General features: G+C 40.2%; 3 protein-coding genes and 3 long non-coding RNA genes across 8 annotated transcripts; 3 read left to right on the plus strand and 3 right to left on the minus strand.

The window, feature by feature from the left end:
- Window positions 1-6,587: 6,587 nt before the first annotated feature.
- LOC145440126 (uncharacterized) lies at window positions 6,588-9,892 on the minus strand. 2 transcript variants are annotated; one of them, XM_080317713.1, is made up of 6 exons: window positions 9,014-9,892; window positions 8,795-8,917; window positions 8,199-8,325; window positions 8,024-8,138; window positions 7,800-7,858; window positions 6,588-6,815 (listed from the first exon to the last, which is right to left on the minus strand). In XM_080317713.1, the coding sequence occupies exons 3-6, from the start codon at window positions 8,280-8,282 to the stop codon at window positions 6,723-6,725; spliced, it is 351 nt and encodes a 116-aa protein (XP_080173839.1). In that variant the 5' UTR covers window positions 8,283-8,325; window positions 8,795-8,917; window positions 9,014-9,892; the 3' UTR covers window positions 6,588-6,722. The 2 variants fall into 2 exon arrangements, with proteins under 2 accessions (XP_080173839.1, XP_080173840.1); XM_080317714.1 differs by having other exon boundaries at window positions 8,795-9,892.
- A 14,211-nt stretch (window positions 9,893-24,103) lies between these two features.
- On the plus strand, window positions 24,104-26,504 carry LOC145441565 (uncharacterized). The gene is made up of 3 exons (XR_013915857.1): window positions 24,104-24,859; window positions 25,183-25,262; window positions 26,228-26,504. It is a non-coding gene; the product is annotated as an uncharacterized LOC145441565 (long non-coding RNA).
- Window positions 26,505-34,510: 8,006 nt separating this feature from the next.
- On the minus strand, window positions 34,511-36,854 carry LOC145440892 (uncharacterized). Its single transcript, XM_080318664.1, has 4 exons — window positions 36,697-36,854; window positions 35,948-36,598; window positions 34,720-34,804; window positions 34,511-34,656 (listed from the first exon to the last, which is right to left on the minus strand). Exons 1-3 carry the CDS (start codon window positions 36,758-36,760, stop codon window positions 34,728-34,730), a joined length of 792 nt encoding a protein of 263 aa, XP_080174790.1. The 5' UTR covers window positions 36,761-36,854; the 3' UTR covers window positions 34,511-34,656; window positions 34,720-34,727.
- A 7,040-nt stretch (window positions 36,855-43,894) lies between these two features.
- LOC145440125 (uncharacterized) lies at window positions 43,895-44,459 on the plus strand. The gene is made up of 2 exons (XR_013915431.1): window positions 43,895-44,224; window positions 44,284-44,459. It is a non-coding gene; the product is annotated as an uncharacterized LOC145440125 (long non-coding RNA).
- Window positions 44,460-44,839: 380 nt separating this feature from the next.
- Window positions 44,840-46,450, minus strand: LOC145441973 (uncharacterized). Of its 2 annotated transcripts, XM_080319929.1 has the most exons (5): window positions 45,978-46,450; window positions 45,846-45,915; window positions 45,372-45,545; window positions 45,142-45,275; window positions 44,840-45,081 (listed from the first exon to the last, which is right to left on the minus strand). In XM_080319929.1, exons 1-4 carry the CDS (start codon window positions 46,202-46,204, stop codon window positions 45,246-45,248), a joined length of 501 nt encoding a protein of 166 aa, XP_080176055.1. In that variant the 5' UTR covers window positions 46,205-46,450; the 3' UTR covers window positions 44,840-45,081; window positions 45,142-45,245. The 2 variants fall into 2 exon arrangements, with proteins under 2 accessions (XP_080176055.1, XP_080176054.1); XM_080319928.1 differs by lacking the exon at window positions 44,840-45,081 and having other exon boundaries at window positions 45,163-45,545.
- A 12,957-nt stretch (window positions 46,451-59,407) lies between these two features.
- LOC145440271 (uncharacterized) lies at window positions 59,408-60,247 on the plus strand. Its single transcript, XR_013915498.1, has 2 exons — window positions 59,408-60,025; window positions 60,089-60,247. It is a non-coding gene; the product is annotated as an uncharacterized LOC145440271 (long non-coding RNA).
- Window positions 60,248-72,089: the final 11,842 nt, after the last annotated feature.

Here is a 72,089-nt window from a genome sequence, read left to right on the forward strand (position 1 = left end):
AATTTTACAACTGTAAAATGCAACCGGGACAATCGTACGCCGATTGGATCGCTACTCTACGCGGAATCTCCAAAGATTGCAACTTCATATACTCAAGAGATGGCTGTGATCAGAGCTACGTTGATGAGCTAATGGGCGATCTCATCATTAAAGAAACGCCGCACGCGGATGTGAGACGGCATTGTCTAACACAAACCAATTAATCCATCCCTTGACGACGTTCTCAAAGTAGCCGCAACTTACGTGAGAACGCTGGAAACTGATAGCGTTATCCAAGGCGAGAGTAGCGGTAAAGACACTTCCGTCGTCAACAAAATGACGGGAAGTTATCAGAAGGGGAAAAAACCTTCCAAATCCATCCAAAGCAACTTCCCAGAAAGACTGAAATCCTGCAGCCGCTGTTTCATCGATCACCAGAGAAAAGACTGTCAATATCGCCATGCAGTATGTCAGAAATGTGGTCGTAAATGTCATATCAAACCTGTGTGCATGTCTACCAAACCTAGTATCACGCAACAGGTCACATCCGTCAATTTCTGTTCAGTGCCACTCCTCTCCTTCGACATCGATCAACTATATCGACGCGTGGGAAACCAGCTCTGGATCAACTCCAGCATCAACGGCATTCCGTTGCCGACACAGTGGGACACTGGTGCACCCTCCGCCATGGTGGGATTGACTGGGTACAAAACTTTGGGCTCTCCGAAACTCTCAGCATACCATTGCTCTTTCGTAGCGTACGGCGACAAGCCACTGAAAGTGAAAGGTATTTGCACTGTAACCGTGCAGGTGGGTTGCGAAGTTCGAGTTGGCTTAAAATTGGTGGTTCTCGACGAACACCGTGGGCAAAACATTTTTGGTCTTGATTGGAGCGGTGCTTTCTCCATGACCGCTAAGGGAACGTCTGCTTTGAATGCAATTTCCTTGCAGATGGTCAAATCGCAATCATGTAATACTATTGACATTTGTGATTCGAACGACAAATTGGCATCTTTTCAGTCCAAATTTCCCTCCGTTTTTTCTAATGTATTAGGGCGATGCACCAAGACAAAGGTGACGATTCACTTGAAACCTAATGCCAAGCCCGTATTTAACAAGCCACGCCCTTTGCCTTTCGCAAGGCAAATTGCTGTTCAAACCGAATTGGATAGATTAGTCAATCAAGGTATTCTCGAACCAATCAATTACAGTGATTGGGCAGCACCAATCGTTGCCGTCACTAAATCAAATGGATCAGTACGCATTTGTGGTGACTTTAAAGCATTGAATCAACAAATTCAGATAGATCAACATCCCCTGCCCTCCTTAGATGAAATTCTTCACAAGTTACAGGGTGGTTGTATTTTCACGAAAATTGATCTTGCAGATGCTTATTTTCAGTTAAAATTAGATGATGATGCGAAGAATTTGTGTGTCATCAACACGCAATTCGGTCTATTCCGTTATCGACGCATGTGTTTCGGAGTCGCATCTAGTCCCGCAAATTTTCAACGCTGTATTGATGCCATGATCGCCGGCTTACCCGGTGTGGCTAGTTTTATCGATGGCATAATCGTTACTGGCATTGATGAACGCGATCATTTTCGCAACTTATCGCTACTCTTTGAGCGCCTCACCGAATACGGTTTCACCGTCAACTTCGCTAAATGTGAATTTTTCAAAAGTAGTATCGAGTACCGTGGTCATATAATCGACAAGGACGGCAAACGCCCGTCTAACAAATCCGTGGAAGCAATCAAACAGTTGCCTAAACCTCAGGATGTTCGCCAGCTACAGGCATTCCTGGGCAAAGTCAATTATTATCGCGCATTTGTTCCTAATTTCACGAATAAAGCCGCTGCCTTGTACCGTCTTCTTCAAAAAGACGCGAAATTCATTTGGAATACACTGTAAAAAATAAAGGTGGGTTATTAGCTAAAATCTAGGTGGAAACCATAATTACCACTTATACGAGAGGTGGGTAAATGTCATACACCTCCAAAGAAGGTACAATACCATAATACCACTTTTCGCGAGAGGAGGGTACATGCAATACACCACCGAAGAAGGTGTAATAATCTTCCACCTCCAAAAATGCATATTGCACCTCCCAAAACCATCATATAGAGTGAAGTACCAGTTAGCTCCTACTCCATGGAACGGTAACGGCGGATGCTCAAATTTATAAGCATATTTTCAGTTTTCAACCTCATATGAAAATCGTGTTCGATACCAAGCTATCGTTGTTGTTGTGACAGTATATGTCTTCATCATCACTGGTTTATTAGCAATGAGCTATGAGTTCAATACACCACAAAAATGCGATACAATGAAAATACAGCCGCATAAAGTTTATTCTAAAGTTCTGATATTGTTATGCGGGGTATCGATATAATATAATACTAAATTATGCAACGCATCAGTTATCTGCGCGGCGATTCCGCGAAGTCAGCTGAGTTTCCGCGGGAACCACATTCTCAAGGGAAACCCCGTTTCATAAACACCGATGAGCTTATGGCTCGACTTACATCTTACTATCCTATTCAGTCAATTTCTAGTCTGTACTCAATAATGATAGATATAATATTTATTTGGTGTACTAAGTAGTAAGTCGAACACAAAAAGCGAAGATATTAATATCTCATGCTGATTGATCAGGCATGTCGGTTACGCTTGAATTAATCAGCGGCCGAACCTCGAAGCAGACAGATGCAAGAGACCGCGTGGGCGGCGGATGTCTTCTCTTGAAGTTCATTGTGAAGCGAATTCTTTTAACTTGTGCTTATTCCTACTGCACAGGCAATAGTTGTAGGTTTTTTTAATATGAACCGTTTCTTCCTGTTAAGGAATGCAGTATGAACGCACTCTGTTCTCGCTAGCATAAACCCGTATGTATAGTTGCTCAACTGTTCCTGTCGTTGTCGGCTGTCTGACGACCGGCCGCCATATTGGAGAATTGAGATTACATTACGCCACGTGGAGAAATGGCAGGTGAGACGATAATGGACTAATAAATGAATTTTGCATGCTTGAAACTTGCCTTTTCAAATTTACATGCTCAAGTCAGAGTCAGCTTTGTTCAGTTCAGTTGAATTAATTGTTTGAAAATTTTAGAAGTAACAGCAATTTATGGTCATTTTCTAATATGAAACCATGCTATATAGTATATCCAGTAGGTAATTGGTGTATATGCAGCACACTTAGGCGACTGGCAGGCTGACTATCACTAGTAGCTTGGGCTGGGCACAATGATACGAGTACTCGAACCTGTATCGAGCATTGATTCTTATGATTCGAGTCAAGTAGGAAAATACACCACCGTGATTCTATTAGAAAAAGTACGCGATATGGGAAACACTGATTATTACGATGGGAGCATTATATATTTCAGATTGGAAAATTTTCGCATATTATAAAAAGCGGTTGCCAGATAATTTTACCCTGCATTTATGTCGTGTTTAATACATTATAGCCAGAGTTGGAATGGCTTGTTATCCTTTTACGAATACTAGGTATCCTAAACAACATATTGGAAGCCGTTTCAAACTTCGGCAGATGCATGGAGCTGAGAACCATCGAAATATATCGCGGGGGACATAGCGTAGTGGTAACGATAAGCGCCTACCAATCTAGGGACCCATCGGAGGTTTATCTGGGCCCCTCTTCCCCGCTGTCGCCGTTATTACGGCGAAAAAAGCCTCGACGAAAGAAGTCACTCACAAGGAATGCGCAAGAACTAGTAGAATGCGCCGCAACTTCGAAAAAAAAAGATTAACATCAAAGAGAACTGTGACATCGGGCACTCTAGGCCGAGGTGGATGTGAATTTAAAAGGATCACAACTGCGTGTTGTACGACATCCTCCTATCTGTTCATTACATGGCATTGTGTCTTATCGCATTGTGTACATTGTGACTTGTTCAGATGAAAAATATGAGTCAATGATTATATATATAGAGCATATAACGTCGGAAATTCCCTAATGCACGAATTCAGATTTGTCGGACTTGATGTCGTTTTTAACATATCACAGTCAAAGAAAGAAGAACTTCTTACCTTGCTATGAATAGAAATGTACTTAAATATCACTTACAAAGTCATATTAATCTTCGGAACCTTTCCGTAGATGAGAAATATCAAGATATATGTAGCTGCAAATTATATCTGAAATTGCTTAGTACCCGAATCCAGATGTGTCACACTTGTTGTCGTTAACAACATGAAATATCGAATGATGGGAGGGCTTCTTACCCTGTTATGAATAGAATAGGGTCTCATATAACATTCATAAAGTCATTTCAGACTTCGTGACCATTCAGTAAATAAGCACCAACGATATATACTAGGCTACATTGTGTAGTCGTTTTTCACCAGCTATAATAGCATTGGTAGGGAGAACTTTTCACCCTTATATGAATAGAAGGGGTCCCTAATAACATTTAAAAAACACATTCAAACTTCGGAACCATCTTGGAGATCAGAACGATCGAAATATATCCAAGTGTAACTTACGTCGGAAATTGCGCCTAATACGCGAACTGATATGTGCCTGACGCGATGTCGATTTTCACCTTTATTAGAATTGGTAGTAGGAAGAACTTTTCCCCCATATATGAATAGAAGGGGTCCAAAGAACATTTAAAAATCAGATTCAAGCTTCGGAACCTACGTGGAGGCGAGAACCATCGAAATATATCCAAGCGTAAATTATGTAAGAAATTGCCTAATACGGGAATTGAGATGTGCCAGACGCGATGTCGATTTTCGCCTTTAATAGAATTGGTAGGAAGAACTTATCACCCTATTATGAATAGAACGGGTCCCAAAGAACATTTAAAAAGCAGTTTCATGCTTCGAAGCCTGCGTGGAGACGAGAACCATCGAAACATATCCAAGCGTAAATTACGTAGGAAATGGCCTAAAACCCGAAATCAGAGGTGCCAGACGCGATGTCGATTTTAACCTTTAATAGAACTGGTAGGAAGAACTTATCACCCTATTATGAATATAAGGGATCCCAAAGAACATTTAAAAAGCAGTTTCATGCTTCGGAACCTACGTGGAGGCGAGAACCATCGAAATATATCCAAGCGTAAATTATGTAGGAAATTGCCTAATACGGGAATTCAGATGTGCCAGACGCGATGGCGATTTTCACCTTTAATAGAACTGGTAGGAAGAACTTATCACCCTATTATGAACAGAACGGGTCCCAAAGAACATTTAAAAAGCAGTTTCATGTTTCGGAACCAGCGTGGAGACGAGAACCATCGAAATATATCCAAGCGTAAATTATGTAGGAAATTGCCTAATACGGGAATTCAGATGTGCCAGACGCGATATCGATTTTCGCCTTTAATAGAATTGGTAGGAAGAAATTATCATCCTGTTTTGAATGGAAGGGGTCCCAAAGAACATTTAAAAAGCAGTTTCATGCTTCGGAACCTGCGTGGAGGCGAGAACCATCGAATAAATCCAAGCGTAAATTACGTAGGAAATGGCCTAATACCCGAAATCAGAGGTGCCGGACGCGATGTCGATTTTAACCTTTAATAGAACTGGTAGGAAGAACTTATCACCCTATTATGAATAGAAGGGATCCCAAAGAACATTTAAAAAGCAGTTTCATGCTTCGGAACCTACGTGGAGGCGAGAACCATCGAAATATATCCAAGCGTAAATTATGTAGGAAATTGCCTAATACGGGAATTCAGATGTGCCAGACGGGATGGCGATTTTCACCTTTAATAGAACTGGTAGGAAGAACTTATCCCCCTATTATGAATAGAACGGGTCCCAAAGAACATTTAAAAAGCAGTTTCATGTTTCGGAACCTGCGTGGAGACGAGAACCATCGAAATATATCCAAGCGTAAATTATGTAGGAAATTGCCTAATACGGGAATTCAGATGTGCCAGACGCGATGTCGATTTTCACCTTTAATAGAATTGGTAGGAAGAACTTTTTCCTCATATATGAATAGAAGGGGTCCGGAAGAACATTTAAACAGCACATTCAAGCTTCGGAACCTGCGTGGAGACGAGAACCATCGAAATATATCCAAGCGTTAATTATGTAGGAAATTGCCTAATACGGGAATTGAGATGTGCCAGACGCGATGTCGATTTTCGCCTTTAATAGAATTGGTAGGAAGAACTTATCCCCCTATTATGAATAGAACGGGTCCCAAAGAACATTTAAAAAGCAGTTTCATGTTTCGGAACCTGCGTGGAGACGAGAACCATTGAAATATATCCAAGCGTAAATTATGTAGGAAATTGCCTAATACGGGAATTCAGATGTCCCAGACGCGATGTCGATTTTCACCTTTAATAGAATTGGTAGGAAGAACTTTTTCCTCATATATGAATAGAAGGGGTCCCAAAGAACATTTAAAAAGCAGATTCAAGCTTCGCAACCTTTCCGGAGGACCACTCCCCATTTATTGATCGAGGTAGCATTCTAAAACTGGTTTCAGACTTCGGACCTTATTTCTGGATCTGGTAACTATCAGCAATCATCTTGATAACATATTTTGTCCGTGGTGCACAAGGCCGGAAACGGCGGCACGCGCCACTTAAAACTCCTCATTTATAATAATATTAATAATTCTCAGCAATCATCATACATATCGTAACAGCAGGTATACGTCACCAGTTAAAGATGCAACGAATTTAATATGTACATTGTAGCAAAAGAAACATGAATTATTTTTAAAATCCTCATGAGATTTCCAGTCGTCACTCATGGCTGACAAATAGGACAGAATATATTTCCATTCACTGTGTCCCGTGCGCATGTCGAGTGGTATTTCCGGTTGCATCCTTGGCACATCTCCTGTCAAACATATTATGGTATATGGAACAGTGTTGGGATCAAGTCACTACCTTCGAGTCACGAGTCATTTCGAGTCATTGCACATTTTGACTCGAGTCAAGTCAAGTTAATCGATTTTTAAAGGTGACTCGAGTCAAGTCGAGTCAAGTCAAGTCAAGTCACGAGTCAAGTCACAATTCAAGTCAAGTTGCCTTTTCGAAGTATGAGGCATGATTACGTCATTGCATTTTGCTAGGTTCTGAAATACAGATTGAGTGGTCATTGATTCTGAACCGATGAACGAATATAGAATTAAATGCAAGAAGTCGCTGTATTGCTCACATATACGTAGAACTATTAAATTGAGAAACGAATTACTAAGATGCAATACATTACCCATTGACATATTGATAAGATAAAATTCGAGCCTGCGCCAAATGTTTGAGGAGTATATAACTATATTCGAGTTAAATTCCAATAAAACAAGAGGTTTGGCTAAAGTAAGAACAGAGATGGATATTTTGGTATTAAATTATTTTACTATTAATTTACGACAACGTCTAGCTGTAAGCTTCGATCACTTCGTTTGTGATCGATTAATTTATGAGAGAACAATGGAGGCTCAGCAAAACACACGATCATTGAATGATTGGTCGCTCGCAGGGGTTACATTAGCGGTTCGCGGACAATCCGAACATCTGGAAGATACATCGATTTTTATCGACACCGATTACTTGATGACTTGAAATTGACTCGTGAATTTTGCTCCGAGTCACGAGTCAATCCACTTTTCTGAAGCGTCGAGTCAAGTCAAGTCAAGTCATTTTAGCAAAGTGACTCGAGTCAAGTCAAGTCAGACGAAAAAGGTGACTCGAGTCTGACTCGAGTCATCCCAACACTGATATAGAAATGGTCATTGTATCGTAGAGATATATTTCAGATATATTTATGATATGTTTTTAATTAATATAGTCATAATTGGAGTAAATAATGGAAGACTCATACCCAGGATGAATCAAGCTTTGATGCGTCAGCACAAAAGCTGCAGATATCGGCGATCGGATCTGAATGTGGAAGGCATAAGATTCGTTAGCATAGATATATTACCTGCAAAACAAAACAAGACAATATGACCCTGTGACAATCGAAGAAACCGATTAACTACGCATGATGTTGATCGATATAGAACTACTGTTTCCATTTATCTAATTCGATATAGATGTCCTTACCTGATTCGTCTAATATTTGCCTGCCGATTTCGTGCCGATATCTCCGAAGGTCAGTCTCTTTATTTGGAATACTGGCCAATGATAAAGCTGTGCTCCTCAAAACTTGTTCTGCATACTTTTGAAAATCTTATCTATGACGGGCACTTCGTAAAATGAAATCTCAACTTTTTTTTACCTTCAAGACATACACGCCACAGTTGTAACTATCTTGCTGAATGCAATGATCGTACATTCTGATACTCCATTGCTTTGACGTCATGGATTGACAATCGACCGATTCGCTCCTGATTTGCAGATACCTCCTAAAAATGAATGTGGTACTCTTATGTACAATTGATATGATAGTCATGACTAAGTGAAATAATCTTACTTGAATTTCTCTGCCGCAGCTACGGTGGTTTTTTTTGTACTCCCGAGTAGATTTAGTAATGAAATTTCGGCATCTGATATATTAATTACCTGTACATACATAAATGCGCTTTATTGGAATTGCCGAACGATCATATGCAATTCGAAATTCGTGACCAACCAGCAGCATCCAGTGTTGGAACTTATTCACTGCACCGATGATCTTTCCGTAGTGATCGAATTTCACCTGTTAACATATGTAGATGATTGCAAAGTACTTTCGGTGTACAGTGCTCCGTGCATTTCGATAGCATCGTTATCGTGCGTACAAGATCACAACGATATCTTTGTATATTGCCGTACTGATAATCATCGTCATAGACTTATTTATTGAAATAATATGGATGTGTGTGTATTGTGTACCTTTCGCAATGATTGCCTTCGGATTAGCTCTTCATCCGAACTGAAAATGATATGAGTCGCTACATTGAAATCCAGCACATATGTTTTCGAGTCAGCCAGCATGTGCAGATAGTAATCAATGACCTGCGTTGTAAATAATCACCATACGAGTTCGAACTGCAGCAATAACTGCTCTTAGTTCTAGGCATATTCAATAGTCAATTAATTAATACGACTTACTTCACCGCTCAACCATTCGTCTGGACGCAAGGTTCCCAAATCTCCCATGAAGAGCGTAGTTGAGGAAATATATGCAGCTACCATTTCCACTTCATTTCCTTTCGTCCAAAGTAATTCTAGTTCCTAGGGTTAAAAAGTATGTTATACAAAAGTTAACTAAAATACCACGACGAACTTACTTCATTTTTTCTTTTGCCGATCTTTCTACAAGGCTCGTTGTCGAATTTCAATGTTTTTGATAATTCTCCGGAGGTAAAGCAGCCAGTCTGCCTTCTTTTCTTTTTTTTGAAAGTCGACTTCACCAATTGTTGTGTTTCCTTCGTCAGTTTCGTTTTCCTTCTTCTTTTGAAACCGCGATGTAATAAACTATCCGCGAATATTTTAGATGACGTGACGATTTCTTTGTGGTATTTCAAAATGAATTTGTCAATTTTGCTACATCTTGTATTGTCCAAATATATGTTTTTCAGTTCATAAAAATGCTGCTCTATAATACCCTGTGTGCGGTTACAATCACAAATTGATTGCAAATTATTCTTTATACTAGCAGAGCGGATTTTTTCAAATTCCCTGCCGAATCTTTGATAAACAGCATTTGGGCAATCAGTTCCTGTGGCGTGGCGATCAAGATTGCCGAGTAAAAGTCCAGATGTAGCACCAAGTCTTGGAAATATTACGTTTTCAATTTTGGTAAAAAATGACTCTGAAAAATATTTGTTGGTTGTTGGCCATAGTCCGGGGTCATTTCCTTCTTGATAAGTTATAGATTTTTTAAATAATTCAAGTTTGTTTTTGTACCTCAGATAAAACGGGGATTTGTATTCTTGACTCTTGTCGTGTATAATAAAATTCGCGAATACGTCATCGTCCTTTTGATACTCATAAAACTGATCCGGTAAATTTTTGAGGTTTTCATTTTTAGTCATATGAGATTGTAGCGCTCGGAAACTTTTTTCAACCCGGGGGGAATTTTGTCGCAGTAAAAGCACAACAAATAAGTGGTTGATAATGGCATCCATTTCGTGAATAGTTGAGGCTAGAAATATCATTGCCATCCAATGCATAGCATCGCGGTAGTACTTCTTAATGTAATATCTTTTGCACATAGTGGACGCGGCCTTCATGCAGTGGCTCAGGCAGTTGACAATTAGGGTTAAACACAAGTCATTACCCGAAGCTTCACCCGTTACTATCCGGTACACACGATGATAATATTGGAGTCTGGTCTCACTGCAAAAGACGGAGAGAAAAGCGTTCCATAGGGCGACTGCGCCATCAAGTATTACCAATCTCGGTACCAACTTCGTCGAGCATGCATCTCTAAAGCACCCGAGGAAATGTTTTATACTCTCAGTCGTATGGCACGTTGTAACGTAGCTTGCTACCGGTATCCCTGGCAGATCTTTGTAAGGGCTTCGGACCAAAATCGAATATATTTGAAAAGCTTTTCCTCCATCCGACCGAATAATTGTCCCAGTGGCATCAAAATACAAAATGTCTTTCTGGCACAAATCTTTGAATAATTCCAATTGAAAGGTTGAGAATAATGTGACGCTTAAAGGACAGCCTTGCCAGCCTCTAATGAATTGTGTTCCATCTTCCTCGTACATCTTCCTCAACAACTCAATGTTTCGGAAGACATCGGAAGTTCAGCCACAAGGCACACCAAACTTTGATTTTATTTTTCTTAAAACGTCCAATGACGGAGCGTATGTATGAGCTCCCGAAATCCGGTTTGGGCAACCCGGAGCTCTCTATGCAGCTTGGAAGGTTTTTTGCAGCTCAAATCTTTGCCAAGACCTTCACTGTCCGACCCTCTCACCGGTCTCGATCGTTTACACCCTATATGTTTTCGGCGTCCAGCAAGTTCCAGGTTACATTTTATTCCAGTTCCTTGGCGCACAAACAAGATTTTGCCTTCCACAGTGCAATTACAGCATGTGTGGTGAGCACAGCGAAAGAGAACGTATCCTTCGTTGTAATTTTCAGGAGGGTTCAGCATTTGATTTTTCAAGTATTGATTCTTCACCACGGGTACCCAACGGTCATAATATTGTGTCACTTTTTTGAAAATTGGAATGTAATAATACGATTTTTTATTAAATCTGTTTTTCAATCTGTTCTTTGTCAATTTCGCCCAATCATTTAATTCGATGGTCCAAGTTCCGGATATTGCAACTTCATCTTCGTTAGTATTAAAAACATCCTCTCCAAAGCAGCCCAGCCCAACAATCGTCTCCTGCCGTATCCAATCCTCGGATTCGCAAGTAGCGGGGAGGAGGTCAATACCAGTCTCAGCAGTGGAAGTAGCAACGCTGGCATGATCCGTAAGGAGATTGCTATCGGCTAAATTTAGTGGAGTTATCGAAGGATTGGTGTATTCGGCTTCCACGCGATGCTGGAACAGATCAACGCCGAATCGAAAATCCGACAGAAGATTAATATCCAATGGATTTGATTGAGTTTCAGAAGGATTGGAGTCATCTCCTCCTTCCACTGGTGGATGGTAAAATGAATGATCGAAGGTCGCATGAAAATCCTTCGCACCTTCGGACACGAAATGACATCGTTCCCATTGAGTCACACCAAAGCTCATCTCTAAACTTTGACGGTGGAATATGCATCTAGGATGAAACCACTCGGAACATATGTCGCAGCCTACCATAAATTCACTTGCGTTATACGGTGTCTTACAAATGCAATAGCGATTTCCCAACGCGTCGGACGATTGGTAAGGACAAGTTGACTTCCCAGCGCCCGTGCCATTATTATCGGACATAACGATTGCCGGATCTAGGTGCGCAGAACTATGATAGGGAACAGAAGGAGCTTCTACATCGACTTCCTCAGCCACTTCACACGTTTTTTCTATCTGGAAGAATCTCGTTGGGTCTTTATCAAACAACCAACAGATTTTTTTCATTTGTCCAATTGATGTGCTTAAATGATTGGCCTTTGCATATTTGAATATAAGTTCCCACTTTCCAATTGTAGGCAAGCAATTACGCAATTTTGAATTCAAATATTCCTTATGGCGATTAAGGAAACCTGTCAGTTTCGATTTCCTATCCTTGACTTTTTCCCACCTTTTTGTTTTAGCCAAAAAATCATCCATGTCCCATTCACTAAAATCGCATTCCTTCAGTCCCCTTTCTTTACAATACTTGAGCAATTCATTACAAATTCCATCCAGAGCTCCTCTGCGCGGTGGCTTGGTACCAAGAGGCATTTTCAAATCAGAGTCTTCCATTCCTGAAAAATGTATAATTTATTGATAATATATTTATATGTCCTCATTTACAGTACACTTTGATTTTTGAGCAGGGGCGGAAACTATGGGGCGAACGTTGTTGACTTACAGCACAAGAGTTGATAGATAAATAATCAGATAAACTATATTAGGGCAAGGTAGCTTATGCGCACAACAATCGACTCAAAATTATTGCTCAAAAATACACAAGTACATTCTGAAGTTAGGCGAAAATAGGGACATAGACGCGCCAAGCGGCATATGTGATTGCACAATGCGTAATTCACCTAAAACATGGCTGTTGAGACATGGCAATGCGTCTGTTTGCAGACTACAGATGCGTTTATACGTTGCATGACGAAATAGGTTTCAGTAATGGAATATGAAATCGCAATCAAACAGTCGAGGCACAAAATCATCTCCCGCACAAAATACACCACAGTGGTTCAAGCGCTGTACGAAACCGTTTAAAAGTAGCCTACAACTCGTTTCGGACAAGCTGCGAAAGCTGTGAAGACTTTTAAACGAACTTGGTGAAATTACGACAGTCACTTATTTTAATAGAGCAATGCTTTCCAACCGACTGTATCGCACACCCCGGGGTGTACCAATATTTTCACAGGTTGTACCATTTTAATGGGGTGTATTACAAAAGATCAATGACCGAGTGTCACAATAAATATGCAGGTTTATGTTTCAGACCTGTTTAGCTGATGTACAATTCATGGTACCACGGTTATCTCAATGTATGAAGCTTGTAACTTGTAAGTTATTAAATTTGCGATGTGACAATCAAATATCTCTCTTGAAACCATTTGCAAATGTTCCTTTTGCACTAGAACATGAGTTTCGCTTGCGATTTCTGTCTTCGATTCTCGAAGGAGCCACCGCGATAGCTCCGACTTCTTGAATGGATACTGGATAGCCTATACATTCTGCCTGGCGTTTATAAATAGTGCAATATACATCAATGCGATTCAAGTTCATGTTACAGTCATCACTTAGTTGTTTGCCGGCACGTAAGAATAATCTACATACACTATTCGCGAAAATGGTGTATAAACGGGTGTGTATAATGAATATACACAACACACCCATGGCACATGATACCGGAACCTAGCTCAGATTTATACTACGAGTACATCTTAACCCAAATTATGCGTGCGCGTAAGAACGTAGTAAGGTATGCAAATGCACGTAGGATTTATGGCCGTGATATAGTTCTGAGATAGGCTCTGTTTTTATGTAGGCCTACCACCCGTTTAATCCCTTTGGGTGTGGACTGTGCATACACAGTACACAGTTACACACGCTTTTCGCTAAGAGTATGCGTATGTTTGTCAAGAAATACAGTGTTGGCATAGAAAATTTGAATTAGAGACGTATGTTAGACACTAATTAAAAGTAACCGAAGATAACTTAAAAAGTTCGAGCGATGGAAATGAAGTAGCATGTATATTGCATAGTTAGGTGAGGTCTATATTTCTACACCTTCAGCCTTGCCCATTCCGATTAGTATTAAAACGGATTTGTAATATTTTGTGGACTGGAGTGTACCAGTGAGTAAACGTTAATAGGCTGTACCATTTCGGAAAAGGTGAAGAGCACTTTAATAATGTAAAATAGAAGCTATTTTAAAACGCCACATCCCATTCCTTTCAACGCATATCAAACAATCACAATCAAGTAAATCAGGGGGTTCAAACATACGGCCCGCCAGACGATTTCATCCGGCCCGCGAAGCAATTCTGAGTAGGTTAAAAAATTCATCGCTCATATAGGTCACATTATAACCACCCGACTACTGAGTTTTAGTTCCACTCTAGTTACCACACCAGATACAAGCCGGTGAAATTGACGCCCAATTTCGAGAAGGCAAAAAGTGCACACCTAGCTCAGAGGTTTATGGGAAATTGGTCCTAAACGTAGCCAGGCTATTCACAGAAGTGAAAACGTCAATGCGAAACCGTTATATGCAGTTCAAACAAACGTATAATTCAAATATCTATGGTCGCACTGATGTGTCAATATCCGACCCAATAGGTCCCGGATCGCTATTTAATAATAAGAATAAACCATACTCCGTCGTCCGCGTTCACAGTTAAATATCTTTTATTCCTCACGACGCATACGCAGCGCTATACCGCCAGATTACGACTAAGGCAAAGGGGGCATATAAATACGCCAACTTATTTCATCGTTAGAGACACTGTTCTATCGGTTCTTAACTGCATGTATTCAACCAGACAAGCATCATATTTTTGCCAGTTCCATCGCTCGAGAATAAAGGTGCTACGAGTTGCTAGAATACAACCGCTACGACAAGTGTATAACTGTATATGCTTGTCAATAAACATTAAAGTGAAAAGCATGAGCATGAGCACGAGGTAACATTTTCTTCTAACAATTCTTGAATCCGGCCTGCGACTTAATTTGAGTTTACACTTCTGAAGTAAATGGTATTTTACATGACTTCGAGAGTTTCGAGTCTTTCGACATGCTGAAACCGTGGCATGGTATCGCAACACCAATACGTTGCGGGTTCGAGTCCGACCTAGTTCGAGTCCGACCTAGGTCGACTCCCGAATTACTACCTAAGTGCTGGTGGTTTATCTAGGCTCCTCCTCGCCATCTCATCCGTGTAAGCGGTGTCTTATAAAAGCCTACAAGTGGACCGTGCAGTACAAGTCAGCAGCTACGGAGTAGCCTACAAATGAAAAAGGTTGGCGTGGTGTAAATCACCATAGTATTCGACAAACATCACGGATAGGCTACCACACACAATAACAGCACCAACTCGATGAAACTTCAACAGATTCACGTACAAATTTACAATACAAAAAGACAGCATTAAGTGAGGTTCCGATGTTACAATTGAGTTGCATGCATTCGTCGTGATTATATTTCAGGGCAATTTTGATTTTTGAAGTTTACCTATGGTCCACAAGGTCAAAAAGGCCGAGACACCCTTGTACAGATACATTTAAACAGTACTCACCTTCGTCAGAAACATTCGTTCCGTTGTGTTTTGTCGCCGCAATGATATATATACATAATATATAAATGTATAAGGTCGCCATCACTATAATTAGCCTTTCGTAGTATTCACGATGAGAGATCCTTTGCAAGACTAACGCGGAAGGCCGAATTGCGTTGCGAGATATGCGATATGTTCATTGTTCACTCAAATGTAGTGTGGACAGTGGACACGTGCTTTATGCTTGAATATAGTTACCTCAATTAAGATTTCAAGAAGTGCGATATGCCAGGCGCAACGAATTCGCGGGTGATTGTTGATCGCTGGCAACTTCGTTTTTGCAATCAACTGTATGCTATACGAATATCGCGTCCACTAATCAGATTTTCATACAACGCGTCTCTCGTTTTTGCAATGCGAGGGGAAAATCGAGGGAAGAATGTTGATGTGTTGGCAGCAACTGCCATACCGATAGCTGAAGTGTCGATTAATAGCGAATAATTTAAACAGAATTAGCCACTTTTTTATCGTTTCGACTCATTCCGCACATAATTTAACCATTTCAAACAGGTTTTCGCCCCCTTAAATATCATAAAGGCACCATATTTTCCTCAATATGCAAAAAACTACTATATTTGAACAGACAGCAAATATAAGAAGCTATATTTGTCATATATTTTAGGGATTTAAAAAGGGCGTCCTGCATTAGCGTCGACAATATCAGCCGCACTGTAGGCTGAGATCGTGGAAATTTGAAAGTGTTTTTTGTTCTTCCACCAGAGTCACCACGGTTTCACAGCTGAGATATCGGATCGACATCGCTTTGAGAATCATTGCTATAGTCCAGTGCAGGCCTGGGCAAAGTGCGGCCCGCGGGCCAAATGCGGCCCGCGGAGCTATGCTGTGCGGCCCGCGAAAGGTAGCTTGAAATTGAAAATATAAAACCTACTTTTTAATGTTGCTGCGTGGACTAAAACCATAGGATGTATAAACTGAACCGCAAATTCGTTTTCTATAAGGCCTGTTCGTTAACATGCCGCGATTACGCCACCTATACGTACCTCACATGCCTAATCCAGATTCAAAGTAAAGTCAATGTAGCAAATTATGCCGTTACAATTCAAGTCACAAGAATTCACCAAACCTTCTTTGTTGTCACTGTCATATTACGCATTACACGTTCTCTGTTTCAACTGCCGCACCCCAAACCCCCCAATTGGGAGGCGATCTCGAAGGACACCGAAAATAATTTCGGGAATGAACATAAATTATAGAGTATTTTTTTGAAAATGTATGCTACTTCTTTCAAATGTTTCTAGCGCTATGCGCGATTTAGAGAGCAATGGTTTATAGAATTATGTATTTCAGCGTCAGCCATCACCGCGCCACGACGCACCAAGATATATGAAGTTTGGGCCAACACGGGATTCCGAGAAGGCACTGCGCAATTGCAACGGCTGATCAAATTAACTAAGTAAAGGGAAAAAAGCTCCACAGCGAGAAAACCTTAGCCGAAAAGGACTGCTCTTATGTTGACCGAAAATCACGATCTTCAATTGTCCTTAGGTAATATTTGCCAGTGAAGAAATACCAATTGGTAATCGTGTGTGTCTTTTAGTTTAGTACGCTTTGGCGATTTCACTATCTTTTCACATAGAAGACGGGAGGTCACGAAATAACAACATGTAACGAAGTAATTATACCAACGGGCCCTCCAGAATATTTCCAAGACAGCAACTCACTCTGCTCTAGCGGTAAAACTGAGTACGTGGGCTGAGAGAGGTTAAAAATATAGCAATAGTATATCTGCAATTACCAAAATTAGTGAAAGACTGAATCAGGAATCATGGAAAAATTCCGCGTTTCGCGCTATTAGGGCGTAAAACGTTGCCAACTGGTGTATACAAAAAATATCGCTCAGAAGTAGTGCTAAAAACGTGCATCCTGATGAGTTTGGTCTAGGGGCGAAGCCCCCAGGAGTTCGGTTTATAACACTATGGGGGCCCAATATCAACGTCTGAGGGGGCTGACGATGGGCTGTTTCGGCCATTCCGCATACATTTCAATGTATTGACAGAAAAACTCCGATAGGGGATTAAAGAGAGTTCAAAATGTATCGTTTTAACATTGTTTCAAAATATGCGGGCAAATAAATATTTTATTTGGTAATTAACCGTCACTTCTCATTCCCAAATATCACCACATTCACTGAACACTATTTAGTGTAATTCACTGCTTTCAATTTAGTAATAAAATCAATACGCTGGAGAACACAGCTAAAATTTCAGACTCGGCCCGCCAACATATTTTCTGCTTCTCATTTGGCCCGCCAAGAAAAATAATTGCCCACCCCTGGTCCAGTGTTTCCCAACCTTTTTCGTCTCGTGCCCCCCTTGGCCGATATTTGAGCTAAAATTCCCCCCCTTATGAAAAAGTTGCTTGTGACTACAAAAAAATGTGCTTTTTAACGCGCAACCATTTGTTGACTGAACAATTAATGGCCAAACATATTCAGGTCCGAACATGTCGAATGCGGACCGCACTAAACTTTGGTAACGTACAGTTAAATTTGACCAGTCATGTCGCCTCTGACGGAAAATAAATCAACAAGTCCGCTTTCTATGGACTTGTATTAAATCGACGAATCTGGTATGTTTTTCACGTAGCTCATATGTTGGCTTAAAAAGTTGAACAATTTAACTAACGGCCTTCTTGCTGAATTCGGCTTGACATTTTCCTGCTTAGTAGTAATTTGGTCGAGAGGCTGTCGCGGTCCCAAGAAAAGCATCTCGTGAGCCTCCATTTATCATGGGGTGTAATATCTACGGAAGGCATTTAAACATACACCTAGCTTGAAATCCGCCAAAGAGACATACAATTCTTAAGAACTAATTTCTACTTAACAGTTCTATACCTTAAAAAATCGAAAAACCTTGTAAACCCAGTGTATCTTCTGATACAATGCCAAAGCCAGATTCAACTAAAACATTTAAACCAGATTCCCCCCTAAATATTTCAAAATTCCCCGCAAGGGGGGAATTCCCCCCCGGTTCGGGAACCACTGCTCTAGTCAGTGATTTTGTATGTACTTTGGAGTGAGGACGATAAAACTTGGTGGTGATCGTCAATTCAGAAATGAAACATACATGCGTGTGTGATTTACTCTTTCGACGGCTGAAGCGGCGCTTGAATATATTTCCATGGATCTCGTCTCAACTTAGGTTCCGAAGCTTGAATGTGCTGTTTAAATGTTCTTCCGGACCCCTTCTATTCATATATGTGGAAAAAGTTCTTCCTACAAATTCTATTAAAGGTGAAAATCGCCTTCGCGTCTGGCACATCTGAATTCCCGTATTAGGCCATTTCCTACATAATTTGTGCTTGGATATATTTCGATGGTTCTCGCCTCCACGCAGGTTCCGAAGCATGAAACTGCTTTTTAAATGTTATTTGGGACCCCTTCTATTCATAATAGGGTGATAAGTTCTTCCTACCAGTTCCATTATAGGTTAAAAACTACATCACGTATGGCACATCTGATTTCGCGTATTTGACAATTCCCGACATAATTTACGCTTGGATATATTTCGATGGTTCTCGTCTCCACGTAGGTTCCGAAGCTTGAATCTGCTTTTCAAATGTTCTTTGGGACCCCTTCTATCCATATATGGGGGAAAAGTTCTTCCTACCAATTCTATTGAAGGTGAAAATCGACATCGCGTCTGGCACATCTGAATTCCCGTATTAGGCAATTTCGTACATAATTTATGCGTGGATATATTTCGATGGTTCTCGCCTCCACGCAGGTCCCGAAGCATAAAACTGCTTTTTTAATGTTCTTTGGGACCCCTTCTATTCATAATAGGGTGATAAGTTCTTCCTACCAGTTCTATTAAAGGTTAAAAACTACATCACGTATGGCACATCTGATTTCGGGTATTAGGCCATTTCCTACATAATTTACGCGTGGATATATTTCGATGGTTCTCGCCTCCACGCAGATTCCGAAGCATGAAATTGCTTTTTAAATGTTCTTTGGGACCCCTTCTATTCATAATAGGGTAATACGTTCTTCCTACCAGTTCTATTAAAGGTCAAAAACTACCCCACGTATGGCACATCTGATTTCGCGTATTTGACAATTCCCGACATAATTTACGCTTGGATATATTTCGATGGTTCTCGCCTCCACGCAGGTTCCGAAGCATGAAACTGCTTTTTGAATGTTCTTTGGGACCCCTTCTATACATAATAGGGTGATACGTTCTTCCTACCAGTTCTATTAAAGGTCAAAAACTACATCACGTATGGCACATCTGATTTCGCGTATTTGACAATTCCCGACATAATTAACGCTTGGATATATTTCGATGGTTCTCGTGTCCACGTAGGTTCCGAAGCTTGAATCTGCTTTTTAAATGTTCTTTGGGACCCCTTCTTATCATATATGGGGAAAAAGTTCTTCCTACCAATTCTATTAAAGGTGAAAATCGATATCGCGTCTGGCACATCTGAATTCCCGTATTAGGCAATTTCCTACATAATTAACGCTTGGATATATTTCGATGGTTCTCGTCTCCACGTAGGTTCCGAAGCTTGAATCTGCTTTTCAAATGTTCTTTGGGGCCCCTTCTATCCATATATGGGGGAAAAGTTCTTACTACCAATTCTATTGAAGGTGAAAATCGACATCGCGTCTGGCACATCTGAATTCCCGTATTAGGCAATTTCGTACATAATTTATGCGTGGATATACTTCGATGGTTCTCGCCTCCACGCAGGTCCCGAAGCATAAAACTGCTTTTTTAATGTTCTTTGGGACCCCTTCTATTCATAATAGGGTGATAAGTTCTTCCTACCAGTTCTATTAAAGGTTAAAAACTACATCACGTATGGCACATCTGATTTCGGGTATTAGGCCATTTCCTACATAATTTACGCGTGGATATATTTCGATGGTTCTCGCCTCCACGCAGATTCCGAAGCATGAAATTGCTTTTTAAATGTTCTTTGGGACCCCTTCTATTCATAATAGGGTGATACGTTCTTCCTACCAGTTCTATTAAAGGTCAAAAACTACCCCACGTATGGCACATCTGATTTCGCGTATTTGACAATTCCCGACTTAATTTACGCTTGGATATATTTCGATGGTTCTCGTCTCCACGTAGGTTCCGAAGCTTGAATCTGCTTTTCAAATGTTCTTTGCGACCCCTTCTATCCATATATGGGGGAAAAGTTCTTCCTACCAATTCTATTGAAGGTAAAAATCGACATCGCGTCTGGCACATCTGAATTCCCGTATTAGGCAATTTCGTACATAATTTATGCGTGGATATACTTCGATGGTTCTCGCCTCCACGCAGGTCCCGAAGCATAAAACTGCTTTTTTAATGTTCTTTGGGACCCCTTCTATTCATAATAGGGTGATAAGTTCTTCCTACCAGTTCTATTAAAGGTTAAAAACTACATCACGTATGGCACATCTGATTTCGCGTATTTGACAATTCCAGACATAATTAACGCTTGGATATATTTCGATGGTTCTCGTGTCCACGTAGGTTCCGAAGCTTGAATCTGCTTTTTAAATGTTCTTTGGGACCCCTTCTTATCATATATGGGGAAAAAGTTCTTCCTACCAATTCTATTAAAGGTGAAAATCGATATCGCGTCTGGCACATCTGAATTCCCGTATTAGGCAATTTCCTACATAATTAACGCTTGGATATATTTCGATGGTTCTCGTCTCCACGTAGGTTCCGAAGCTTGAATCTGCTTTTCAAATGTTCTTTGGGGCCCCTTCTATCCATATATGGGGGAAAAGTTCTTCCTACCAATTCTATTGAAGGTGAAAATCGACATCGCGTCTGGCACATCTGAATTCCCGTATTAGGCAATTTCGTACATAATTTATGCGTGGATATACTTCGATGGTTCTCGCCTCCACGCAGGTCCCGAAGCATAAAACTGCTTTTTTAATGTTCTTTGGGACCCCTTCTATTCATAATAGGGTGATAAGTTCTTCCTACCAGTTCTATTAAAGGTTAAAAACTACATCACGTATGGCACATCTGATTTCGGGTATTAGGCCATTTCCTACATAATTTACGCGTGGATATATTTCGATGGTTCTCGCCTCCACGCAGATTCCGAAGCATGAAATTGCTTTTTAAATGTTCTTTGGGACCCCTTCTATTCATAATAGGGTGATACGTTCTTCTTACCAGTTCTATTAAAGGTCAAAAACTACCCCACGTATGGCACATCTGATTTCGCGTATTTGACAATTCCCGACATAATTTACGCTTGGATATATTTCGATGGTTCTCGCCTCCACGCAGGTTCCGAAGCATGAAACTGCTTTTTAAATGTTCTTTGGGACCCCTTCTATACATAATAGGGTGATACGTTCTTCCTACCAGTTCTATTAAAGGTCAAAAACTACATCACGTATGGCACATCTGATTTCGCGTATTTGACAATTCCCGACATAATTAACGCTTGGATATATTTCGATGGTTCTCGCCTCCACGCAGATTCCGAAGCATGAAATTGCTTTTTAAATGTTCTTTGGGACCCCTTCTATACATAATAGGGTGATACGTTCTTCCTACCAGTTCTATTAAAGGTCAAAAACTACATCACGTATGGCACATCTGATTTCGCGTATTTGACAATTCCAGACATAATTAACGCTTGGATATATTTCGATGGTTCTCGTGTCCACGTAGGTTCCGAAGCTTGAATCTGCTTTTTAAATGTTCTTTGGGACCCCTTCTTATCATATATGGGGAAAAAGTTCTTCCTACCAATTCTATTAAAGGTGAAAATCGATATCGCGTCTGGCACATCTGAATTCCCGTATTAGGCAATTTCCTACATAATTAACGCTTGGATATATTTCGATGGTTCTCGTCTCCACGTAGGTTCCGAAGCTTGAATCTGCTTTTCAAATGTTCTTTGGGGCCCCTTCTATCCATATATGGGGGAAAAGTTCTTCCTACCAATTCTATTGAAGGTGAAAATCGACATCGCGTCTGGCACATCTGAATTCCCGTATTAGGCAATTTCGTACATAATTTATGCGTGGATATACTTCGATGGTTCTCGCCTCCACGCAGGTCCCGAAGCATAAAACTGCTTTTTTAATGTTCTTTGGGACCCCTTCTATTCATAATAGGGTGATAAGTTCTTCCTACCAGTTCTATTAAAGGTTAAAAACTACATCACGTATGGCACATCTGATTTCGGGTATTAGGCCATTTCCTACATAATTTACGCGTGGATATATTTCGATGGTTCTCGCCTCCACGCAGATTCCGAAGCATGAAATTGCTTTTTAAATGTTCTTTGGGACCCCTTCTATTCATAATAGGGTGATACGTTCTTCTTACCAGTTCTATTAAAGGTCAAAAACTACCCCACGTATGGCACATCTGATTTCGCGTATTTGACAATTCCCGACATAATTTACGCTTGGATATATTTCGATGGTTCTCGCCTCCACGCAGGTTCCGAAGCATGAAACTGCTTTTTAAATGTTCTTTGGGACCCCTTCTATACATAATAGGGTGATACGTTCTTCCTACCAGTTCTATTAAAGGTCAAAAACTACATCACGTATGGCACATCTGATTTCGCGTATTTGACAATTCCCGACATAATTAACGCTTGGATATATTTCGATGGTTCTCGTCTCCACGCAGGTTCCGTAGCTTGAAACTGCTTTTCAAATAATATTTCGGACCCACCTATTCATATAAGGGTGAAAAGTTCTTCCTACCAATGCTATTATAGGTGAAAAACGACTACTTAATATAGCCTAGTATATATCGTTGGTGCTTATCTAGAATGGTCACGAAGTTTGAAATGACTTTATGAATGTTATATGAGACCCTTTTCTATTCATAACAGGGTAAGAAGCCCTCCCATCATTGGATATTTCATGTTGCTAACGAAACCAAGTTTGGCACATCGGTATTCGGGTAGTAGGCTAAACAATTTCAGATATAATTTGTAGCTACATATATCTTGATATTTCTCATCTACGGAAAGGTTCCGAAGATTAATATGACTTTGTAAGTGATATTTAAGTGCATTTCTATTCATAGCAAGGTAAGAAGTTCTTTTTTCTTTGACTGTGATATGTTAAAAACGACATCAAGTCCGACAAATCTGAATTCGTGCATTAGGGAATTTCCGACGTTATATGCGGCTATATATATAATCATTGACTTATATTTTTCATCTGAACAAGCCACACACAATGTACAATGCGATAAGACACAATGCCATGTAATGAACAGATAGGAGGATGTCGAACGACACGCAGTTGTGATCCTTTTAAATTCACATCCACCTCGGCCTAGAGTGCCCGATGTCACAGTTCTCTTTGATGTTGATCTTTTTTTTGAAGTCGCGGCGCATTCTACTAGTTCTTGCGCATTCCTTGTGAGTGACTTCTTTCGTCGAGGCTTTTTTTCGCCGTAATAACGGCGACAGCGGGGAAGAGGGGCCCAGATAAACCTCCGACGGGTCCCCAGATTTGTAGGCGCTTATCGTCACCACTACGCTATGTCCCCCGCGATATATTTTGATGGTTCTCAGCTCCATGCATCTGCCAAAGTTTGAAAGGGCTTTTAATATGTTGTTTAGGATACCTAGTATTCGTAAAGGGATACCAAACCATTCAAACTCTGGCTATAATGTATTAAACACGACTTAAATGCAGGATAAAAGAATCTGGCAACCGCTTTTTATAATATTCGAAAATTTTCTAATCTGAAATATATAATGTTCCCATCGTAATAATCAGTGTTTCCCATATCGCGCACTTTTTCTAATAGAATCACGGTGGTGAAAATACGATATTTTCTAGTACCGGTACTGATATCACGCTTCTCTCCACTGAAAGTTAATTTATACCCGAAAATTATAGTTTCGAAACTAATTTTCACAGTTGTAGCCTTGAATCTCTGATTGGCGGTATCGTATCATACGAAACCTATAGTACAAAATCTACCAAGGATACTGGACGTGGCATATTTCCGAAGTCATGATCATCCTACAGTATTTTCACTAAATGGAATTAAATCGGTGAAGTCGAAGCCTCTTTTTATGTGATGGATAAAAAGCATTAAATTCTTGGTGGTGGCTTGAACGGTACATATTTAAACTTTGACATCTTACATTCTGTTATGACGTCATAATGAGTGATACTTGATTACTTGACTCGACTCGAAGCATATTAGGTGATTCAGAATTGAATCACTAGGGTACTCGATTTTGCGCAGCCCTACTTGGCATGAAAAGTTCGACTGGCTCACCAAGGCTAAGTGAAGCCTATAAATTCAAATCTGCTCATTTTTGCTGCTTCACCTGTTGAAAAAATGATTGAGGTTCGGTTTCACAGATTTATTCTCCTAATAAATTTTTTATTCTGTTTCACTGCATATTTCAAATTTCGTCTGCTTTGCAGAAAACGGTGTCGTCTTCTGTCCGTGAAGACGTGATGAGCATGATTTCCCATCAATGCGGAATTAGTTGAAAATATGATTGATAGGATGAAGCGCAGAAGCTGACATCGATGTCCCGAAGACAAAATGACGGATTGTGATTGGTATGTTTTTCTCTTTCTGCTATTATATCTATTTGTTGTAATAAAGCTGTCGATTTTGACATAAGCAGTGATACCTTCAAATATTTGTATTGAGTAGGTAATTTCCATCTATTAATTGCCTCTCATGATATAGGCCTATATAGCGTTCTTCGGTCATGTTGCAATTGCACGGCATCAATTTTCGCACTGTTTTTAATCTATACTAATACGTAATTATGAAGCGACACGTTGACGCACTCCACTTTGTTGTCTTGTAATAAGTTAATGTTGACCTGTATGTATTCAGTGATCAACTGGGACTTATAATATATTTTGTTTAACAGCATCTCTAAATCGAGACCGGATTGTTTCTATACCTACAATTTTTCATGAAGGATATGGCAACTTCTTCCAGGTTGAACAGGTACGGATTTTTATCAATATTATAAGTACCTGTTAGCTCAAAATTTGGGATGGGAAAAACTATTCCATTACTGGCACAAAGTCGAGCTTCATTTGTAGTTGAATCGTGGAGATTCGGAGACGATTTTAAATGCTGAAAATTACGTTTTATAATATCAATTATTGAATTATAGTATCAATACATTTCTCTCAATGTCGTGTATTGAACCTTTTTTAGTGAGGTGCAAACCTAAAACCCGTGTTACAAGCCCATGTTCCCTTTTCAGCTCGGTCCCACAACCCGCAGTTCTAACTCTGGGTCCGTGAAGCACATCTTTATGGTGTTGCAGACCTCTAAATTTTTAACCTGAATGATAATATAATTTGTGATTTTCTTAGCTCGGGTAAAGCATCACTTCGGATATTTCTAGGTTAGTACAGTGTAGAAGTAGTGATTTCAAATCCATAACAAAGCTACTTCAAGTGGAAGTAGAAAATGAAGGTCTGCAAAGCACTCAAGTAGTTTGAAAAAGTAAATATCAGCAGTTATCCGAGGTTGCTACTTCAAACTCGCCAAGATGTACCGTCGCGACTTGCAAAAATGGACTATTGATAAGAGGTGGATGGCGGTTGCACTATTATTGAGCATGATTCGAACTAAAACTTGATGGTGTCTGCACGGATGCCTTGATGGTTGAAAAATGGGGTCCGCGCTGACAAAAAATTGAGAGCCACTCTACTAAAGGTTACTGTTCACATTAGCTGATGACTCGAAATGGTCATCACTTCCACTTGGCCAAGTCCGCATATACATTGGCCCATTTGCTATTTGATATCACATGTTGACTGAAAATAGGATCCGCAGTGCCCCGCTGCCGGTATATTTGATAAGCTGATTACTGAAAGAGCATCAATGTGTGTGTTGTGTGTGCGTGTAGGGTATGTTTGACCTGATGCTTCTTTCACATAATAATACATTTCTTTAAGACACCCACATCTGCGTGGCCTACAATTTGCTTCGACACAAAGAAGAAAGAGTGGACCGTCTGGTTTGATGTTGTAAAGATGAAGAATATCGAGAGCTTCCATGAGGCATTTGCAGTGATGCTAGAAATTCATTGCATCTTCGAAATGCAGTTTCTGACTATCATATCAGTTTTTCTGGCGCGTTTGCCAGGTGTAAGAGACACCAGTACTGCAGCTTATGCCAAACTGGATCACATTCGTGACAAATTTGCAAATAAAGTCATTGGAATGAAGGTGATTTAGTGCTTGAAGTGTGGTTATATGCTGTGCCTGGAGGATACCCGGCTAGGATGAAGTGGAATGCGGACAGGGCAAGGTGGAAAGATGCCCACCTCATGATGAGGTGGGAAAATAACCACCAGGTGAAATAAGGTAGAAAATTTCCCTCCTTTTTTGAAGGTTTTTTTTGGAACACCTTAATAGGTGGGCCCAGTTTTTAGAGTGTACGGACTGTGACGCAGCTTTTCGCATTCTCAAAAACGACGTAATCGACGCTACGCAGTTAGCTCATTATGATGTAAACAAGCAGTTCATTTTTTCAACTGATGCTTTTCAATTCGGAATCGGCGCTGTCCTCTCAATTGAGCACAATGGCGAAAAGAGACCGATCGCGCACGCATCGAAAACGCTTTCCGATTCGCAAAAATCCTACTCTCAAATCGAGGAGGAAGCTCTGTCAATCACTTACGGAGTCAATAAATTTCGTCAATTCTTGTATGGTAGAAAATTTACGCTCGTAACGGACCACAAACCGCTTTTAGCAATTTTCTCGCCGGACAAGAAAATTCCCGTGATTACAGCGCAACGCTTACAGCGATGGGCACGAACGCTCATGGCGTACCAATACGATATTCGCTATAAACCGACTAATCAGCACGGAAACGCCGACGGTTTATCTCGCCTACCAAAGGGTCCAGACCCTGAGTTTGACGAACTGGAAATTCGTGAAAACGCGGAGATCGTTCACGCTATTAATATGGCATTCGATGGCTTACCGTTAACTCGCAATGAAATTCGGGACGCGGCGCTGAAAGACAAACCATGGAACTAGTGAAATTATCTGTCACTCGTGGAAATTGGAATCCAAAGACGCACATTGATGATTTTTCTTGGTTTTCGACTCGCAAACATTGGTTTTCAGCGCGTAGTAATTCCGCAGTCACTTCGCTCGCGAGTATTATCATTGTTGCACGAAGGACATTGGGGTATCGCGAAAATGAAGCAGATGGCTCGACGTTACATCGCATGGCCTTCCATTAATCGCGACATTGAAAATCTCGTTAAGAGTTGCGACGCTTGCCGTAAGGTAATGAAAGCGCCTGATCGTCAGTATCGCGAATGGCCAAAAACTTCTGAAAGCTTTGAACGGATTCACTTGGACTTCGCAGGTCCAATAAACAATAAAATGTTTCTTGTCATCGTCGATGCGCATTTGAAATATCCTTTCGTTAAAGTAATGAATGTCGGGTCTACCACAACCTTGTGTTTGGTCAACGCTTTGAGGGAAGTCTTCTCTATCGAAGGCTTGCCCATAACAATTGTTACGGATGGCGGGCCGCAATTCACATCGAATGAATTCGATACGTTTTGCTCTAATTTGGCAATCAGCCATATCGTATCACCGTCTTTCAGGGTTGTAACCAAGTCACAAGGCTCCGAGTCACAAGTCAATCTCACTTTTATATTTTTGACTCGAGTCAAGTCGAGTCATTTTCAATTCCCACCGAGTCAAGTCCGAGTCCAAGTCAGCGAACAAAGGATCGAGTCCGAGTCATGGTATTATGACTCGAGTCCGAGTCCAAGTCATTGTGTTGACTGCTCAGTTTCCAGTTAAAGTCTTCCTAATCCCACTTTTTTAACTCTGTTTAGTGACATTGAATGGTTCGCATTTATAATATATCAATTTTCCTCACTTTTAGCAGTTTCTGGTCGCATTTTCAAGCACCAGTACCAACAAACGAAATCCCAATAGTGTGTTGGCTTCGAAATTACAATGAAATGTCGGTCTTCGCCGTCTGAATCTCGAGTCAATGACTTGCTTCGAGTCATGCGCAATGACTCGAGTCCGAGTCGAGTCAATACACAGATTGACTCGAGTCGAGTCGAGTCATTTCCGTATTTTGAGAAAATGACTCGAGTCGAGTCGAGTCATCCGAAAATCGTGACTCGAGTCTGACTCGAGTCGAGTCATCAGGTATCAGAGGCAAAATGATTTAAACCGGAACCCAACCCCGTCACTCTTGGAGTATTTAACGTCGTGTCAATCGCTGTAACGGTTTCATGTTTGGGATTCCTAGCAGATTTTTGCGGGCCGTTCAGAATTGCTCCGCGGGCCGCACTTGCCCAGGTCTGCAGTAAACTAATGCGTCTCTGTAATTACGTCGCGCATTCACAAATTTGGCCAAATACAAATGATAACTGTCGCTGTAATTACGTCTTGCATTTACAAATTTGGCCAAATACAGATCATAACACACCGGTTCTTACTTCCTCTCTACAACCCAACCAGAGCAAAAATAGCATGCCAGTTTGACATGATGCGTACTTGGCATCAACCCCACACAATTCTAGATGCGTGTGCGACTTCTGGTCTGAGTAAATCTAGCGATTACTAATATAAGTAATTATACAATATGATTAAAGGTGTTCTGTGATATAATTAATCTTCGGGTTGTGAACGCCAAAGTAGATATTATTACACAAGTACGTTTTTTTTCTGGCGATTCCATCACCCGGACTGTCTTGAATACGTAACAAAATTGGAAGTAAGGACATAAAATATAATAGCTGATCATTTTAACAGAGAGAGAAATGACGAATGAACGCAATATGACTGCTGTGAGGCGAAGAAATTACAGGTGAAAATGATGAAACGATGAGAAAATGACTCAAGTGATTCTCGCGACTGTGTCATGATGTTCGATCAAGATATGCCGTCAACTTGGTCATTATTATTGTGTTGTTGATATGTAAATTTTGTTTGGTATATGTAAATATATTTGCAGCGATATGTCAGGCCGTGGACCGGTAAATGTTGAGGGATGACTAGTCCTCATTCAGAAGAAATTGATTATAGAAGTAGATTCGTTGTTGTCTATGTCGTTCAGCAACTCGATCAGAATTTTTTTATTCAACTTTAAAATGAGTTTGTATTCTGAAAGATCGGTACATATACGACTTGACATAAACATATCATGTTTCGAGTTTCGAGTATACAAGATTTGATTACCCGGTCAATCCCAGAAGAGAATTAATTTATTGCAACTTAATCTGTATATTACAGTGTAAAAGATATCGGAATGTCAGCAACTCTTACGGATGTAGTTATTATCACATTCACTAATTTATCCGGTTAACTCGTCATGATCATTCTTGAAATCCACGCAAACATGGTCACTGACTTGTGTTAACCACAAAACAACATCAATTTTTTAATTCTGGTTGTAGCTGTCGGATTATTCCCTTTCACCGACAGAGAATATTATTGAACTCGTAAGTATTCTATTTCAACGAACTTTCGTTTTATTCCAACCCCGAAAGATAACATCTAATCGTAAGACTTGAAACAAATCACACATTTTTTGTCTTGAGTCTATAATATTTCCGTAACCTGAATATTACTTTGACTTGACCAACTTTCAGCTCCGTTTCGGAATATTTGCGCGACTGCTATATGTTTCAGACCTCTGGAATAGAGGTTGACTTTAGTTGTGTGGTAAGAATCACGAGAATAGTCAATCAATGTGCTAATTGACCAACTTGAAATCCGAATATGTTAATTACCTCCTTGACATCAAGATAATATTATTTCAGATCGATCAACTAGAGTTACTTGTCTGTTTGATTATTTACATATTGATTTGAAACACACAGACTCATGAATTCCTACGACTTTATTGACAATCCAGTTATTTATTTATTTTGTAGCTGGAGATGCAATCGTTAGTACATCTTACCATGCTCAGAAGAATTATGCACAACAACATTTTCAAATGTTGAATCCACTTTTCACTTGCTTGATTATATCACTATAACTTGCAAACGTGAATTAATTCACTCTGGTTGTATTCACAGACCGATAATTTTCATTCAACTGTGAAAGTCGTTACTATTCTACAACACAAAGTAATTATACTACTCGATGCATACGACGAGATTTGAATACTCAGTAAATGATAGCAATTCCCGCCAGTGAATCCGCATGTTATAATATGAGACATCGAGATGTGAGAAACTCTTCACGGTCGTAGATATTACCACATTGATTTACTAACTTATCCGACTTACTCAAAGAAAAGTAGACACGATTTCGCTAATATACACAATGATTACAACTGCAAACTATATTTATCAAGCTTGATCGTATTCATATATCACAGACCTGTGTTTTAATCCATCGGTAAAATGCGGTCGTAGTAATTTGATGATAACGCGCACACATAAGAAACATTACCGCGATTTTATAATTGATAGCCCGACCTAAGGTACCAAAAACATTACCGGGATTTTTATAAACTGAGTATATTACTCAACACATCTATCAACATCAGAACGCAAGTCCAATACCAAAACAAAAGTACTTTTTTAGTTTAATAAAAATCAAATCATTCGTCTTCTTTTTGTGTTTTTAAGATTTGTATTCAGAAATGCATTACGAATGAGTTGTAACAAACTTACGAAAGAGTTGTAGAGCAAACATTTTAGAAACAGCATTATCCTCATCTCCATTTGTGAATCTACCTAACACAATCGGGAATCGATGTTTCCCAAGTACACCACAGCGTATTAAACTCGCTAGAGTTGTCAATGTAAAATTACGTATGTGTTCGAATCTCGTAACGAAATATTCTTGATTGAGAATTAATCCATTACTCACCTCTGTATGTATTACAGAATGCTATAATGTGCTTGCTAAGATTTTACAAATCGGTCGGTTGTAATTACCAAGGTCAAATGTAAAGCAACAATATCGTTAATGTTGAATTTACAGACCAACACAAAACATATTTTAATACTTTTCGTTGACAAGTCGGTATTGATACATTTAACAATCGGTTCAGTACTTATTTATAGAGTGTGTGGTGAGAATTGAAACACTTGCACGCATTTCCCGGTTTCAATATATCACACTATGGGAATTGACATACCGCCGCTTAATCCGTTCGCAACATTTCACAAACACTTTGACCAACGCCATATCAATTTCGAAAATGTTTGTTACCATATCTTAGTCTAGGGGTGGGCAATTATTTTTTTCCGCGGGCCAAATGAGAGCATAAAAAATGTTGGCGGGCCGAGTCAGAAATTTTAGCGAGATTTCTAGTATACACTAATGGGTAAAGTAGGATGCCCTAGTCGCGCGAGGCGCAGAATTTTTCCATAATTCATGATCAAATCGGTCAATAATAATGGTAATGGCGTGTATATTGCTATATTTTTAAACCTCTCTCAGCCCACTTACTCAGTTTTACTGCTATAGCTGAGTGAGGTGTAGTCTTGGAAATATGGGGGCGGAGTTGGTATATTTAGTTCGTTACATGTTGTTATTTCGTGACTTCCCATCTGCTATGTGAAAAAATATTGAAATCACCAAAGCGTACTAAACTAATCGACGCACACGATTTCAAATTAGTATTTCTTCACTGCCAAATATTGCCTATGAACAATTGGACATCGTGGTTTTCGGTCAACATAAAGGCGGTGCTTTTTGGTATTCAGGTTTTCTCGTTGTCAAACATTTTCCCTTTACTTAGTTAATTTGATCAGCAGCTGCGATTGCAGTGCCTACTCGGAGTCTCGTGTTGGCCTAAACTTCATATGTCGTGGCGCGGTATAATGGCTGACGCCGAAATGCCCAATTCAATAAACCATCGATTTCTAAATCGTGCGTAGCGCGGGGAAAATTTGAAAAAAGTTGTATAAATTTACAAAATAATACTCTATAATTTCTGTTCATTCATGATCTAATTTTGGGCCCCCTTTGAGTTCGCCCCTTGAATTGGGGGGTTCGGGGTGCGGCAGTTACGGTCCTGGGGCAATATATCGCTTATTGTCTTGGTCGCTGGCTTCCGATCAGTGTGCACTGTGCAGCTTGACGAAATGGCAGTGTTGTTGAGTTGAGCTAGCAGTTATTCCGGAATTCGCCGTCCGCTGACCGAGTCTATGCGTCTACGTTTTTTGTCATAAAATCAAAATAAATTGTACTCCTTAAACATAGCGACCTGCTCAGCAGTAGCTACTAAAAAGACGAGTTTACCCCTGACTCCAGTAAACAAATATTTATCGCTCCGAACCATCTTTGAATTTCAACTTTCGGCTTTCTTCTTTTTGACATCCTTTATGGGTGATGATGACTCATAGAAATCACAGGCACTGATTGACTTGTTTTACGAATTAGGGATTTGAAAACGCATCACGTAACAAATTGAAACACAGATCGTTGAATGCGTAATGTGACAATGACAACAAAGAAGGCTTGGTGATTTCTTGTGACTTTAATGGCAACTGCATAATTTGCTACATTGACTTTATTTTGAATCTTGATTACGCGTGTGAGGTAGGCCTACGTATAAGCTGCGTAATCGCGGAATGTTATTGAAAAGGCTTGATAGTAAACGAATTTGCGGTCAGTTTATACAACCTATGGTTTTAGAGCATTGGTTCCCAAACAGTGGGGAATTCCCCACTGGTGGGGAATTTCGGGTTTTCTGGTGGGGAATAGACTCACTTTTGAAAAATCTCTACAGTAATATTCTGCTCTATTAAATGTCGTTTTGAAATGCCGGACGAATATTTAGTAGCTCATTTGCAATTCAACGATTCTTATTTTCAGTGCCTCCAATTAGTGAGAATCGCCTTGATAGCGACACGCGATCTCCAGAAATGTTTTATTCATTTGTACACCCTCAACGGTCACGAAACGTAGCGATTGAAAAATTCTGATTCGTTGTAATAAGAGCTCATATTGCTGAACATGTATTCAAGGGAGATCGTGGACTCCCTAATACTCGCACATACAAATGAAATTGCATGTTTATGTAATTTCAAATTATTTTAGTAGCCCATATTGTGCGAAAGTGTAGTTCACGGCGGCTTATATATATATATATATATATCACACGCATGAGTTCGTCAACATCAGCACATTTATCCGACCCGTGTATCATTCGACATTTACGTATGTAAATTGATGCTACCCCGCAACATTTGGAAAATTTTCAAACCCCTCCTATTTTTCTGTTGGCTGCGCGCACCGGGTGATAGGCCTACATATATTTACGGAGGTGCGTTTATGGTTACCACTTCACCGCTGCGTTAATTTTTTTGTGTGATGATCAATTCCGGGGATCTTAACAATCACCAATAGCACGTACTATTTGCTAAGCAAAGTCTTGCAAAATTTTATTGGAGGTAGCACTTTGAAGGGTAGATATGGATATAGAGATTTTAGGTGGGGAATGAAGGCTCGGAATAAATCGGAAGTGGGGAATTAGGATAAAAAGGTTGGGAACCACTGCTTTAGAGCATGCAGCAACATGAAAAAGTAGGTTTTATATTTTGAATTTGAGGCAACCTTTTGCTGGCTGCACAGAATAGCTCCGCTCCAATAATATATATCTACAATCTACATACTATAACTGTTGAGCCGACGACGATGTCGGGTTTAAGCCACTCCACATCGCATACGACCTACGTCGATAATATTGGGTGCAAAGCGCCGGTAGCCTAATACTACATGTTTATTTATTCAAGGTATTTGCACAATTGTGGCATAATTACACAACATTTTCTTCAGATGCAACCCTAACTCTACACATACTACCTACAGCAGTGGTTCGCAACCTTTACTGAATCAAGCTCCCTATCCCCATCTATGGCTGAATATTAAGAATATTTTTAGAAGCGACCGCGATCAATACGATATATGCAACAAAGTCAAATAGTGCTATCGGTTTTGAATGACTTTGCATCCTCATTACCTATAATATGATCACTGCGACCTGGCTATGTAGTAGCATATGTGACGCCTCAATCCACATTTTATATATTGCAGATATTTATTTGTGATGCTTTGTTGTAGGCCTATATACTTTTACTAAATTATTCTGGGGTCGGCGTGAGGCCAATATAGCATACCGTATATTCATTCCCTGTTGCCACGCCAGTCCTGCAATGACACTTGCACCTTATTTCTGACTTAGCTAGGCTCAAGTGTTAACTTACTCATTTATAGAAGTCACAAAATTCGTGGCAAGGATAGTGTATAATTATTTTAAGGCACGGACGGCAAATTTAATATTTGATTTCATAATCGGCATCATTGGTTTCATAAGATCTGAATGTTGCAACTTCTAACGGATCCTTCCACAACTCTCAATAATCGTCGTATCCTGAAGATCGAAATACATTCAGCATTATTATCACATGCAGTAAAAAACAATAACTTCACTTACCGCGCATCCTAGCAGCGAATCACACCAAAGTTGATACGCGTCACGCGACGACGACGACGAGGTTTACGTGCTGGTCTCACGCATCCTTACGGAACACAAAAATCCACCATTTAACATCAACCGATTCTATTCATACCTGGTTTAAAACCAAATAACTAATAAATTTTATACTTTTATAGTTTTGACTCAAGTCAAATCGAGTCCTTTTCACTTCACCACCGAGTCAAGTCCGAGTCCAAGTCTTCGAGTTCACTGGTCACCGGTCGCAAGATCATGACCGGCTCTGTGCAACTATCGTTAAATATCAAAAGCCTCGCATAAATAATATACCTATTTTTGCCACTCTCAACATGTCTATACAAACAGATATATTAGGGATTATGCCCCTATTCTACTGGTATCGGCCCTTATACACGAGAATTGAATGAATTAAAGGGGCACTGCACTCTAAAAATGACGCGGTCTCAAATTAAAGGGCAAAACGAAAAAACAATTTTGGCCTAAGCCGTTTTCTTCAGAACGCCACCGTATTGGAGCTGCGGTTTATTGAAATTTCAATAGCAACTTCACTCTCCAGCAGTCACGCAAATATCGAACTTTATATAGTTGTCAGCCGATGTTATGAAGAAAATACGTCGTACACGCCAAGGTAGATTAGATACTGCGTTCAACGGAATAAGTTCAGATTCATGTCAAAATCGGGCCTAGTGTATTATATTATTTAGGACATAGGGCATGTATGACATATTTGCTTCATAACATCGGTTAAAAACTATATAAAGTTCAATCACTGCGTTACTGCTGGCTTGTGAAGTTGCTACTGAAATTTCAATAAATTGCAGCTCCATTACGGAGGCGTTCTGAAGAAAACGGTGGCGGCCAAAATTGTTTTTCCGTTTTGCCTATCAATTTGACACCACATCATTTTTAGAGTGCATTGCCCCTTTAATATATAAGTTCTCGAGTTATGGGGCATGGTCGAGTCATGTGCAATGTCTCGGGAACAAGTCGAGGCGAGTAATTTTCCATTTCGATTCCGGTCGAGTCAACGAAAAATTACGACTCGAGTTATTAAAACTCTGAATAAGCCCCTTCCTTTATCATACGATGAATGGCGGGTCTCGATCGCCGAGCATCTAGTCTACCGTTTGAAATTGGTTTGAGAGGAACAATTGAGCATCCGAGCCGAAATATAGCCGATGTATCGAAATATATGACGTATACTTACGAAGAGGTGCTTTTGGAGCGGATGGCTTGACGGCACGGACTGGTACGCATGGCACAACGACAGGTGCTGGGGCGCATGGTTCAACAACAGGGGCCGGTGCACATGGTTCAACGACAGGGGATGGGGCACATGGCTCGACAACAGGTTCTGGGGCGCATGGTTCGACGACAGGGGCTGGGGCGCATGGCTCAACAACAGGTGTTGGGGCGCATGGTTCAATGACAGGTTCTGGAGCGCATGGTTCGACGACAGGGGCTGGGGCGCATGGCTCAACAACAGGTGTTGGGGCGCATGGTTCAACAACAGGGGCTGGGGCACATGGTTCAGCAACAGGGGCTGGGGCACATGGCTCGACGACAGGGGATGGGACACATGGTGCAACAACAGGGGCAGGGGCGCATGGTTCGATAACTGGCGTGGGATCAGAACAAATCAGATTTCTTTGAGGTGGCATCGGGGCGCAATAAGCTGGCTGCGGAACGCAGTATGATGGAGCATAGCACGGATTGGAGTAGTACGGAGGAGGGCTGTAGGCACACCGGGGAGAGTAATATCCAGGACAATAGCCGTAGGGTGATGGATGTCCGTACGAGCAGCCATAACCTGATCCGTACGAGCAGCCATAACCTGATCCGTACGAGCAGCCATAACCTGATGAAGATGCATATTTGTCAGTGTCGTACTTACGCACTGATAGCATGCATGATACTGCATACAGTTCTTTGAAAACGATCATAGGTTCGACTTACGAGATCCAGAGTAGTAGGCTGCCGAAGTCACGCCGAGCATAGCGAGAATCAAAAAGAACCGCATCTTTCTTCGTTGCTGGTTATATGGTAGGTTCAATGTTCCACAGTAGCAATCATCAGTAGAGTCATTTGATGCCACAAACCCATGGTATTTATGCGTGTATGTGGGAGAAAAATGAAGAAATGCTAACAGGTTGAGTGGGTTACGTATATGGCAATTGACTTCGAAATAGAGAAAGGTAATTCTATCAGTGCTGTGTCTGAAGGGGGCTTAACCACGTTGTCATCTACTGCATAACATCTCCAATAGGATTGATAGGTGTGACAGAATCGATATGTGAACTCGCGGTGTTTACTTGCCACCGCAGTTCGTTTGGACTAGATTTTGGAATATAAGTTCGAGTTGCCCCAGATTTTACTGTGAAAATACGTGAGCATTTATAGCAGGGGTGGGCAATTATTTTCCTCCGCGGGCGAAATGATAGATAGATAGATCATTTATTAAATTCGTCTCACCAGGAAAATTTGAAACATTCAAATAATCGGTATGGACAGGGAAGGGACGATACGACCGAGAGGTCATCTTGTCAATCCCTTTCCTAAAGAGCATACAAATTATAACTCACGAGACAGACGAACACAATGATAAATTTCGAAAACACAAAAATATAAGAGATCGGTATAAACGAACAACATACACATAAGAAAGCCATGTTCGAACAGCAACAACAATAGTGCATCAATTACAGACCAATAGGTTGATTGGAAGGGTCCAGCAAATAGTCTATCAGTGATTTTTTAAAACCGTTGAAGCTTCGTTCTCGAATTGTAATGGGTACATAATTCCAGATGATAGGACCGGCTATCAAAAGAGATCGTTTGCAGAATTCCTTCCTTACTAAATTGTGGCGATAATTTGGTGCGGCTGAAAATCTGGTATTGTGACTATGGGTGGATGTTGATAGTTGTAATTCATGCTCCAAACTGAAGGCAAGCAGTTTATTGTGAAAACGATACATGAATTTAGCTACTTCCATATATTTAATTTCTTCAACTCTCAATATTCTCCACTCCCGATATGACTTTCCAAGATTACATCGAAATGACCCCGTAAGGGCACGAATGGAGTTGTTTTGAATCACCTGTATTGGATGCAAAGTACTTTTGTTGCAGAAGCCCCAACTCAAAATTCCATATTGCAAGTGACTGTGAACCATTGCAAAATACACTTCTCGGAGCACCGTCTTCGGAACTAGATGTCTAAGGCGCCGTAAGATGCCAACACCACGGGAGAGTTTAGCCGCTAGCTTCTGGGTATGGTCCTTCCAGGATAGATCGCCATCAATGAATATGCCAAGATATTTTGCAACCCTAGAAGGATTAATCGTCTTATCATTTACCATTACACTAACAGTGCGATATTCTTTAGTACTTATGACGTTACTAATGAATATAATCTGGGTTTTGGCAGCCCTCAGCGTTAATTTATTACACATCATCCATTTGGATACCAAAGTCATTTCCCTATTAAGCTTCGCATTGAGCTCATCAACGTAATCTGACGAAGCGAAGAGGTGCGTGTCATCAGCAAATAGGGTGGTTTCCATCGATGTGGATTTAGCTAGGTCGTTGATATATATCAAGAACAATGTCGGACCAAGAACAGACCCTTGAGGGACACCGCATCGTATGGCGCCAGGCGACGAGTTGATGCCACCGATATCGACACATTGAGATCTATTGCTCAAGTAAGATCTGAAAAGGTCATTGGCAACACCCCTGATACCGCAGCAGTGGCGTCGCAGCCACTTGGCGGTTCTGGCTCTGCGCCAGGGGCGGCAGGCTCCAAGGGGGCGGCAAAATGAGGCTGCACAGAGCACAGCGTACACATGCAGCCGGCTAAAAGCAGCGTAATTGGTAGTCCTATATAGCTGGCGTCCCGTGAGCTAAAATTTAATCAGACTGGTCTCAATCGAAAGCTAGTGTCGCGCTGATTTCGAATATGTTAACATGACAATGGAACCACTCCAAAATAGCCGTCAAGGCCGATTGCTCCTAACAATCGGAGCGCCACAACACAATGACCAATCGACCATGCCAATGGAAATTATATCGAGCGTTTATTCGGGAAATTGCCGATTTTCAGACTAGCATTTAAATTGTATTTCCGGAATCAGGGCAACGATAGCTTTCGATTAAGATCATTATTGTTAAATTTGACCGCACGGAGGGCCTGGCCAGGATGACCATGACCAATTATGTTGCTTTTATACCTGTCTCATCAGTAGTGTCTGGGTAGTGCGTATTCAAGTGTGACAACTAAGTTGCCCAGATATCCGTAGGTTAGTGATCTATACTCTGGGTTACGATTAGGGCTGGGCAAAATCGAGTACCTGAGTGATTCGATTCTAAATCACGTATTATGCTTCGAGTCGAGTAGAGTCGAGTATTCGCGTATCACTCATTATGAGGTCATAACAGAATGCCATATGTCACTGTTCAAATATGCACCTTTCATGCCACCACAAAGAATATAATGCCTGTTATCCATCCCATTAAAGATAATTTGGTATTTTTTCGACCATACCGATTTCATTGTACTTGGTGACAATGTTGAGGGATGATCATGACTTCGGAAACTTTGCACTACATGTTTCGTATGCTGAGATACGACCAATCAATGTTTCAAGGCTTCCACAGTGGAAAATAGTGTCGAAACTATAATTCTCGTTGATCAATTAACATCAATGGTGAGGAGCGTATTGTTTCTGCGCGGCAGTCTGAATCCTGCGCTGCCGATCATAGGCGCAGAAGCCTGTCTATGGGGGTTATCTACGGATGCTAATCGTTGTAATCAAGCCTTCTCGAATATAGGCTGTTCTTACCGCTATATAAAGCGTCTGCGAACCCCCCTTTTGTTGGTTATTTACGTTGACGCAAAATTAATTGTAAATCTTACCTAATCTTACCTAATCGAAAAAATCGTCTTTTACTACTCGACTTGAATCATCAGATTGGAGTACTCGAATCATTGTGCCCAGCCCTAGTTACGATTTGGTACAGCAGACCGAGATAGCTGTGAAGGTAAACCGGTCCTAGGAACTGTATAAGTTGGTAATAATTGTCAGATTGACAGATTGTGCTTAAATTTATACAAGTGTTAATTAAGACTCGAAAATGAAATACATTCGTTCGCTATTTCTTGTCTTTATTATTTTTGGCTTTACTAACGTTAAGACGGTGAGGCTGAGACGAGGCATATTATTTGTAATAATTTTTATTGAAAAGATTGCTTGAACATGAATCTTGTCGAAATTTGCTTCGGTATACTTAGGAGGCGGCATTTTAAGCGAGAGCCAGGGGCGGCAGCACATGCTGCTACGCCAGTGTACCGCAGGCCGATAACTTGGCAAGAAGGATGTCATGATCAACGGTATCAAACGCTTTCTTGAGATCAAGGAATATACTGCATGCCACTTTGTTTTGTTCAATTACCTTATAGTATTTCTCCGTCACATCGAGAATTGCCTGGGAGGTATTGAATCCTACCCAGAAACCAAATTGCTGTTTCGACAGAATTTCTTCTTTATCAAGGAAATCCATCAACCTCATATGGACTAGCCTTTCGAACACTTTGGCCATGGTTGGTAGTATAGAAATTGGTCTGTAGTTACTTCTGTTGGTGTCATCTCCTTGCTTGAAGATTGGGACTACTCTCGCTATTTTTAGGTTCATGAGATGTAGAAAATACGTTGGCGGGCCGAGTGATAAATTCTAGCTATATTCACCAGCGTATTTTGATTTTATTTCTAAATTACATTGTTAGTAAATGCTGCTCAGTGAATGTGTTGATGTTAGGTAATGAGAAAGTGACGGCTAATTTAAAAAATATCTATTTGCCGCCATGATTCGAAGCAATGTTAGCCTGTCACGTTTTTATTCCCTTTAAACTTCTATCCACGTTCTTATATCAAGACTCTAAAACAATAGTTGTCAAACTTCTGTGAGCCTGCCTACTTTTATGATAGTGAAAAATGTCGCTCCTCACTATCATGATAACACAAAATATTAAAAAGAGCAACCCGAATGCTGGCAATCCCAATGGATAGTTTGATGGCATGGAAGGTTATGGTTGTTTATGAGAGAATCCTGAAGTATAAAAGTCGGACAATGCACAGAGCAACAACCATAAGCTGGTGGTAAGTCGCGCGAAGCGCACGGTAAAAAATTCATGAAACTTTGGATTCGTGCCCCTTTCAGATGCTTTTACGCCCCCCAGTTCGAGAACCACTGCACTGAAATATATATGCAATATCACAAAGATTATTATCTTGGTTGCTGCATTTCGAACAGTGTGCACTCTGTGCAGCCTAAATAGCCTCAATGTCGAGCGAAGCTTGCAGTTTTTCTGAAAGTCGACCTCCCTTGACCGAGTGTTTCGTGTGTTTGTCATAAGATCGACTTCAATTAACATCCTTAATCTAGGCGACATGCTCGGCAAAAACTAAAAGTGCTGGTTTACCTATGACTCCAGTATACAAGTATTTGGTGCTCTAAACCAATGGTTCCTAACGTGGGCGACATTGTCCAATTTTGAGAAACAGGGGGGCGAAAATACCAAAGGGCGACCGGGAGCGAAAGTTTTAGAACGTTCTAGACGTCTATAGTATACAATATAATTAGGAACACGGCCACAAATGCAAGTGAAGACGGCTTATTCTGCACATGATTCGAGAGTTGACGAAAAAAGGTCAACTTAGTGGAAAGTAGACGCGGAAACCGGTTTTTCGAGCACCTACTCGGAAAAATGACCTTTCTTTTTGGCAAATCACCAGCGATCAGAGTTTGGTGAATAAATCGCCCGTAGATATACCTCGTTTATCGGATCCGTATATAAGGGGTGCAAAAATTTATGTAGAAGTTCTTGATAAGGGGATGATGAGTCGAAAAAGGTTGGGAACCACCTTTCTGGAAATTCAGTTTTCGGCTTTTGTTTACATGCCCGTTCATCCTTTATGGGTGACAGATATAATGAGTCATATAGTAATCGCGAGCACTGAAACTTTGGATTCGTGCCCCTTTCAGATGCTTTTACGCCCCCCAGTTCGAGAACCACTGCACTGAAATATATATGCAATATCACAAAGATTATTATCTTGGTTGCTGCATTTCGAACAGTGTGCACTCTGTGCAGCCTAAATAGCGTTGATGTTGAGCAAAGCTTGCAGTTTTTCTGAAAGTCGACCTCCCTTGACCGAGTGTTTCGTGTGTTTGTCATAAGATCGACTTCAATTAACATCCTTAATCTAGGCGACATGCTCGGCAAAAACTAAAAGTGCTGGTTTACCTATGACTCCAGTATACAAATATTTGGTGCTCTAAACCAGTGGTTCCTAACGTGGGCGACATTGTCCAATTTTGAGAAACAAGGGGGCGAAAATACCAAAGGGCGACCGGGAGCGAAAGTTTTAGAACGTTCCAGACGTCTATAGTATATAATATAATTAAGAACAAGGGGGCGAAATACCAAAGGGCGACCGGGAGCGAAAGTTTTAGAACGTTCTAGACGTCTATAGTATACAATATAATTAAGAACACGGCCACAAATGCAAGTGAAGACGGCTTATTCTGCATATGATTCGAGAGTTGACGAAAAAAGGTCAACTTAGTGGAAAGTAGACGCGGAAACCGGTTTTTCGAGCACCTACTCGGAAAAATGACCTTTCTTTTTGGCAAATCACCAACGATCAGAGTTTGGTGAATAAATCGCCCGTTGATATACCTCGTTTATCGGATCCGTATATAAGGGGTGCAAAAATTTATGTAGAAGTTCTTGATAAGGGGATGATGAGTCGAAAAAGGTTGGGAACCACCTTTCTGGAAATTCAGTTTTCGGCTTTTGTTTACATGCCCGTTCATCCTTCATGTGTGACGGATATAATGAGTCATATAGTAATCGCGAGCACCGATTGACTTTGTTTCACGAATTAGGGATTCGGTGACGTATGACGTAACACTTTAAAACACATACCTTGCCAGCAAACACAAAACATATTAAAGATATTTTTAATATATCTTTCACGAGTTCAAAATATATTCTACAATTATGTACGAAAGATATATATTTTTCGCGACCACTGATTGACTTTGTTTTACGAATTAAGGATTCGGTGACGTATGACGTAACACTTTGGAACACATACTTCGATATAATCGTAATGTGACAATGGCAACAAAGAAGGTTTCAATATATAAATATATGGAAAGAGTGATTTCTTTTCCCTTTAATTGCTACTCACACTTGCCACATTGCCTTTATTGTGAATCTGGATTACACTTGCGAGGTATATTAAGCAGCGTAATCGTGGCATATTACTGAACAGGGTTAAAAGTAAACGAATTTCCTGTTAAGTAAATACAGCCTATGGTTTCAGTCATTAAAAAGCGGATTTATGTTTTAAATTCCAAGCAACCTTTGTCGGGCCACACAGAATAGCTTCGCGTGCCGCACTTTGTCCAGGTCTGATTTATTGCGATAAAATCACGAATATCATCATTTTCAACAATCGGTATGAGTTAACTGCACTGGAATGCTCTTCTGTTCAACAAAGGCTCATTCCGTATACAATAAGAATCATTAGTCCATGCAGCTCTGGGGCGGTCAACTTCTCTAGTTGGCGGGCCTGATATGGGAAAATTTATGTAGGCTATACTTGGTGGGCCGGGTGCCTACATTAAGTGCGTATTTATCCGAGTATGTAGGAATAAATCGTATTCAATGTAAACTTTTAATTTTCAGCATAGGGAAAAACAGTATTTGTTAATCTTATTTTGCGCGATTGATATACGTTAATAACAAATACGGTGAATCGTGACATTGTCTATTAGTGAAGCTTTATTTTCGGAAAATAGAATCATTACTCACTTGCTTTTATACTTCAACAAGTATGTTCTGCAGACAAAATAACTGATAGTGATTGGAGCTCAAAGTATGATGCTCGGCATTCAAAATTAAATACAAATACTACTTCTAAAAATAGGAAAATATATTTATTGTCATTTGTCCGGAAAGCCTAAAAGGTGGTCTGCCAAAACAGGTATAACGTTCATAAAAAGGCCGCATTCCACTTTTCCGTATTAGCAGGACACGTCATGGGCTGCTAGATTACGATATGATAGGTAATTGCTAGATTGCAAAATGGTAGTTTTAAAGGTCAACTGCATCTTCATGACAACTTTGCGGAATCGTGTTCAGAATTTTTTTTCATAACGAAATTACCGACTTTCCGTGTTTCAACTCAATCGGAAATTGCCGTAATTTTGACTGAAAGTTCCAATATTGGCATGTTTACAGAAAAAGCAGAATGTGCATTGTGACGTCAAGTGAGTGACACCTATTATCAACACCGGTCACAGCGGCTGTTTGTGTTCTCGCAGTTTTTATTCTAGTCAGTTATGGCCGAGGTTTCCATTGGATCTGATTTGCCAAGTGATATTGAGACTGAGTCCGAGTACTCGGATGTCGAATGTAAGTATCAATTTTGCACGTACTTACAAAATTACCGTTTAAATTCCGTATTGGTTCAGGTGTTGATGCGCTCGATCCCACGTCAGTGGAACCCCTTGCATCTTCATATGATGGGTCATGATCAGCCTAGCTTGCTCAGCGCAAGCCGCTCGTCGAGACTACATGGAATACAGTTGTATAGTCTGTAGTGTAATAGCTCGTTTCAGTCATGTATCTTGATAAGTTTGTGCTGTAAGGAGGTTCCGAGAGTTACTGACAGAATTGAAGTGTATCACAGTATTGCCAGGATTCAATTCAGTGTGTCTGGACGTTGACGTGTTGGAGATGTCCTACTATGGATATCAACAGGAATATGGCCGCAGAATAATAACATCGAGTACGATGCATGCATGGGATGAATCTCTGATTCGGTTGCCAAATACTTTTATCGCACTAATACATTTGTTTTCACTTTTCAGGAAGTTGAAACATACTGCCCACAGAAATTGTGTCCGCTGGGTATGGGGATTCTGTGGCAAAATCCAGCGGAAAATCCTGCCTGCATGCGTTATTACTGCTTCCTGAACAAAATTTATGTTAAATTCTTACACAGGATTCCAGTTCAGTAACGCCACATTGTGAATGTACAGTTGTATTCCAAATAATAAACGCATATAACTAATCGACCAAAATAACTACTGTGTCAGGCAGAAAAGCATATCGGGTTTTATGTCGGGCAATAGCTTCCTCTCTGCTAATTTTGATTATGCTGCTAGTCAGAGGAGGTGGAACGGTCTCAGCACAATCGCTCAACTCAACAGTTTCTGGTCCAGTTCTGATGAGTGCTTGAACTTCTTCGGCAAGCTCATTGCAGTAATCTAGAACAGGCATAACAATATGACGAAATCTTATGATGCAGTCAGATCACCTGCAGTTACCAAATGTTGAATTTTCAAGGATCATGTGAGCCGCACATTCCCCATCTTTGTACTTCGGGTATTTGACCGCGGTGCTCCTTCTTTTGACAATTTTCGAGCAATTTTCATTCAAATGCAGGATTGCCAACTGCATCCTACAAAATATGCATAATTGATGAGGCTAGTAATTATGCCAAAATCTGATATACGGTAGGTTGTTTTGAATAGCCGAGACACTGCAAGGTACCTACCTGGCTTTTTGACTGAAATATGATTGTAGTGATATAACTTTGGGCAGAAATGATTGAGGAGGGCATTGAATGATTCACTTCCAGCAGTGTTTCCATTCGGCGATAGATGGCGTATGTCATTTTCCATTCGCGTGGAGTAGAGAACATCGCAAATCCTTTCGTATGCCAATGAATCTGAAAATGGATTGTCATAATGGTAAACAACAGAATCAAAGATGCTATTGATTGTAACTTAAATTTAGGCCTATATGTATCATGTATATATGCTGAATGGAGCACTTTGTTTCTTTTTGATACAGTCAAGTAGGTTTTTTCATCTTTAAAGGATGTAACGGCATCTACACTACCCATAAATCAAAATCTGGAGTATGAGCAGTTTGTGCAGTCTTTCTTGATTCTCAGTGTGCTACCTAAACTTGACTCTTGCACGTCCGACTCTGATTGACACATTGGACAATGTTGAAAAATGCTTACCAGCTTATTCCTGTCCACAATCACAAACTGGGTCTTGCTATTCTCCAGACATTTCTCTGAATCTGAATGCCTGCAAATCAATATCTTGGTGAAGACTTGGTACGGATATGATTACACTGTTCAAGTACTCACTCTGACTCGCCATCTAACTCTGTTGGGTGGAAGCTATCGTCACTTGACAGGGATTGGATATCACTTTCACAGTCTTCATAATCCTCTCCAGCAATAGGATTTGGACAGCGATGAAAAGACACTTTGGGTACCGAATATCGCGTATTCGAGCAACCATACGCGACACAAGATGTACCTACGTGCCTCATCTTCTTCATACCTTCCATATTCACAATCAAATCCAGCATCAAAGTCAATCCCAACACGAATAACTATCTGTTTACCACACTGAGCTATACCAGGACTTCTACTGTGTCACTCACATGACGTCATTTCATAGCTGAATGATTTCAAATCCGTTTTTCAGCTTTTCGATTTATAATTTAAATTACTTGAAAACTATCATGTAATTTCAACTTTTTTTATTTTATTCATATTCCTAACCACATAACGTACGAAATAAGGCAAAGTCATTTTCAAGATGCAGTTGACCTTTAAACATTATGGTGGCCATATTTTCCGTGATGAAATATTTGATATGGGCGATAATGCGGTTTGAGCGGAACACGCAATCCGGTACCTAAATTATATTCACTAATACTTTCGTGAAAACATATTTGTCACTTCATAATTACCATGCACGAAGTGCAACACAAGTTCTGGGCTTTACATGACTTTTATAAATAATAAATGTTGGTACTCCGTTGAAACAACTCCGGAATTCCTCTGGCTATCTTTCTTATTGGAGGTTTTAACTACTTCAACTTGACAAACTGAAAATAGCCCAAAGTATCACAAAATATTACGAAGTAGAAGTAAAAGTAGAGAAAATCAGATCTGCTTGAGCAACTACCAGAAGTAGAGGAAAAATACTTGAGTACTTCGAAAAAGTAGAAGTACTTCGTTACTGACCACCTCTGTGAAAGATCCGCCAAACTCCGGATTGTACATTTTGCATCATTCATGGCGCTGACTGTATATTAACTTACTCTCAAATCTAAAAAAGAGGACGTATTCTCAAAGAGGATGACACTTATGCGTCCTCGGAAGACATTTTCTATTTCCTGAAATGGGAATACAAATTCTACTAAAGGAGGACATGTGGTAAACCACCATATATAATCTATTTCTGGCGTTTGTTCTATCTGCAAAGATGCATTTATATTAGGATTTCTATGTATTTTCACACTTGAACTTATTTACCGTAGTCCCGTAGATTTGATGATTCAATTCACCACCGATCGTGCATTACAATAAGAACCACTATAAATTTTGATTGTGAGTGTGTGAAGGCGAGCTTTCTTATGGAAGTCCCGAGGCGGCAGGCCGCTTGAACTTATCCGCAAGTTCAAGACACGTAATCGTTATGTGTCTCTGACCCTTTGGGTACATAGCCTATAACTACGCACATCCAAACCAGACGGATGAGCGTTGAAACTAGCTATGGATGAAATATCTTAACCAAAGCATTCTTCATGGATGATATCACTGAAGAAAGAGAAACCTACACAGTACAGAAGATGACTGTGTGGATTGTGGAACCGGAATCTCTGTATCTCGCAGCGAGAAAATGTCTGGGGCATTCATTATTTCGTCGGGAACATCGGTACTATTGCGTAGATTAGTATAATTTAGAATGAAACAAGCAATCGAGTCGACTACAGTGAGTGATGTAATGCATACAGTACGATACGTTTTTGTTTATGTACTATAATACGTGGATTGTACTGCACACCTGTTGTCGTTATTTCAACCGTATGCTAAAGCGCCTAAATCCAAAAATATCATTACGAGCCCGTCGTTGACGCCGTTATGTTACATGCAATGTCAGCACCATACGATGTTCAGTTCTGTATGACTACCATCTAGTGATCTCTCAGACCCCAACTTGTTTATTCAGACTCTCGGGTTATGTATCCAATATCAGCCATTATTTATATAGAAATCGTTTGATGAAAAATAAACTTTTAACCAGGAGCTCCTTTGCAGCGCAAAGAGGTTGATGCAGCTCAGGTACTAAATGTCGTCAATCCGCCACTCTTCGATGCTTCTGCTGCGGCTTTGAAACGTAAGGTTAATAAGTGCCCAGTCAACAAAATGGGACGCGATCGTCCGGCGTATCCTACGTATTCGATGTCAAAATGATGCTTCAGAAGATACAATTTTGGCACTTCTGCCGCGGACGCATTAACCCTTCGGTTGCCGTTCATTAACCCTCTCGCTACTGCAGCTTAAAACCGCTAGTAACCCTGTCGCTACCTGAATCATTTTTGCGTTCTGGAAGATATATTAACCTTATGTTGCAAAACATCACAATTTGAAAATATGTTTTCATTATTGTGTTAGTTATATTAAAATCCACCACGAGCATACATTCAAAATACCGGTCAAATACAGACAGACAGTCATATAAAATGCATATAACAACATATTGATTTCGGTCGAGATACAGTGAGATCTTCTTTCCGGGACAAGTTTGATACAACTATTCCCGACCTTGAATTGAAATACAGACTAGTCTGTGCCTTGGCGGTAAGAATAGGATCAAGGCAACGCGGAGCTACCATCAGCAGCCAGCTCACTGTGTGGCACGCTAACTTTATTCAGAGCCCAATTGTGAATGATTTCTCCCGTGTGTATAGGCCTGGCGTTGTCTCTGATTTCTGGGTAATTCCACTGGCCTCATATTCGCGCGGTGTACTGTGAGTCAGATATCATTAGTAGTGATTAGGGCTGGGCACAAGGATTCGAGTACTCGAATCTGAATCGAGTATTAATTTTAATGATTCGAGTCGAGTAGTAAAATACGATTTTTTCGAGTACAGAAATTATGCGCTCCTCGCCACCGAAAGTTAATTTATCATCGAGAATTATAGTTTTGATACTAATTTTCACTGTTGAAGCATTGAAACCTTGATTGGCCGTATTGTCTCACACTTAACATATCGTACAAAGATACGAACGTTACTGGAAATAGCACATTTTCGAAGTCATGATCATCCCACAACATTGTCACCAAGTACAATGAAATCGGTATGGTCGAAAAAATACCTAAGTATCTTTAATGTGATAGATAACAGGCATTATATTTTTCGCGGTCGCATAAAAGGTTCATATTTGAACTTTGCCATATTACATTCTGTTATGACGTCATAATGAGCGATACTCGATCATTCGATTCGACTCGAAGCATATTACGTGATTCAGAATCGAATCACGCATGTACTCGATTTTGCCAAGCCCTAGAAGTGATAATCGGCTGATCATGGACATTGTCGCTGCAGGTTGAACCAATGCTTAGAGCACGATATTTTATAAACTGTTGCCTTCGCCAACGCTGCATTCTTTTCAATTCACCATCAGATTTATACGGATATTTGGGCATATCGCAATCACTTTAGGGCTTCAGTCTCCATCGTAAAATTAAGGCTAAATATAGCAACAAAATAACTCGTAGATTAACTGAAATGAGAATCACAAATTTTAATCAGGAATTATTACAAGATACAGTATTTGGCTGAACAGTTGAAATGTCAACCGTTGTAACGAACATCAATGATTGTTTTCAATACAACATACATTGTAGTAGTATATTTATTAAACTCGAAGACTTTTCGGGTGCCTCTTTTCAAGAGTTATCGGCACACTAAAGGGATTTAAAGCACAGACCATGAAATACGCATCGTATCAATGGCAACAATAACAAACTACGAAGTATACGGACATACGGTACTACAGTAGCAGCACAATTTGTAAATAAACAATTGCACGCACGGAACAACACGCACTAATGAGAAATTTGTAGGTTATAGAGGAAATCTTTCTGTCTGCATAAAATAGGTTTGCTCAACTGAATAATAGTAGACTCCAACACTTTTAAATGAAACACAGACCTACCACGCGCAATGACAGTGAACATATTGTCATCATAGTGCTGTGTACAGGCAAGGTTTTCGCTCAGATGCTGACCGATTGACGAAGCATATGCTCGGTAATCATCATAGCAGTCTGTTTTTGCAGCCAATTTGCACTGACGTGCGAGCTCCGTGCGATCATTTGTGCATGTTTTTGACCGAATCAATTTTGGGATATGCTGCTTAATACGCTCAAACAATCTTTGAGATGTACGTCCTACATACCTACTATCACAGTGCCACTTGTATTGGTAAACAACATTACTTGCAATAAAGGCAGGAAGTACATCTTTTCGAGAGTTGGGTAACAAGCGTTTCGTCGTGTACACTGCATGCGTGTTAACGCTGTAGTAGCAACGGTGAACAGCCGATTTAATAAGCTCTTCAAATCGGCTAGACACGTTACCTAGCCAAGGTAGGTGTAAAAATGCCGGGCATTTTTCTGGGCCATATTTTTGAGCTGTATCCGATTTTTTCAATACCCTAGAGATGGAGCATTTTAACATGTGGTCCGGATAGCCATTTTTGGAGAGAATCAAGTGGATATCATCCAATTCGCGTGACAGTTTTTCCGGTGAGCAGAGGCGCAAGGCGCGATTAACGAGAGATGAAATGAGGTTTAATTTACGCCGCTTCGGGCAGAATGAATCCCAACGAATATAATGACCAGTGAAAGTAGGTTTTCTGTACACCGACGTTAAAACGTTTGTCCTAATCTCTCTACTAAGACGTCTAAAAAGGGAAGGGCAGCATCAGTTTCCTTTTCCACGGTAAATTGTAGAGCAGGATGGAGACAATTCAATTTTTCGAAGAAATTATCACACTCTCGCTCATTTTTAAAGGCAACAAAGGTGTCATCGACATATTTAAGATAGAGGAGAGGTTTTGCGACGTTTTCAAACAATTTCTTTTCATGGTATCCCACGAATATATCGGCCAGACTAGGTCACAACGGTGAACCCATCGAAATACCATTGCATTGACGAAACATCGTGTCATTAAAGCTGAATTCAACGCTACTAGTAGCAGTTTGCAGCAATTCAAGAAATATTTCACGCGGTAGTTTCGGAGGTTCAAGCGTGCCATCATAAAGCGCGTCTGCGCAGATTTCGAAAGTTTCCGACAATGGTACGTTAGTAAAAAGACTTTTCACATCAAATGAGCTAAGAAATACATTGGACGGATTTATTATGTTCGTGCATTTACGTTCGGTGTCATAAAACCTTTCTTTCTATAGGATTAGTAATTTCAGCCAATCATTATTTCCTCGTGTGTCATGAGTAGTATAGTCGATCGGTCGCGATTCGTAATGGGCTCTTATGGGTGCGGTCGCACATCGTATGGAAAACTCGTGGTGGCACATCGTACTTTCAGACCCCCCCTCTCGGTCGCACATCGTAATGTGTTCTTATGGATGCGCTCGCACGTCGTACTTTCAGGTATAGGCTACGTTGGCATGTCGTATTGAAAACTCGTGTTGGCACATCGTACTTTTAGGTATAGGCATCTGTCGCACGTCGTACTTTCGCATGTCGTACTTTCGTGTATAGGCAGTGGTGGAGATTCGCCATGTGTTCTTATGGATGCGTCCGCATATCGTACTTTCGGGTATAGGCATCTCTCGACCGGTGTTGAATATGTATCAAGTAAATAGTCACGTGATTGGTTCTTAGTTATTGTGTATATCACAAATTATTATATATGACCGGTCCGAGTTGATCCCAACGTTTAAGGTGAGTGCGACAATGATATATCGTTATTCTTATGGCGAGGGTCGCAAGCGGCTCTTGTGTCTTATGGCGGGGGTGGCAAGCGGCTATTGCGGTCGCACGGTAACCCTTTTCAGCATAGGGATCGGTCGCACGCGGCTTCGTTGTTGGCATGTCGTACTTTCGGGTATAGGCTGCGGGTGCAATGTCGTACTTTCAACAAAAAAGGCGTGAAAATAGTTTGCTAAATCTAGGAATCAGTCGCATAGTAATGTTTGGGCAATTAGATTACCACAGTGCCGGCGTAGACGACGATAGGAATATCAACAATAGCCGCGTTCACAAACTAACACTTCAAATAGGTGTGAAATAGTTTGCAAAACCCCGCGATCGCTGACAAGATAATGTCTCGGACATAACCATCTTTCGCGGCTTCGTGTTACAGACATATCGATTGCTCACGCGGTGAAATTTTCGTAAGCAGTTTGTCACAGAACTTGATTTCACTCGTAATATTTAAAAAGTAACGAATAACAGACCGCCAGTGTCGGTAACTTGAATTGCGACAAATTGTCACTTATTTCTACTCTAACCCTAATCCTTTGTGAAGTGTACGCTTATTCAAAAAGGTGCGAAATAATTCTAAAATCCCGCGATCGCTCACAAGATAACACCTAAGACATAACCATCGCTCGCGACTTGATGTTACATACATTTCAACTCACAAGGTATCATTTTGGTAATTAGTTTGTCGCAGAGCTGGATTTCACCGGTAAGATTTATTCAATATATTTATTACGTCTCGGCATCTTACCATCTTACCATATTCAAAGAGTCAACCACAAAAAAACATTGTCAAGTAAATCCGTTACCCGACCAACTCAAACAGTATCAGTATGAAAAACAGCCAAGCATACACGAGTCCATACAATCACTAAAACCTAAAATCCATAACAAGTTCGGTTGTACTCATATCCCTACGACGCATCATTTTTATCCAACTTTAAAAGTCGTTACTATTCTGTAAGAGGAAGAGGAATTACTACGCAGTATATTCTGCAAGACAAACTGATTACTACTCGGTATATTTTGTAACGCAAAAGTAATTACTCTTCGGTACAGGGGACTTGAGCTTAACATAATATGTTTGAGTATACGAGATTTGAAAGGTCGCGCAACGTAGTTAAGAATTTATTTCTTATACGATCAAACGCCGGTGTTACATTGAAAGTTATCATGCTGTAAACATAAGGATTGACACATTGATTTGACATATGTAATAGTTGATCATGACTTGATTATTAAATTATTCGCGTTAATTAGACCCGGTATTGTGGTAAAGGTTATTATGACAGCAACAAACTTTTCCCTACCGTGGTTATTAACATATTGATTTGTAAAACTATACTTGTCTGAAATGTTCTTGATTTGAAAGATATTCCGTGTTGGTACAAATCACTCTGCGTATTACGGATATCAGAAAATATTTTTACAAATGTAGTTGTTTCCAATAACCAAGACTAAAGATGCAACAATTTCGTTATTCAAACATTGAACACCCGATGCAAAATGCTTTATTGGTCAAATTCGCAACGGGTAATTGAAACGACTAAGTGTAGAGTCAGTATATCACAATGGCACGTCGTTACTATTGAATCCAGCAATTGATACGATTTATTGTCGGGATTTGTGACAGCGCATTGAAACATAAACAACTTACAGAGTGTGAAAATATCACTTTGGGTATCGAGTACCATTTGAAGCGTGCGATCAATACATAATTCCGTTCGCACTCTCTAAGGCGTTGTGAAGTCTACAGATTTACACTTCAAGACTTTGATCAACACAGAAGCAATTTGGAATATCTTTACTGGACGCATCCTATTCTACTAGACTTGAGTAATATACAAAACTCATAGCATAAACAAAATCGCAATAGGCGCTACACCGAAATCTACAAAATGTGTTTGTATTGTTACTCAAAGTAGTGATCATAAATTATCATTTGAATAAGTAATTGTAATCATAAAACCAAACTTGCGAAAGTCATTACCATAACAAAAGAATATTGTAGGTTGCTTGTTAAATGTATGCCGGAAATATTTGTGGAACGCTCACGACCAAAGAAATTGGAAAATTTCCCATTGTCATTCGTCAAAGTAAATGTCGTCACAATACTCAATCACTAAAAAAACGATATACTTGTATGTGATTGAATCACCGGTAATTAACTAGCTAAATCAAACCCCTAAGAAATTTCACTCACTCATTGGATATGAAACAGCGTCGCTTAAGCGGCGTAGATCGTTTTTCTAAATTCAAATCATACCTGACCAACAGAAAACAATTTTCCCTCACCCGGTAATGAAACCAAGTGGTGGGCCTTCGTTTCAATATTTTGTGTAAAATACTTTGCAATAAACACACTGGAGTGGTTGAGCTTTACATCATCAAGCTGTCTTCTGTAAATCGAGATCGCATCTGACTTGTAACTGTATCGTTTACCTAACCGAGTTGTATGCACAGTTTGATATTTTTGTCATTTAGTGATTGCTGAACATACCAAACGATACACATTCACTTCCGAAATACTGCGTTGATCTCAATTCCCATTGTCGTGATAATCGAAGTACATTTGTTTCGAATTCGTAACAGCCGACTATGACACGATAAATTTCGACAAGTTATGCTTAGAAGATTGGTTGCATATCGCGAAAAATAACATACTACTCACATTGATACTGTTAATCGGTTTTTTCACGCGAGTCGATTTTCAAACGAGTAAAATTTATTACATGAGTTGTTCCGCTTACTATATTTAAATGTAAACTCACCCATCTTTCAACAACAGACAATGATAAAAAAGTACGCAATCAAACACAACACTTTGTACGACACTAATTATTGTTCCACACATCTCATTTCATACTAAGTTTATACGAAAGATATTCATGACACATGAAAATATTCGCTCATGCTACGAACAAACGCAATGATTGGTGACGCTTTCAAACTGTTTCGATATCACAAGAACTTTATTGTCTGAATGGGTGTTCATGTATCTTAATAATCAAATAGTTCAACACAGAACTAGTACGAACAGAAACATCAGAGTTGTTTACACAAAAGTTTGTATGTGTACAGTATGCGAACACCATGTGTAAGTCCAGCACAATTGCGGTATCCATCCGAGCTTAGTTAACACAAATTTATTACAACGGAGCCACGTAAACTTTCGTGAAAGAAAAGCATACTCACTTCCAGAGGGTTATGTCAACGCCATAGCAGTACTCCAACAACAAAGTACATATGTTTTCTAGTCACGGTCCTTACATCTTTCACATAAATCAAACTACTTTGCTAACGAAAAGTGCTGAGTCATCACATGATTGCTCTCACAACAAAACAGCTAGAAGATATTATCATACAAAAATATTCCTAACCCTTTGCGCACCAGTGACAAATCATACAACAAACATTTTTTGTGAGTCGAATTGTTGTTCAGTGTCAAGTCCACCTGTTGAAACGTACATTACAACAACACAGTCACAATTCAATTAAAACCATCAATCTATTTTCATTTCGTCACAAACTGTCACATACAGAAAAATAAATTTTCTTTCCCCAACACATACTTGTAACCAATCGCTTTCATTAAACACTCAACTCCATAAAAGTATTTACTCTCTACAACATAGACATTCCGATGTAGTCAAGAAATATTTTTATTATTCAAAAAAATCGACTTCTGTTTACAGCGTTAGTGTGTGCATGTCATACATGTGGGGCCCGTATTGAAATGGACACGACACGACTGAATGTAAGGAGATAGAAGTCTGTCGCATGGATCGGGACCGAACAAGTTAGTTAATGTATTCACGGTCATGATTGTGTTTGTCATATACGAATGATAGGGTTACTGTCAAATCTACATACAACAACCTTCTGGCACTCATAATAACAATTTCATTCTCCCCCATAATAACAATTTCATTCTCCCCCTTCGTAATTGCATACTCACGACAAGTATATTGTACAACTCGACAGCTACGTTTAACAATACCAACAACACTAAACATACGATACCTAACCAAGTAAAATTACCATTTTCACCTGGAGGTCAGGCGTTACCAGAGTAAAAAATACCATTGTCCTTTGGAGATTTATCGTTTACTCAGAGTAGCAATACATTTTCACTTGAGGATCTATCGTTTCCTAGAGTAACAAACCTTTTCACTTGGAAATATATTTTTTCACCGGGTAACAAACCTTTTTCACTTGGAAATATATTTTTTCCCTGAACAACAAACCTTTTTCACTTGGAAATATATTTTTTCTCTGGGTAACAAACCTTTTTCACTTGGAAATATATATTTTTCCTGAGCAACAAACCATTTTCACTTGGTGGGTCGTCGTTTACCTGAGTAAAAATATAATTTTCCTTCGGAGATCCGGCGTTTACTCAGTGTAACAAACCATTTTCACTTGGAAAAATACTTTTACCTAGAGTAACTAATCATTTTCTTTTGGAAATATATTTTCTCCTGGGTAACAATCCCTTTTCGTTTGGAAAACTATCATTTACCTGAGTACTCGAATCATTGTGCCCAGCCCTAGTCTTCAACCATTTTATCATATCAATATGTAAATGGGATATGTATTGCATCTCATGAATTCATTTCTTTATTCTCTATTTTGGCTGGTAACTATGAACTGAGATTATGCAATTACTTACGTATTTGAACGGTTCTAGCTATATGTGAGCGACATAGCGCCTATTCGGGTGTATATTCAACTCTGTATTAGTTCATCGGTACAAAATCAATGTCCCCTCGATCTATATTTCAGACAGCTAGCAAATTGCAATGACGTAATCTTGCCTCATACTCCGATAAGGCAACTTGACTTGAATTGTGACTTGACTCGAGTCACCTCCAAAAATCGACTGACTTGACTTGACTCCAGTCACCTTCGAAAATCAATTGCCTTGTCTTGACTCGAGTCAAAATGTGCAATGACTCGAAATGACTCGTGACTCGAAGGTAGCGACTTGATCCCAACACTGCGCATTGCGTTCAGAGCACTTGATAAGGGTAATCTTATAGCTGGCGACCAGAGCGCAAAATTTATTTAAACAGGTCTCAATCGAAAGATATTTTCATACTGATTCCGAAAATATAAATTGAAATCTGGTCAGGGCACTGGAACCCCCCAAAATCGACCTTGAAGTTCGAAATTTCCATTGTTCTGAGCTGAATGGTCGATTAACACCTCGTACTCATTGTGACGCCATTGAGCGTCTCGGCGAAGTCGAATCGTGATCCCCGTCATTCTTGGAGTATTCAACGTCGTATCAATCGCTATAACGGTTTCATGTTTGGGATTCCAAGCAGATTTTTGCGGGTCGTTCAGAATTGCTCCGCGGGCCGCACTTGCCCAGGTCTGCAGTAAACTAATGCGGCTCTGTAATTACGTCGCGCATTCACAAATTTGGCCAAATACAAATGATAACTGTCTCTGTAATTACGTCGTGCATTTACAAATTTGGCCAAATACAGATCATAACACACCGGTTCTTACTTCCTCTCTACAACCCAACCAGAGCAAATATAACATGCCAGTGTGACATGGATGCGTACTTGGCATCAACCCCACACAATTCCAGATGCGTGTGCGACTTCTGGTCTCAGTAAATCTAGCGCTTACTAATATAAGCAATTACAATATGATTAAAGGTGTTCTGTGATATAATTAATCTTTGGGTTGTGAACGCCAAAGTAGATATTATTACACAAGTACGTTTTTTTTCTGGCGATTCCATCACCCGGACTGTCTTGAATACGTAACAAAATTGGAAGTATAGGGACATAAAATATAATAGCTGATCATTTTAACACAGAGAGAAATGACGAATGAACGCAATATGACTGCTGTGAGGCGAAGAAATTACAGGTGAAAATGATGAAACGATGGGAAAATTACTCCAGGGATTCTCGCGACTGTGTGATGATGTTTGAACAAGATATGCCGTCAACTTGGTCATTATTATTGTGTTGTTGATATGTAAATTCGGTTTGGTATATGTAAATATATTTGCAGCGATATGTCAGGCCGTGGTCCGGTAAATGTTGAGGAATGACTAGTCCTCATTCAGAAGAAATTGATTGTAGAAATAGATTCGTTGTTGTCTATGTCGTTCAGCAACTCGATCAGAATTTTTTTATTCAACTTTAAAATGAGTTTGTATTCTGAAAGATCGGTACATATACGTTTTGACATAATAACATATCATGTTTCGAGTATACAAGATTTGATTACCCGGTCAATCCCAGAAGAGAATTAATTTATTGCAACTTAATCTGTATATTTCAGTGTAAAAGATATCAGAATGCCAGCAACTCTTACGGATGTAGTTATTATCACATTCACTAATTTATTCGGTTAACTCGTCATGATCATTCTTGAAATCAACGCAAACATGGTCACTGACTTTTGTTAACCACAAAACAACATCAATTTTTTTAATTCTGGTTGTAGCTGTCGGATTATTTCCTTTCATCGACAGAGAATATTATTGAACTCGTAAGTATTTTATTTCAACGAACTTTCGTTTTATTCCAACCCCGAAAGATAACATCTAATCGTAAGACTTGAAACAAATCACACATTTTTTGTCTTGAGTCTATAATATTTCAACCTGAATATTACTTTGACTTGACCAACTTTCAGCTCCGTTTCGGAATATTTGCGCGACTGCTATATGTTTCAGACCTCTGGAATAGAGGTTGACTTTAGTTGTGTGGTAAGAATCACGAGAATAGTCAATCAATGTGCTAATTCACCAACTTGATATCCGAATATGTTAATTACCTCCTTGACATCAAGATAATATTATTTCGGATCGACCAAATAGAGTTACTTGTCTGTTTGATTATTTACATATTGATTTGAAACACACAGACTCATGAATTCCTACAACTTTATTGACAATCCAGGTATTTATTTTTTTTTGTGGCTGGAGATGCAATCGTTAGTACATCTTACCATGCTCAGAAGAATTATGCACAACAACATTTTCAAATGTGGAATCCACTTTTCACTTGCTTGATTATATCACTACAACTTGCAAACGTGAATTAATTCACTCTGGTTGTATTCATATGACCGATAATTTTCATTCAACTGTGAAAGTCGTTACTATTCTACAACACAAAGTAAATATACTACTCGGTGCATACGACGAGATTTGAATACTCAGTAAATGATAGCAATTCCCGCCAGTGAATCCGCATGTTAAAATATGAGACATCGAGATGTGAGAAACTCTTCACGGTCGTAGTTATTACCACATTGATTTACTAACTTATCCGACTTACTCAAAGAAAAGTATAGACACGATTTCGCTAATATACACAATGATTACAACTGCAAACTATATTTATCAAGCTCGGTTTTAATCCATCGGTAAAATGCGGTCGTAGTAATTTGATGATAACGCGCACACGCAAGAAACATTACCGCGATTTCATAATTGATATTGAGAGGGAGAACGGAAAAACAATTTTGGCCTCAGCCGTTTTCTTCAGAACGCCACCGTAATGGAGCTGCAATTTATTGAAATTTCAATAGCAACTTAACGCTCAAGCAGTCACACATAGATCGAACTTTATATAGTTTTCAACCGATGTTATGAAGCAAATATCTCATACATGCCCTATGTCCTAAAGAAATATAATACACTAGGCCCGACTTTGACATAAATCTGAGCATCTTCCGTTGAGCGCGGTATCTAAACAACCTTGGCGCGTACGACGTATATTTTCTTCATAACATCGGCTGACTACTATATAAAGTTCGATATCTGCGTGACTGCTAGAGCGTGAAGTTGCTATTGAAATATCAATAAACCGCAGCTCCATTACGGTGGCGTTCTGAAGAAAACGGCTGAGGCCAAAATTGTTTTTTCGTTTTGCTCTTTAATTTGAGACCACATCCTTTTTAGAGTGCAGTGCCACTTTAATTCATTCAATTCTCGTGTATAAGGGCCGATTCCAGTAGAATAGGCGCATAATCCCTGATATATCTGTTTGTATAGACATGTTGAGAGTGGGAAAAATAAGTTTATTATTCATGCGAGGCCAGTGATCTCACACGATAGTTGCACAGAGCCGGTCATGATCTTGTCACCGGTGACCAGTGAACTCTAAGACTTGGACTCGGACTTCACTCGGTGAAGTGAAAATGACTCGATTTGACTCGAGTCAAAACTATAAAAGTATAGAATTTATTAGTTATTTGGTTTGAAACCAGGTATGAATAGAATCGGTTGATGATAAATTGCGGATTTTTGTGTTCCTTAAGGATGCGTGAGACCAGCACGTAGACCTCGTCGTCGTCGTCGCGTGACGCGTATCAACCTTGGTGTGATTCGCTGCTAGGATGCGCGGTAAGTGACGTTATTGTTTTTTACTGCATGTGACATTAATGCTGAATGTATTTCGATCTTCAGGATACGATGATTATAGAGATTTGTGGAAGGTACCGTTCGAAGTTGCTACATTCAGATCTTGAGAAACCAATGATGTCGATTATGAAATCTAATAATAAATTTGCCGTTCGTGCCTTTTTTGAATTTATCACAATAATTATACACTACTATTGCAACGAATTTTGTGACTTCTATAAATGAGTAAGTTAACACTTTAGCCTAGCTAAGTCAGAAATAAGGCGCAAGTGTGATTGCAGGACTGGCATGGCAACGGGGAATGAATACGCGGTATGCTATATTGGCCTCACGCCGACCCCAGAATAATTTAGTGAAAGTATATAGGCCTACACCAAAGCATCACAAATAAATATCTGCAATATATAAAATGTGGATTAAGGCGCCAAATCTGTTACTACATGGCCAGGTCGCAGTGATCATATTATTGGTAATGAGGGTGCAAAGTCATTGAAAAACGATAGCACTATCTGACCTTGTTGCATATATCGTATGGAACGCGGTCGCTTCTTAATAATATTTTTATTATTCAGCCAGTGATGGGGTGGGGGGGTGGAGGGGGGTGGAGGGCTTGACTAAGAAAAGGTTGCGAACCACTGCTGTAAGTAGTATGTATAGAGTTAGGGTTGCATTTAAAGCAAATGTTGTGTAATTATGCCACAATTATGCAAATACTTTCGAAAAATAAACACGTAGTATTAGGCTACGAGCGCTCTGCACCCAATATTATCGACGTGCGCGTATACGATGTTGATTGGCTTGAACCCTCGACATCGTCGTCGGCTCAACAGTTACAGTATGTAGATTGTAGATATATATTATTGGTACAGAATTGGTGTTCTGATGATGATCACCACCGACCGTAAAATATTGCATTACGATGTAACGATATTTGTTTTAAATTCATATTTGCTTTAAATCCAGCTCCATAAATGAGTAACAGGCAGGGTATATATAACATTACCACATTCCTTGACGACAGTATAGTTTATTGTATTAGAAACATTGTAACGAACAACACATTCATATTCGCAATTTATTCACTCTAAGCTTCTACTACTACATTCATTGCAGTATAGAATTTATTAACTCGAAGACTTTTTGTGTGCCCCTTATCAAGAGTTAACAGCACAATAACAAGCATACAGAAAGATATTCAATCGAAAACCAATTTAACAAGGTATGACGTAATAATACAATAAGAAACAAACGCTAGGCAAAGTCAGCTGTATCGGTAGTCATAACAAGAGACGAGAGAAAATTAAATGCAAGCTTTTCAACTGACACTCATCGGGAGCGGCCGTCAGTAAATACGGAGATTGCAATTCAGAATATAACTTTGGAATAGATCAGACCTGGGCAAAGTGCGGAGCTATTCTGTGCGGTCCGCGAAAGGCTGCTTGGAATTCAAAACATACAACCTATACTTTTAAATGTTTTTCTGTGGACTAAACCATAATCTGTATCAACTGAACAAGAATTTCGTTTACTTTGAAGCCTGTTTATCAATATGCCACGATAACACTGTCTACGTCCCTCGCATGCGTAATCCAGATTCAAAATACAGTCAATGTAGCATAGTATCAGGACCAATTGCAGTCACAAGAAATCTCTTTCAATATAGTTTATCTCAAACCTCCTTCTTTGTTACCATTGTCGCATTACGCATAATACGGGCTGTGTTTGAAATTGTTTCGTTATACGTTTCCAAACCCCTAATTCGTAAAACAAGTCAATCAAAGCTCGTGATTGCTATGAGTCGTCATCATCCATAAAGGATGAAATTGAAGGGCCATGACAAAAAAAGAAAGTCGAAAGCTAAAATTCAAAGAAGGCTTAGAGCGCTTAAGATTTGTATACAGGGGTAAATCCATCCTTTCAGTTTGTACCGAGCCGGTCGCCGAGATTAAGGATTTTAATTAAAGTCGGTTTTATGACAAGAACACGAAGACAGACACTCAGTCAAGGGTGGGCTGGACAAACTTCAGAAGTACTGCAAGCTTCGCCAAGACAACCAGCTTTCTACTATCCTAAATGCATTTTAGTGCAGTGGTTTTCAAACTGGGGGAGGGGCTTGTAAGATTATGAAGGGGCGTGAAAGTATCTGAAGGGGGAGCGAAGCCGCAGTTGAAAAAAAATTTTCGCGATTCGCGCGATTTAATGTCTATTGTCCAACTTTTATATTTCAGATTTCTCTCATTAGCAACCATAGCTTTCGATTCTATGAAACTATTCGTTGGGATTACTAGCATTCTAATTTCTCTTTTTCATATTTTGTGGTATCACAAGGGACGGGGGCGCGAAATATTTCACTGTCATAAAAGCGGGCATCTAGAAAGTTTGAGAACTACTGTTTTAGTGTCTTAATAGAAGAACGTGGATAGGGGTTTAAGAGAGTTAAAAATGTATCATGTTCAACATTGTTTGGAAGCATGACGGAAAATTTATATATTTTTTGATTATATGTCCCTTTCTGATTACCGAACATCAACAAATTCACTATTAACAATGTAATTGAGATGAAATTAAAATTAGCTGCAGAATACAACCAAAATTTTTCACTCGGCCCGCCAACATCTTTTCTACTTTTCATTTGGTCCGCGGACAAAAATCATTGCCCAATGCCCACCCCTGGAATAGATAGTATGACGTTAAATGGTATAAAACAAGAATGAGAGAATTCACAAAACGAGAGCGGTAAGCAAAAATGCAATTAGCGCAATACGAAATGGCTTTTAATATACAGCCAGAAAGACAGCACTAATGAAATACACGGAGAGAATAAAGCCGGTCCTGTTGTCGACAAAGAATCGGTTGCTCGAGTTTTATTATAGTCGATTTGAGAACCTTTAAATGGAACAGAGAACGTCCTCCAGCAATAATTGAAAATATGTTATCGTTATACGATTTTGCGCACTCGGGATGAGTAAGAAGGTGCTGGCGTATACATAACTTCATTGAAACTGAATTCCACGTTACAGGCTGGCATGCGCATTAGTTTGACGAACATGTATCTAGAAAATGGTGGGGATCGCAAAGAACCACCGTAAAATTCATTAGCCCATATTTGTATGGTCTCTTCAAGTGGGACGTTGGTAAACAGACTTGCGATGTCGTAAGATAACATAAAGATTTTAGCAGGATCAAGCTTAGAACATCTTATGATATCAGCAAAGGTGAACGAATCACGAATACAATAAGTACCATAGAGAGAACTTACTGGTTCAAGAAAGCCTGATAATCCAGTTAGCGAGTTTATGATACGACGAGCCAACCATTGATAGTATTGGACGCAATGGCGCATTGGTTTTATGCGTCTTATGGGTAGGGCTGGGTACAATTCGAGTACTCGTATCTGAATCGATTAATTATTTTAATGATTCGAGTCGAGTAGCAAAATACGATTTTTTCGAGTAGTGAAATTGCACGCTCCTCGCTACTGAAAGTTATTTTATAGACGAGAATTATGGTTTCGATACTATTTTCCACTATGGAAACCTTGAAATCTTGATTGGCCGTATCGCAGCATACGAACCATATAGTACAAAGCTACGACCGTCACTGGAAAAACATTTCCGAAGTCATGATCCTCCCACAACATTGCCACTTTGTTACATTTTGTTGTGACGTCATAATGAGTGATACTGGAAGCTCGACTCGACTCGAAGCATATTACGTGATTCAGAATCGAATCACTCAGGTACTCGATTTTGCCCAGCCCTACTTATGGGGAGACCATACAAGCGTGGACGCATAGATCCTACTGATCTAACTAGATCGTAGTCCGTAGATGATATTTCCTTGCTTTCTTTAGTGTCAGAAGCAGTCGCTGCGTTCTTGTTTTGATCGCGCGCGTGTTCTCAAGATCAGCTGCTGGGCCAATAGCAACAAACTTGGACGTATCGTTGAGAATGCTCTCCATCTTGCCAATGTCATCAGATTTTTTCATGATGACAATCCTTGAACCTTTGTCAGGTTTCGTGATGTGAGTAGACTTGTTAGGTTTCTGATCTCATGGTCTTGTAGCAATCCTTAGACATCCCGTAGTTGCTCTTATCAGCCGGATTTCAACAGAAGCCATGAGCTAGGTTACTCAACTTTACTCTGAGAGCTGCCACTTTCTTGACATGTTGTTTCGCACGATCTTCGCCATCAAACTTTCTTTCATGATGGTTCAATTGTCCCAGCAATACTTCAAATTCAGCGAAAACCTGCTCGCGTTTGATATTGGTAAGTGAAACACTGAAGTCAAGTCCAAGTGACAACACGAATTCTTCATTATCACTCAATCTCCGGTCGGGTAAATTGGTGATAACGTTCTTTCTGGCGATAGTTTTATTGCCATACCGATTTTTGATCAGTAGATTGATGTTTCAATTATTCTTCGAGGTAATATCTCTTTGTTTACGTACGCATATGCTGGCCATATATCTACATAACCGGATGAGGTCCAAGGATGACAAAAAGTCGACCATTTCTTTCTTCAGTTTAGCACATTTGTCGATAGCCGCAGTGGCGTATCCAGGGGGGTTTTAGGGGGTCGGAACCCCCCTTTTCAAAATCCTAAAAATTGATGTCAAATATAGCCTCTAATATTTGCTAATTTATTAGTTTAACATATTAGTTTTTACGTATGAGAAGGCGAATATGGCGTCTTAATGTTATTTAAGGGGACTAAAACCCCTACAAAATATTGGAATTATGCGCCGAATTAGTCGAAGGGATAAAATAGGTCATTATTAGGGCCATTTAAAGTCATTAAAGTCATATTTTTTCTATGCATGAGTAAGTCGTGAAATCTATTTTAACGCAAAAACCGCATCCCTATGAGGTATATTAAGAAAGTTATAAAGTCATATAAAGTCATATTTCGTCAACCCATATCAGCGTCTGTGGAGCGCTTATTTTCCTTACTAAAGTCGTTTTTACGTCCAAATCGTAACTACAAAGACTCTAACATTCCACACTACATGAAACTGTACTACAACAGTGGTTTAAAATATATAAATTGATATGTAGTACTTTTATGTTACGTATGTTTTACTCTTTAGTTCCGTGAGTGACGTTGTTCGCATGTAAAAATACACGATTTTCATATAAAGTCATATAGAGTCATATTTTCCAAAAAATAAGGTCATATTATTGATTTTTTTAAGGTCATGTAAAAATGGCCCTAGTCATTATATTTCGCTAATTCCATACGAATTCTGCGCTTGTTCAGCTACATTTCAGCTGTGGCAGTTGCTGACGTGCTCAACTTTCTTCCCTCGATTTCTCTCTCGCCTTGCTAAAACGAGAGACGCATTTCAGGAAAATCTAATCTAATTGGGCGACGCGATACGCAAAGACGAAGTTGTCGGCAATCAACATCGCCCGCGAATTCGCTGCACCTGCTCGCCTTGAAATCCTAATTAAGAATTGCACGGCGTGTTGATTGATCAGCGAGACGCAGACATGGCGGCACCAGTACGACAATGCTGTTCTCAAATCCACATTGTCTTCGCGATTATTGGCGAGAAACGGCCTACGATTGACATTCACATTTCAAAATACAAGCCTAGCAATCCACGTTCCCGATTGTTAGGTGGCTTGCTGTCGTCCATATACAGGCCTACGTTGTCGCTGAACGGGAGAATTGAGTAGGCCTAGTAGTAAAGTTAACCTAATTATATCGGCTGGCAAGTTTCTCTGTCGATCAAGTTATTAGCCCAGTGTGTACTCTGTATTAATTGACTGACTTGCGTGCTTGCAATTAAGATCTAATCATGTTCGCGCGTACTACACGCTCAGCCATCGAAAAGCACACATTAGTGTACGACGTACACTGTTCACACCACACCTCTCTGTGGCGATTGCGATCGCCCTCGTTTATGCTACCGTCCTATTCCGCGCTTGATCGTCCGCTGCGATACTACCGGCCGTGCGCATAATATCGCCAAAACCCAACAAAATCGCGCATCTCTGGCCGCAACTAGGCGCTTGAAGACGTGCGGCGTTTGCCGGCTCATGACTAAATGTGAGCATTTACGAATTTCTTTCAATCATACCTTAAAAGAAACGCGATTTTCAGGTAATATCTGTATCGTATTCGTACATCTCCCACTCACCGCAAATCTTTATTTATTATTAGACTATAATATATCGTAAATATTCGCCATGGTGTGGAGATGAGTCATTGTAATAATGACGTCATAATAGTCAGTAATTCCGTAACGTAACCCCCCCCCCTTTTTTCGCGCTCTGGATACGCGCCTGGATAGCCGTATTGACTAGCTTCAAGTTTCCCTCGATTTCGTCATGTAGAAACGCATGCTCCATATTCAGATTCATTCTTGCTCGAGACTTTTAAATCCTTGTTTTCAGAAATATAGGAAGAAGAACTTTGTTAATACGAGACGCCAATGCTATTCCGAGCGAGATAGTGTGATGGTTAGGCGTCCGGCTTCTCGATCGGTAGGTCGTGGGTTCGATCCCCGGCCGGGTCATACCAAAGACTGGAAAATTGGTATCGGCAGCTACACTGCTAGGCGCTCAGCAATCACGGATAGCATGGAGGAGAAAAAAACGGGGGCGCAGACTAGATGACCTCACGACCGTATCGCAACTCCGTCGTCAAAGCATCTCGATGGTGCAGGCGACAAAGAATATCATATCTCTCTCTCTCCAGATAGTCAATCGCAATCGCAGACAAGTAACCCTTTCTTGCGAGACTACGACCAGACCATGGCATGTAACTCAGAAATAGGTCAGCACCTTCTTAATCACCCCGAGTGCGCAGAATCGTATAACTATAACATATTTTCAATTATTGCTGGAGGACGTTCTCTGTTCCATTTAAAGGTTCTCGAATCGACTATAATGAAACTCGAGCAACCGATTCTTTGTCGACAAAAGGACCGGCTTTATTCTCTCCGTGTATTTCATTAGCGCTGTCTTTCTGGCTGTATATTAAAAGCCATTTCGTATTGCGCTAATTGCATTTTTGCTTACCGCTCTCGTTTTGTGAATTCTCTCATTCTTGTTTTATACCATTTTAACATCATACTATCTATTCCAAAGTATAGGTGTGACTTCTGAATCCAGATGTGAACTGACGCTGTTTGGTTCCCACCGCAGTTCATTTGACCGGGTTTTGAACTATAAGTTCTAGTCGAAACAGATGTGACTCGAATTACTTAAGCATTTATACTGCTGTAATAAAATCCTGAATATGATCGTTGCTACAATTGCTAAAAGCTAACAATACTGGAAAGTTCCTTCTATATAAGGAGGCTTTCCGTAAGTGGATAAGAATCATTAGTCGCGATTGATTTCATGTGCGTCATTGCTGTTGTTTGTGTGTGAGATTCATGGTTTATGTTGACTACAATGGTCGTTTACACCAGGCCGATATTCCTTATTTTGATTCCGTAGCTGCCGAATTGTAGCACGGCCCACTTCTTGGCTTTTTCTAAGACACCGCTTTCGAGAATGAGATGGCGAAGAGAAGCCTACATAAACCTCTAACACTGAGGTAGGTAATCTGGAATCGACCTCGCGGTCGGACTCGAACCCAAAATCCATAGGTGCTACAGCTGTGGGCTATGCCACTACTCTATTTCGCCACTCCCGTGCGCGATATTTAGGGTTGCATTTAAAACAAATGGTTGTTTAAAACACTTCGTTAGAAACATGATTCGAACAGTATTTTAAACAAAGGCCTTTTTAAAAAAAAGTATTTTTAAGTTGTAAAATCATGCCATAATTGTGTATATACGTTCCCAAAAACACGTTGTATGAGCCTACGGAATATTACCACCCAATATAGCCGAAGTATACGATATGGGATGGCGGGAACCCTCAAAATAGTCGGTTCAACAGCTATAGTACGTAGAATTTTCGTCAAAGGAGCTATATTTACCGTATATTTTCAATTGTCAATGTCAATCCGCGATGACATCACAATTGAATATTCGTGATGTCGTGGCTTTAAAAAACAAAACAATAAAAGCATGTTTTAAACAAGAGCCTTGTTTTAAACATGTTTGTTTCAAATATGTTTTTTGTTTTAGATGCAACCCTAAGCCATATTACTTCGTCAACGTTTCTAAGAATAGTTTGTTTGGATTGAACAAAGATCAGTGTGGCATGGTCTAGGACAGGGGTGGGCAAACTACTGCCCGCGGACCGCATGCGGCCCGAAACACCGTTTTGTGCGGCCCGTGAAAGGCTCAAGAAACGTTGTAAAAATATTGATAAAATGTGTACAAAAATCAAATAACTGTGGGTACTTGCTTAAACTTTTTCCTGGTATATTTCAACCTGATGATGATTAGGTAAATTCTTACCATAGTATATTTTAATTTATTGACGGCACGACAGCCAGACTTCGAGGCCCATGCATTTTGAATGGTTTCAATTGCTAAACATTACCGGTAGCGAAACGCAAATGACTAAATTCGGACCACTAGTGTGATTTTTGATTGGTAACACGACCAAGTTTATTACTTTCAGTGCTGTGTTTGGAAAAAACGATTCGAGAGTGTGTTAGATAGATTCGTTCCATGTAACTGTTGAAGTATTTATATTTATAATATTTATATATTGTAAAGCATAATTAAAAGTAGAATGGTAATGACGCTGTCAGCATTGTGTGTCCTGGAGTTGAACCAAAAGTACAATCAGTAAATCTATAAACATATTGCTGCTCACAGACTCAAATTTACACCCAGTTCTAAGAATCGGGACAACGGACTCTCATCCCTAATTTTGACCATGAGAGCGACCAGCTTATAAATTATCCAGTATATATCCATACCCACTCCAAGCTGTGATACATGAGTTACGTCAGGTCAGGGGAGGGCAAATGAGGCAGTGCCTCACCTGTCGACAGGATGAGTGAACGAAAATTGTGAAATGTTCAATTACTCTTGGTATTTTCTATCGATGTTCAGTTCATGAATGACAAGATTTTGAACATTTTCCTCCCAAAATCACACAATTTACATATTTATTGTTCGAAAATAAAGTGTGAAACGAGAGGTAAGGTACACCCAAAAGAGGCATATATGGCTCGCGGGCCATAGGTTCCCGACCACTGCTATATAGAGATTGGAAGATAAAAAGCGAACTTTTTAACCATAGGAGTTACTTTGCAGAGCCAAGCGGGGGAGATAGCGTAAGTGGTAACGATAAGTGCCCGCCAATCTGACCGACTCGGTTCAATTCACACTGAAGGTTTATCTGGGCAACTCTTCCCCCGCCGTTGCCGTTCTTACGGCGATAAAAAAAAGCCCAGAAAAAGACCCGGCGAAAGAAAGCACTCACAAGGAATGGAAAGAACTAGTAGAAAGGGCTGCGGCTTCAAAAAGATCAACATCGAAAAGAACTGTGACATCGGGCACTCTAGGCCGAGGTGGATATTAGAGTAAAGGACAGCTACTGATGCGTCTCGTTCTTCATCCTCCTATCTGTTCATGACATCGCATTGTGTCTTATCGCATTGTTTGTGACTTGTTCAGATGAAAAATATAAACCAACGATATTATTATTATATTATAATATTATATTATGCAGGACCTATTATACTAGGGTCATCATATTTTGAGAACCGCGAAAGAGGAGTAATTTACTATGGACAAGCAAGCGTGACGACGGGTGTTGCGTATCTATCCGTAGGTTGGTTATCTAGAGCAGTGGTTCCAAACCTTTTTGTCTTCATTCCCCACTTCAGATTTATTCTGTGCCTTCATTCCCCACCAGGACCGTAACACCACTTCATCAGCCCCGCCAAAAAAACGTTGATCTTGGGCCCTCGCAGGGTGACAAACCCAACTTCTGGGGGGTGAGCCTCCCACAACCCCGTCAGCCATGCTGAGCTTGTACGCTTTTCCCCGCTACTTATCAGCTACATGGGACTACTGTTTCGAGCGACGCCTTTTTCCGACTACTTTCCACGCGCGAAGCGCGAAAAATTTGTATAATTCGTGTTTGAATCGGTAAATATGATCGGGAATTGCATATACCGTATTTTGTTATCATTTTTTTATCCCCTCTCTGCTCACGTAATCAGATTTACCGGTAGAGCTGAGTGAGGTGTGTTGGAAAAGGTAGAACCCCTAAATAAGAATTAAACATCTTCGGATGGACGCGTTGGTATATTGACTTCATTACATTATGCTATTTTGTGACCTCCTAATCTTCTATGTCAAAAGATATGGAAATCGCCAAAACTAAAAGGCACACACGATTTCAAATTGGTATTGCTTTACTGGCAAATAATTTTTCCCTGCGGGATGGCATTTGCCCAGCGGGGTTCAGATTAAACATATATGTATATTGTAGGCCTATATATATATAGAAGTTTTCGGTCACCACTAGGCTATTACTTCTCGGCCAAGGTCTTTTCGCTGCTGATCGTTTTGGCACACTTCTCGGAGTTGTATGTTACATGGCCTATAACTTCATATGCCTTGGTGCCGACGCCGAACTCTATATTTCTATAAATTCTACGTATTTTCGTGGGGGCAAGGGTACCCAATAATCAGATACTTGGCAAAATTGAATCGCGCACCTAGCACGAAAAATTTTTGAAAAGGTGGCATAAATTTCCAAAAAATACTTTAATTTATGTTAATTAACGATATAATTTGGGGCCTCTTCGAGTTCGTCCCCCTCAATTGGGTGGTTTGGGGTCGCGGCAGTTACGGTCCTGTTCCCCACTACCCAGCACTTTTGTCATCACAGAGCAGCTACCGGTGTCTGCTGGTTTGACTACACAAGACACACAACCACACCAGTACGCAATACAATCGCCTATAACTGCAACATAAAACGTATTGTGAACCGATACCAGTGACTCTCAAAATTTCGCGAAAGCGTTATTTCACGTCAAACTAGTCGTGCTGGATGTATTTGTGACGCCATGATTGGCCAGCCAGAGTGGAAAAATGAGGTTTTGTGAACAACACACAATATAATGTTCGATACATACATTCCAGAGCAGTTAACTGGTAAGGGCAATTGCACATGTGTCTCCGTGAATATGTAGACTGTCTTGTATATAATTTTTAACAAATGCGTCTATTCCCCACCAGTGGGGAATTCCCCACCGTTTGAGAACCACTGATCTAGAGTGATACTCGGGAGTTCTTGGTAATCCTGCTCATGATTGCTACAATTTCAGTTTCGCCGCTACCGTAACCGCCACCGGCTAAGAACCACTGTAATGAACATTGAATATAGAATCGGCATTACCAAAGGACGTGTGGTTTCAATGTAACCCCCCTCCGGCCTGAAACGAGGGCATTCACAATTCGGCTACTGTTTGCGGCTTATTGCCTGCAACCAGTGATGGAATCATATGTATGAATTTTGTGTGTCCAGATCTCCTGTGGAACCCCTGAGACTGTCTCACGGAATGCCTGGTGTTCCGGAGAAACACCGACTACGAACCACTGACATCGAGTTTGCAGCTTTCCCGTGGTTTTGTGATGTAAAATGGGTTTACCTGCTGGCTCTTTGTACGCTTACGGTTGCCTATCCATTTCCCACATGTACTGTATACCAGTGGTTCCCAACGTGGGCGATTTTGAGTAACAAGGGGGCGAAAATACCAAAGGGGGCGATTGGGGGGTGATGGGGTGCGAAAATGTTATAACGTGCAGTGAGATATATTTGATTACCATGGTCAAAAATGCACGTGAAGACGGCTTATTCTGCATAGGACGCGAAAGAATGGTCCGCTCAATGGGAAGTAGACGCGGAAACCGGTTTTCCGAGCACCTACCACCTCGGAAAAATGGTCTTTTTTCAGTAAATTCACCAGCGATCACACTTAGGTGAATAGTTTTTCTAATTATATGTCCTCTTTTTCGGATCCGTAAATATGGGGGGGGGGGCGAAAATTTGTGTCGATGTTGATAAGTGGGCGATATGTCGAAAAAGGTTGGGAACTACTGCTGTATAGCATCGTGCCAGTATGATATGTAGCCTCTTCCGCGACAAGATATCCCATGAAGTGCAAATG

Source organism: Botryllus schlosseri, chromosome 6 (assembly GCF_051294905.1).
Source record: "Botryllus schlosseri isolate E-star chromosome 6, Bs_hap1, whole genome shotgun sequence".
NCBI classification, from domain to species: Eukaryota; Metazoa; Chordata; class Ascidiacea; order Stolidobranchia; family Styelidae; genus Botryllus; species Botryllus schlosseri.

Excerpts from the sequence above, each read along its gene's own strand:
- LOC145440126 (XM_080317713.1), bottom strand. The coding sequence starts at position 8,282 with ATGACGTCAAAGCAATGGAGTATCAGAATGTACGATCATTGCATTCAG. Across the intron at positions 7,859-8,023 it reads GCAAATATTAGACGAATCAG|ATCCGATCGCCGATATCTGC; the intron begins GTAAGGACATCT and ends TTCCACATTCAG. Across the intron at positions 6,816-7,799 it reads CAAAGCTTGATTCATCCTGG|GAGATGTGCCAAGGATGCAA; the intron begins GTATGAGTCTTC and ends TATGTTTGACAG.
- LOC145440892 (XM_080318664.1), bottom strand. The coding sequence starts at position 36,760 with ATGCGGTTCTTTTTGATTCTCGCTATGCTCGGCGTGACTTCGGCAGCC. Across the intron at positions 36,599-36,696 it reads AGCCTACTACTCTGGATCTC|GTTATGGCTGCTCGTACGGA; the intron begins GTAAGTCGAACC and ends CATCTTCATCAG. Across the intron at positions 34,805-35,947 it reads CGCTCCAAAAGCACCTCTTC|GATGCGTGAGACCAGCACGT; the intron begins GTAAGTATACGT and ends GTGTTCCGTAAG.
- LOC145441973 (XM_080319928.1), bottom strand. The coding sequence starts at position 46,204 with ATGCTGGATTTGATTGTGAATATGGAAGGTATGAAGAAGATGAGGCAC. Across the intron at positions 45,916-45,977 it reads GAGTTAGATGGCGAGTCAGA|GCATTCAGATTCAGAGAAAT; the intron begins GTGAGTACTTGA and ends ATTGATTTGCAG. Across the intron at positions 45,546-45,845 it reads TTGTGGACAGGAATAAGCTG|ATTCATTGGCATACGAAAGG; the intron begins GTAAGCATTTTT and ends ATCCATTTTCAG.